Source organism: Euphorbia lathyris, chromosome 5 (assembly GCF_963576675.1).
Source record: "Euphorbia lathyris chromosome 5, ddEupLath1.1, whole genome shotgun sequence".
NCBI classification, from domain to species: Eukaryota; Viridiplantae; Streptophyta; class Magnoliopsida; order Malpighiales; family Euphorbiaceae; genus Euphorbia; species Euphorbia lathyris.
In genome coordinates, this window is record NC_088914.1 from 74,083,546 (window position 1) to 74,155,634 (window position 72,089).

The following is a 72,089-nucleotide window of genomic DNA, read 5'->3' on the forward strand; positions in this document are numbered from 1 at the left end:
GCAGCATTAAATTTAATCCCAAGCATAAAATTTCCAAAACAATCCGAAGCTAGAACAAATTAACCATCACAATCAGCCAATTAATCATGGAATCACAAGTCAAACACTTCAATATCAAAGATCCCTCCCCCACTTTTCTCCTCACATTGTCCCCAATGCGGAATTCACAAAAATTAGGGGCAAAGGGCAGCAAACATGAGAAAAATGAATAAATAGAGAAGAAAAGATTATGCTTACTGTCCTTTGTTTGGTGGTTCATGTGTTGGGTTTGCTGTGTCTGTTGAAGTCGCAGCCATCACTAGTTGCGATATGAAAAAGACGGCCGTGATTTTCGGTGGTTGTGCGACTTGAAAGAGATGGGGATAGGGTTTTGATTTTGGAAATACAGTGGTGAGAGTAAAAAAAAGAATTAAGGGTAAAAAGAGGGTAATTAAAAACAAGGGTAAAGACAGAGGAATTAAAACCAAAAATTGTTTTTAACCCTCTTTTTAACTTCTCTTATTTCACTCATTTAAGCTTATTTCTCCATTCTTTTCTTCCCTACACACCTGCAAATCAGAATCCAGAACCACAACTTAATTGTAGAAGATGATGACAAAATTGGTTATTCCATATGAATTGAATAAATAAATAAATAAATAAAAACAAAGACTGAATATAAATGACAGATGCTGGTCCTGGGCAGGACCATCACTGCTGAATATAAATGACAGATGCTAGTCCTGGGCAGGACCAACACTGGGTTGCCTCCCATTAGCGCCGCTAGTTAACGTCTTTGGCTAGACGGAATCGAGCTTCAGGCTAGTCTCCAGGAACTTGTATCTTTATAACTTCACCATTTTCAATCGGGATATTCTCATAAAATGGCGTGAGACGGATGACCATTTACTTTCTGCAGTTTCCCGTTCTCCAAACATTGAATTTCCACAACTTCATTCCTTAGTTCCTCAAGCTCTTGTACTTTCAGCTTCCTGAGTTTTCCTGCTTCATCAATATTCATGCTACATTGCTCAATTGCCCATAAGGCTTTGTGTTCTGATTTTGGTTCCTGCAAAACGAAAGCTAAAAGATGTTGAGCGGTGTGTGAAATTGTTTTAGCATTAGAACACTCAAGTTCTGATTTTAGAGCTGCCAACTGTTGCATTACTTCCTGCCCATCTTCTCCAATCTCCACTTCTTTCTCCTCTTTTTCTTTCTTTGATTTGGCTAAACGACTAGGGAAAGGGATCTTAATTACAAAAGGCATGTCTTGCTCTTCGGATGACTTACCAGTTGAACCTTCTGTAGCTAAACTGAGATAACAGCTGCCTCGCTGAGAGCATTAAAATTTGGACAGCCTTTGAAGAAAGGTAAAGCTGCTGCTGCTGCTGCTGCTGGACAAGCTGAGGGAACTGCTGAGCCAAAGAAAGGGCGAAGGACTAAGGCCCCAGCTTCCCGCAAAAGAAAAACTGCTGAGACTCCTTCCAAGAATGTTGAGTCTCCAGCAAAAAGACAGAAGTCAGCTGGTAAGTCAGCTGAGAAACGAAGCAGGCAAGGTGAGCCTGGAACTGAGGAAACTGCTGAGCAACCTCAGGAAAAGCAGAAGCCTTCTACACTGACTCCCTTCAACGCCATACTTACAGACTTTGTTGTACCGGGTGACTCTCACTTCACCCAGTGTCAAGGTACAATAGCCGAGTCCGAAGAACATGAGGTACAACTGGATGATCATTTCATCTCCCAGGTTGAGGAAGAACTTGATGGTGACAGTACCGAAGAAGAAGAAGAGGCCAGCGGTCAAGATGACGCTGAGGACTCTGAAGAATCAGCCAGTGAACATGAGACTGAGCAGGCCAATGTTGGGTTTGCTGCTGGAGATGAGCAAGTACTTGATCAACACAATGTTGATCCAGTCCAAGAACAAGCTGACCAGCCTCATGATGAGCAACACGAATCTTCTCCTTCTCACTCAGGAGATCCTAGTCAAACTGTCACTCCACCTCGTAGAAGAAGAAAGTTGGTTAAGGCAAGTGAGAAGCCTGTCAGTGAAGATTTTGTGCCACCACCAACTCTTCCTGACTTTGTCATCTCAAAGACAACTAAGGACCCCTCTACAGTCAAGCTGACATTTTTCAAATGCCAACAACCCTCTACTACTTCATCGTCCTTAGAAAAGCAAGCCTCTGTTTCTTCTCAACAGGAACATGCCGACCAAAATGCTTTCGCCACCTCAACCAGTCAGGTTGAGCCGATTACTGTGCATGCTATTTCTTCAAGCATGGTGCTGACTCCAACCACTTCCGCCCCCGTCAGCACAGACAGTATTCAAATTACCACTTCTCCAACTCAACTCTCTGCCGATCAATCAACTATACCTAAAACTCAAGTGCAGATTGAAAATGCTATTCCAGTCACTGACCTGGTCACTCCTTTCACTCCTCTTCCTTCCGGTCACACTGATGTCCCTGAAGGCTCTCAAAGCTATTTGAATGTCACTGAGTCCGGCAAAAAGATCATTGACTCAGTGCAAGCATTGATCAGAGACCTTCAATAGTCCACTCCTCCTGCTACTGGGTCTTCAACTTTTGAGAATACTCAGCTTTCCCAGGTCACTCAACTTCTCAACGAGGTTAAGGGACTCAAGGAATTGCTGAATGTAATCATTACCTTCCAAGCACAGCAAGCTAAGCAGGATTCAATCGCCAAACTGGCTGAGATCCAGCTGACAACCGTGCAGTACTTGACCTCCTTACAACAACAGATCCAGAACTTGTCAGCTGTGAACCCCGACCATGCCACTTCATCTGAAGTCAAGATGCTCTTTGCTCAGCTTCACACTGAGCAACTCAAGACCAACGAGCAAATGGTTTCTTACAATCAGTGCTCAGTAGAGCAAATTGGTGAGGCTATTCGCTTGCTTAATCTGAATAAGCAAGAGATGGATACTGACGCAATGAAACGGAATGAGATGCAGTCTATCATGCAACAAACCTTCAACCACATTCGTCATAACAATATTCAACGTCAGTATTACGACACAACCCTTTTAAAGACCTTTCACCAAATCTTTGCTGGTCTTACTGAAGCTCTCATCTGGCAAGGCAAAGCTCAAGCGTTTAGCGTAAACATGCTCAGTGCTGCTGAACTCAATGTACTCGAAGAGGTATCAGCTGATGGAGTTGCAATCTTTGACGGTGTCAACGAAAGCGCTGAGAAACTTAAAGAGCTGTCTAAAGAACTGACTCGCGCTATCTTAACTGATGCTTTCAGACTTCCTCCTCCTGATGCTGACAAAACGGGGGAGAAAGAACAAACAGCTAGAGCTCAGCATGAGCGAAGTCAGTCTCAACACAAGAAAAAGAAATAGATAGGCTAGCTCAGTATAGACTAAGTCAGATGTAATCTATATGCCTTATCTATAAGTTTTGTTGTGTAACCACTGACTACTATCAATATATCATATTTGCATCTTTTATTCCTATTCCTGAGTTATGATATATGTTAATATATGTTACTGTGTACTGAGTCATTATGTATCTTCAATTAAATCAGCTATGTTTTATACTTATAAATCTTATTGACTGAATCAAATGCTGATAACATGTTTGACATTGACTTATGTGCTTATAAAACATTGTCTGTTAAGAATTCATTGAACAACAAATTACTCAGCGCACTCTGTATGATTATACCTTCCGCTTAATACTGAGTAAATAGAATATGTTTAATAAGCTGACCTATATCTAAAAAACTGACCTTAGACTTACTCGAATTAAACCTTTAAATGTTTAGAGTAAAACTAAGTCAGTGGCTCAACCCTTACGGGGGAGTTTGCTAAGTTGAAATAGGTCAACTATCATGAGGGAGCTCAATACTGAGTTCTTCGCTGAATAGTTTTGCCAACATCAAAATGGGGGAGTTTGTTGAAACACCTTTCTACATAATTTTGATTTGACAAAATTGTTTAAGTATAATTGAAATACATATTCTAAACACACTAAGTTTAAATGCTTTGATTTATTCTACTAATGTGTTTGTTCAATGTTGAGTTAAATTGTTTATAAGACACAAGAATTAAAAGGCCCAAGCCCAATACAAGTGTTAAAGCCCAAGTCAAACAACTCAGTACAACTCGGCCCGCGTTTGTCAAAACGTTGCCGTTTTGGACAAAACGCAACTCAGCAAGAGAAGGATCTAGAAGACCTTCGGGAACAACTTCAAGATGAAGCTGCTGAGTAGTCTCGACAAAGCGTACAAGACAGCAACTGGCTAATGAAAACTTCTAGACAAAGTATTTCTACTTTGGGTAAAGTTCAGACGACACAGTATGCTGTCCAGTTGACTTTACCATAAAAGGAGAGACAATCTGCTGAGCTGACCGAGGATAGAAGATACATAATTCTGATTGGCCGAGAGCTCTGAGCAAGTCAGGATGACAACGACAGGTAGCCGTTTCCCTCCAACGGTTATTTCGAAATTCGAAATGACCGATGCCCAGACGTCTCTATAAATAGTGCCATCAGAAGCTTCATTCTACACAGAACTTGATCAAGCCATTACGCTGACCAAATTTCTACACAAGTTCTGCAAGCAAAGAAGCAAAGCAAATCTTACACTACAATTCTTATATCTGTGTAAAAGTCTAGAGTGATTATTTCAATCGTCTAAAGTGTCTTAGCAAATCTTTGTATAGGACAAACACTTATCATTTCTAGAAGATAAAAAGGAGAGACTGAGTACTCGGTTATAGTACTCAGCGAGAGATTAGGATTGAGTAGAGGTATAGAGGAAGGTACTCTTGTTATACTCAGTTGCTAAGATTGTAAAAGGTTTGAGGCTCTACCTTTAAAGAGCTCAGTAGAGGATTCGAAATCTCGGAACGTGTTCCGGGGACAGGACGTAGGCTTAGAAGAATCCGAACCTGGATAAATCTGCTGAGTAAATTATTTCTTACCTTTAACTCCTTATTTATATTGATTGCTTGAAATAACCAAAAACTGACCAAGTAAAGAGGTCAAGTTGAGTTGTGCGCGTTAAACGTCTGAGCTCAGGAATAGACTCTAAGTGCTATCTCCTGACTCAAGCTAAGAAACTGACCTAGTCACCAGTTGACTAAGCCGGTATCTTGCTGTTTACTCAGCGTCGCTGTTAAAACCTTTTTTCCTTAGAAAAAGAAGTCTGCCCTAATTGCGAAAAAGTTTAAATAGTTCCTAACCCCCCCTTGGAACTATACTTGCAACCTTACAAGGGACAAACACTGCCCATTTAATACGTGTGAGGTCAGCATCAAATCCGTTCCCGTACACTGGCACATATAGATCACGGTTTGCCCGCATCTCATTCTCTATGAGCACTCTCATCAGCTTCCACTCCTCTTGGTTAAAAATGATGGCATCGGCTAAAACACGAAATCCACAGTTACCATCTGCTACAACATCATGGAATCCAGTAATAAATGGTACGATGAGACCTTGAACCCGATGTAAATGGTGGTAACTGGCGATATCCTCATCAAATCCGACTGAAAATATTAATATATGAAATTTATCAATAAAAATATATTTACTTTAACTTCAACATATATATAAATGAAAAAAAATATACCCGGCATCTGGCTGTTATGCACAGATGAGGATGAAGAACGGCCTCGACTACGACTACTCCTCGAACCTGAGGACCGTGCTCGACCTCATGGTGACTGATTGTACTCCCATGCACTTGGATTTCGTTTTGTTGATGAATTTCCCTTTGGTCTACCCCTAACAGTGTCTTTGACCTCAGGTTCTTTAAAGCCACTTTGTTCCGGGTTTATCTGATCATGAATGTACATCAATATGCTACGCACCATTGAAGGATCTAATTTTTCAACCTTTTCCACAAGAGATTGAAAAAATCGGTGATCCTCAGACCCGTTAGCATATACTGGAGCAGTAACTGGTATGTCACCCAACCCTTCAAACGCAAGAGATCTCCAAAAAGGATGGATGCGGTCAACACGGACCGATTCATTTGTGTCAATATATGTTTTAAGCTCACATGCACACGGAATGCCATGAGTCATGGGCAACACGCATCCGCATTCAGTTACCACATCCATACTCAATCCGTGCATACGCTTGAGCTCATCATTTAGTACAGCCAAGCAGTAATGTGAAACGTGTAAGTCGAGATACGTGAAAGGTTCTCCACAGTGATTCACCGCAGATCTTCTTCTCGAGTCCTCGAGTGAGTATCTGATTATATACAATGACGGATTACAAAACTAATGTATTAAATTTTAAAAGATTAAAGCAAATAACAGAATAAATTTCTTACTTGATCGCCTCGATCTGAGCCTCAATGTCCTTGTGCACCTTCGCCCACACTGTATCAAGTGCACCAGTAGATGAATTCAACCACTGTTTCAACTGTGCATGTGAACTCTCCACTCGACAGGTTGTGGTGTTTCCTAAGTGAAACACCTTGTTCGTCCATGCTCGATAAAACTTCTCTTTATGCACTAGCCACGTGGTCTCCACGTACTGAATCACACCAGGCCAGTTGCCAGTAGTATTCTTCATGTCTACCACTGTCGCCTCATATTCAGCTTCTGTCGGGGCTTCAATTATACGTTTCTATTTGGAATTTTTAAAAATTTCACCAAAATTCTTCATTCCACTCAACCTGCCAACTCTATCCTCCACATCTTTATTAATATGCCATGTGCACAATAAATGATGAGAATGAGGAAATACCTCACGAACCGGCCGCATCAGTCCTAACTCCCGGTCTGTAGCAATGACTGTCGGATGCACATCAGGTTGGAGCAAAAGCTTCAATTTTTGTAACACCCACATGTAACTACCATCGGTTTCATCCTTCATGGTTGCATAGGCGATCAAGAAGTTTTTGTTAGAAGGCGTCATTCCAATGATTTCAAAGAATGGCATCTTATACTTATTTGTTTTATATGTTAAATCCATACCAACAAACAAGTAATAAGATCGGAACAGTGTGATCGATGTTGGATGTGCCATAAATAAGTGAGTCACGACATTGCTGCCCGGCACCGCTTGCGTCCAATGTATATAGTCCTTATCTATAGCAAGCCGATAAAACTGACCGATTACATCCCGACCCTCAAAGCTCTCAGTCCTGATTTTCTCCCTGTAGTTATAGATATGTGTTTGTGTCGGGCAATCCTCCGGATGTTTTTCTTTGATTGCAGCAAAAATAGCACAAGGCTTAGCTTGAGCTGAACTCATTTCACGAACAAGTTTTTTGGAAGTCGGGCTTAGTCCGCTCATCTGTCTGTAGCCCTGACGATATACAGCCAACTGATGACAGTGCTGTCCTCTATCTCCAGGAATCCCATTCACCACCCAACCGCCCAATTCGCCGATTTCCATAACCTTTATCTGGAATTTGCAACCACAGTACTTTGTTTTTGTATTCTTCCGTAGTATAACATCCATATCCACATCCTTTTTCCTTTTATAATTCTTAACACCACGAGCACATTTAACCAATATCCACTTTGACTTGCGCCCCGTCTTGTGCGACGTTGTGGTTAACTCAAACCCGATCCCAATTGCCGTCTGTTTTGCCCAGTTAACAGCTTCATGATATGTTTGAAATGTTTGTTTGGGAAAAAACTACGAGCTGTAATCTATGCCGTTTCCGTCAAATTCTTCCCACGAAACCTCCTGTAAATGATTAATAACGAACATTACATTCCAAAACGTGACATTTCTATAGCGTTTCGGTGTCTAAACCCGAAAAACAGCCACAAATATGCTCGGGCATGTGAGCATCACGCCCCACCACATGGTGGGGCGTATGAGTATCACGCCCCACCTCATGGTGGGGCGTATGGACATCACGCCCCACCACATGGTGGGGCGTATGAGTATCACGCCCCACCACATTGGTGGGGCGTGATACTCATACGCCCCACCATGTGGTGGGGCGTGATGCTCACACGCCCGAGTGCCGAACTAGATTTTTTTTTCCAATCCAAATTACAGAAATGCAAGGAAGTTAAATCGGAACAATACCTCGAATTCGGACGTAGCATCACTCCCGTCTACTCTCGGTGATAACGGATTGTCTTCCATCAAACGTGTTGTCTTTGATTCGGATGAAAATGAGTTTGAGAGAGTTTGGGAGGGATTCAAATTTTCAGTTTTTGTTCAAAGGGCGGTTAGGTCTTTTTTCGGGGCTGGAAGTGTGAATATGGGGCTGGGTTTAGTAAGCCACTATTTAAACTATCAAATCGCGAAATTACTTTTTTTTTTAACTTTCCCTTTCATTTTTAGGTAAATTACACTCATGGTCACTGAACTTTACCTCAACTAACATTATGCTCATTAAATTTTTAAAATATAATATAAAAGTCATTCAACTTTACGCTTTCTAACATTATAACCAATAAACTTCAATTACACCTCAAAATGACCGTTGATTACTTCAAAATAGAAATTTCAAGATTTGATGCTATTCTAAGCAATTTTAATTCAACTTTTTCGTTTTGAGATTATTTAAGCATTGTTTGTTTAGGAGAGAGAAAGTGACTATTTAGAGAAAGAAAGCTACAAAAATTTTGTGATTTTAAAAAATAAAAAAATGTACTATGTGATTCTAAAGAACTTTAATTCTCGAACATTTTCATTTTAATATCATTAATAGTCATTTTGAATAAAATTTAATGTTATGAAAATTTAATAAAATTCAATGGTTATGAGTGTAACCTACTTTTTTTTTTCTTTTTATAAGAAGGAGAAAAACATATTTTGATTGAATTTTGAATGTAATAAGAAAAGATATCTAAAGGTCCATAAAAAGACAAGATATGGCCCAAAAAATGTGAATTGATAAATAGGCCCAAAGACTATCAAATTAGTGGCATTAGACCATCATTTTCACTTAGATACCACATTTTGTTTTTTGGGTCAAATTTTGATAATAAAGCCATTTTCAATGTGGTATTACAATATCATATACTTTTCTTTAAATAAAAAAAAGAAGACCCTACAAGCCCTGTTTTAGGGTCAATAAATTCTTCATGAATTTCACTTTCTGTGATTGAACATAAAATGAACAAAAAGACATTTAAAGAAATTAATGGCACATGCTTTTTAGAAAAGATACATTGCCTTTCTTAGAGGTAACATGATTACTATCTTGAATAACCCAACAATTTGCTAGTTGTTACCAAATTCCATAATATGAACAATTTTGAAGGGTCTACCAATTTCCAAACTTTTCTGATATTTTTCATGAATTTACTAAAACACAATGAAATTTCTCAATCTTCCGTGGTAGGAGTTGTTCAAAACATATCTACTAATTTACCTCCATCCCGTGGTGTGGTTTCGGATGAGGAGGTTCTCAATCGGTTTTTCAGAAACAAATTCAATTGTGTAAGTAAGTACATTACAAGAAATATGCACCGATCGAGTTCTAAAGAGCATATGGTCGATTCTATTAAACGATGATTGAGGTTTTCAACTTTAGCAAAGTCCATTCTATTAAAATCACCCTTAACAACTTCAAAAATGACATATTTTAAGAAGTACTAATATTCTAAGCAGCTTTAATTCTTCAACTTTTTTATTTCGAGATTATTTAGATGATGTTTGGTAAAGAGAGAGAAAGTTAATGTTTAGAGAGAGAAAGTTCCAAAAAAGATGATTTTCTAAAATCGAAAATGTAGTTCCATAGAAAATATGACATTGAACAACTTTAATTCTTGAAAATTTTCATTTTCAGGTCGTTAAAGATAGTTTTAATATCATTATTAAAAGTGCGAAACCTCAGTCCTCGTTTTGACAAAAAGTAAATCACAGTCCTTTATCTGAAAATTAGTGAAACCACATGGGTTTTATTTGAACTTTCCCCTTGATTTTTTCCCTACAACTTTTTTAAAGTTTTTTTTTTCCAAATGTAATTTTGAAGAAATTAATGTTGGATTTATAAAACATTAAATATTTCTACTTCTTTTAAGCTTAGAAATTTTAATTTTTTTACACTCAACACACAAAAACTATGAAAATTTAGGTGTTTTAGTGAAAATCAACATTGAACATATAAAAAAGTAAATATGTTTACGATTTTCACTTTGGGCAAAATGAAGCAGCTTTATAAGCACAAAAATCTTCAAACTTCACATGAATGACCAAAAAAAGTTAATTAGTGGCTAAAAAAACGTAATAAAACATAAAATAAGAAAACAATCTTATGTTCAATTGATTTTAGAGAGAGAAAAATTAACAAAGATGAGAGAGAAGAGAGAGAAAGAAGAAAAAAATAAGAAATTAAAGAGAGATGGAGAAGATGGTGTAATTGATTTTTATTTTTTATTTTAGGATTTGTTTGTGATAATTAGATAATAAGGGGTTATAAAATAAATAAATATAAAGACATAATTAACTATTTTCCCTTTGACTTTTAACACCGTTAGTCAATTTAACATGTGTTTGCTAACGGAATGAATCCCAATGTACCGGTTTGTAAATTTTTAAAATACAATGATGCCTATCGAAAACAGATGTAACCACGATATTTATTTTTGTACTTTTCCTTAAAAAAAATATTAAAAAAATGTGTACGGTTTGTGATAATTTATTTTCATCACTGCTATGCTATGCTATGAAGTGTTGCTTTTTTTTTTACCACCTTAAGTTATTACTCCCTCCATTCCATTATATAAGTCATTCTAGGGTATTTCACACAAATTAAGAAATATATTGGTTAACTAAAAAAAATTCTCTCTCATGTCACTATTGGGTAATAAGCATTGGAATATTAAAAAACACATGTACCAATATAAAAAATAATTCTCTCTCATGTCACTATTGGTCAATAAGCATTGGAATCCTAGAATGACTTATATTCAGAGAAAAAACTAATTTGCTAGAATGACCTATATAATGGAATGGAGGGAGTAATAATTATTACTATTATTTAACTTATTAAACTTTAAACAGCTAAAAGAATTTAATTTACCAGCATGATGTGCAGGTATATGATTAGTTTTTAAAATTTATCAAACAATTTCATTATTCTCAAATATGCTACATATATATTTTAGGGAAAAGTACAAAAATAAACCTTGTGGTTACACCCATTTTCGAACAACACCCATGTGGTTTAAAAGTTTGCAAAGTGATACCATGTGCTTCATTCCGTTAACAAACACATACCAAATTGACTAACGGTGTTAAAAGTCAAAGGAAAAAGAGTTAATTTGATCCTTATACTTATTTATTTTTATAAATTGTCCTCTTATTATCTAATTATCACAAACAAACCCCAAAATAAAAAATAAATATCAAATATACCATATTCTCCATATCTCTTTAATTTCTTTTTTTTTTTCTTTATTTTCTCTCCTCTCTCTTAATTTCTCTCTCTAAAATTCAATGTGTTGATCAATAATCTATGATTTTCTGATTAAAAGAAAAACGCGGTAATTCCCAAATCAAACTTGAAGGTTTCGAATTGTAACCATTAAAACTAACAGACCGAACAGCCTGCATCTCGCCTATACAGTGGCTTTTGTTTATTATCAAATCTTGCAAGAGGTATATATAAACAAATAGAAATTGCTCTATGTTTTTCGTTTGAGAATTCTATTCTGATGCTCCATTTTTTTTTCTTAGTCCAACTTCATGTTTATTGTATGAATCCGATCTTCAAGGATCTTACTATGTGCATTTTTTTTTTTAATGAAAAACTGTTAGGAGTTCTTTTTATATATATTTTCCCCTTTTAGAAGGTTGGGTTGATTTCTGATTCCTGTAGCCTCTTGTTCTGGTAATTGTTGGCTACAAACATGCGGAACCTCAGAATTTAGAAAATAAAAAAACAATAATGCTGAATTGATCTTCTCTTTTCTCTACCATTCAACCTTTCCTCTATGAATTAACATTTGTTGCATTTCTACTTTGAATTAATGCTGTTTCTCTTTTTGTCTGAACAGCTATCAACGATTCATATAAAGGAAGACACCATTTTTGCCAGTTTTCTGATCCAATTAGATGGGGGTAGCATTACCATGCTCATTTGATGATTTAAATACTCGATTGGATGCTGATTTAATGAAATCAATTAGTTTTCGTGCTGAATTTTTGAGGACTGCTTTACGGTCTGTTAGTTTTAATGGTCACGATTCGAAAACCTTCAACCGAACGTGATTTGGGAACTACCGCGTTTTTCTTTTAATCAGAAAATCATAGATTATTGATCAACATATTGAATTTTAGAGAGAGAAATTAAGATAGAGGAGAGAGAAAGATGAAAAAAAAAAGAAATTAAAGAGAAATGGAGAAGATGGTATATTTGATTTTTATTTTTTATTTTGGGGTTTGTTTGTGATAATTAGATAATAAGAGGGCAATTTATAAAAATAAATAAATATAAGTACCAAATTAACTCTTTTTCCTTTAACTTTTAACACCGTTAGTCAATTTGGTATGTGTTTGCTAACGGAATGAAGTACATGGTACCACTTTGCAAACTTTTAAACCACATGGGTGTTGTTCGAAAATGGGTGTAACCACAAGGTTTATTTTTATACTTTTCCCTATATTTTATTATGTCTAAAGTTTTTTCAAATAGGAAAGATAGTACTGAGAAGAAAGCATAAGTGAAGCTAGAAAATAAATCCAACACATATAATGTCAAAAGTTAGTTGGAATAGCTTTTAATCAACTGAAAATAATTGCTGTCAAGTTTCAAATTAAAGAAAAAATAAACTCAAAAAACATTGATTGAGATTAGTTATTCATAATCAATGGAATTTAGCCTTGACGTACACTTAAACCTCTTTTCAAGTACAATTATTTGATCAAATTGATTACACAAATTCTAGAAATAAGGTGCAATTTTGCCCCCTAACGTTTTTGGAACCATAAAATTTAAATAGACTGTTGTATTGTTATCTAACTCGTTATTTAATTATCATATCTATCTTTTAAACTTCAATTATATCTAAAATATTTATTGTGTTAATAATACAGTTATAAACGATCCGTCGAAATGATAATATTTGAGTCAGTCAAATACAAGTTAAATTAGAGGTAAATCTACACTTGACTCGTATTAAGAAAAAATGTATAATGAATTAATCAAAGATTAGAAAGCAAAAGAGAGAAGGTTTTTAACTTATCAGTAGCCGGTCCTTTGCTAACTCTGGAAAAGAATTTGGTGGAGGTTTTTTTTTTTTTTTTTTTTTTTGGGTCTCTAGTCACATTGTTGTGGTCTTTTTCTCCAACATAATATCCGGTTGTGATTAGGGTTGTAATCGAGCCAAGCCGAACCGAGCTTTGGCCTGTTCAAGCTTGGTTCGCTATAAAATTAACGAGCTCAAACCTGAGCTGAGCTTGTTATAAAATTAACGAGTCGAGTCCGAGCCGAGCTTTGGCTTGCTCAACGAGCTTGAGCCGAGCTTCGAGCTTGTTTCGAGCCCAAAATCCTCTTTTGGACTTGGTTCATTAAGAAAATTATCTAACTATGAATTGTTTGTGAGTAATTGTTAATTATATTTGTGAAGTTTGCTTGCAAATAACTCTTTAATTGTGTACATAAACAAGCTCACAAACAAAGTTCGTGAATAAATAAACAAGATGTTTACAAATAGTCAGTCTATTACTCATTTATTATATTTGTGAACGAACTCATCTAATAGCAAATGAAATAATATTAAGTTTAGATATTTGTGAACTAACACAAAACTATATAGTTTTGTGCAAAACTAAAATTTGTTCATAAATGTTCTAATCGAGCCTGCTCGCGAGCTTTCGAGCCGAGCTTTGGCCTGTTCAAGCTTGGCTCGTTTACGAACCGAGCCAGTAAATCGTGTTCACGAGCGGCTCGTTTACAAATCAAGCCGAGTCGAGCCGAGCTTTTATCGAACCGATCACCGAGCTGCTCATGAGCGGCTCTGTTCATTTACAGCACTAGTTGTGATACACATAGCCTCTACCAGACTAAAATTCGAAGGAACCCAAAACATAACACTCATAATCACAAGCACAATGTATTTTTTTAAACAAATATGTTTTCCCCACCAAAACACACTCAAAACTAGGGGTGTAATCGAGCCGAACCCTAGGTAGGTTCGGTATTGACTCGTTAATATCTCGAGTCGAGCTTTCTCGAATCAAGCTTTGACGAGCTTTGACCGAGTCTGATCGAGCTTTAACCGAGCCGAGCTCTTATCGAGCTTCTAAGGAGGTTTAACCAAATTCATCATACATGTATAGAATAAGTATCGTAAAAAACAGAAAAAGTCTTATAACATACTCCATATGAGTTTAAAATATTTATAAAGAAAAACAATCATGTTTATTGTCGAGATTCCATAACAGTATATGGTACTTGTGATCGGAAAACACGAGCTCGGAGAAAAATTCTAAAACAATGACATATATATTAAAGTTTGTAATGTATTTTATTCTTTATCAAAACCTAATTGTCTAGTTAAAGGCTCAAATATCTAAGCTTTTTTTGTGTCATTTTTTTTATGGGTTCAATCTTATTTGAGTTGTGAATTGTGATGAAAACTAATAATAACCAATGAAATATATATTAAATATATATATATATATAATGAAATATATATAGTAATTAAAAATAATCGAGTCTACTCGCGAGCTTTCGAACCGAACCTGAAAAAGCTTGGACTCAGCTCGTTAGTGCTCGAGCCGATCTTGAACTCGAGTCGAGCCGAGCTTATCGAGCTTTCATCGAGCTGAGCTCGAATAGTTTACGAACAACCAAATCTCGTTTACACCCCTACTCAAAACACATTTTCATACATAGAAAATTAAATCTAACATATATATAATTTTTACACATCCTAAAAACATGTTTATTAGATTAAATCATTGATTAATTCCGACACAGCATGTGATTTGTGGCATTGATACCAATAAAGGAATTATAATATATATAAATCTGAATATAAAAATGTTATCGAGTTACCTCATCTAATGAAGATATCCGTTGAGAATATTGCAGCGAAAGAATGGGGACCATGATCATGTATTAGCAGTCACATGACTCGTACATTGAATTGGTTCGAAAGGAAAGGCGATGGTCCATGAATTAAAAGCAATGGTTTGAGACTAAAGGGGGGAGAGTAAACAGAGGGATGAAAACTTTTGACTTTCTAACTATATTATTATTAGTTTTATTTTATTTAGGTTGTTAGCTATGCTTATATAGTTGGTAATTAGATTAAACATAATAACTAACATGATAACATTGGAAAAACACATGCCGAACCTCAAAGAGAGGTCTTAGTCACGATGTCCTACAAAGAACTTGAAAGGTGGTCCTAAAGAGGATATAAAGTGATCAAGAAGAGGTTTACATTTTGGATTCTGAAGACCAATCAATAGAGCCTAGAAGAGGAAGTCTGAGCCTCACGCGAGCAAGGGCCTAGGATACAGACAATGGAGCCAAATTGAGGTTATAGGGATGCTCACTAGCCACGGTTAAAAGGAGTGATAGTGTTAACATGAATCCCAATAAGCCTTTACATACAAAGGGGTCTCATTGGTAGATTTGTAAAATCCATAGAGTGGTTATTTAGGAGGGTGAAATCGGAGATGTGACCCGAATATCTGAGCATTTTCTCGATAATAATGGCTCGATTTGTATCACAATCAAGCGTGCCAACATATCTCTCTTTAGGATTTGTCAATATGCTGGAGGACATACAAACTTCAACAAGTTTAAACATGTTTGTCGTAGGTCTACCCTCATAGATTCTATTTTTAGGAATGGTGGAGAGGTGTGAGAGAAGGTTCAAAAGTAATAGTTGTAAAAACAAAGGGAGCAAGATGATACATCATACTCCTAACTTGGTGAGAGGATTTGTTTATTATAATCTCGACAGCACCAGAGGTGACGGTTACCATTGTGGAGGCAATAACCCAATAATACATGTTCGCGGGAACTGAGCCTCAACTGAAAAACTAAATTCAAACACACTCATAAATGAACTCATATTCGAATTATCCATATGAGAGTTTTCTAATGGGTCCACCGTCAAGTAACCTTCCGCTCAAATATTATCCATTTTCTCCATTTTTATCCACATGCATGATTTGGGTCTAGCGAAGGGTATGGACTTGGAATGAGGTATAGACCCAACATGGAGCACATACTCAAAGAAGGAGCAAGGTTCAGTAGAGACATGGATCTGGCTTAGAATTAAGAAGTATATCAAAACCCGAGCATAAATTAGAGTAAGGAAGAGAGCCAGGTAAGAGGTGTGAATATGGCTCAAGATCTAAGCGCAGACTGGATGCAAAATGTGAAACAAAACAACGAAGATAACATGTTGAAAGGCATGAGACGAAATCAAAAGTATAACTTTTGAGAGGGTGTAGATCTGACTCGGAGCCTACATGTAGATCTGGATCTAAAAAAAATTTGAAAGTAGAGTCAGACATCCTACAAAAAACCTAGAAGGGGGTTCTAAAGGGGATATAAAGCGGCCAAGAAGAAGTTTTCATTGCTAATTTTGAAGGTTCGGTTGATAGAGCCAAGAAGAGGAACTCCGAGCCTTACGTGAGCAAGGGTATGAGGGTACAAACAATGGAGTTAAATTGAGGTCCTAGAGATGCTCACTAGTCACATGTAAAAGGAGTGGTAGTGTGAACATAAATTCTAAAAAGCCTTTACATGCAGACGACTCTCATTGAGACAATAAGGTACGCCAATAAGAATGAAACACCTGTAATCTTCTAATAAGAACTGCAACAACAGAGAGTTCAAAAGAATCTTTTTTTAAATATGTTAAAAACCTTTCATTATTTTTATTATCATTTTTAAGAGTGATACTAACTTAAATATAAATGTTTACGCTAGATAGACTACATGCAACGTGCAACTCTCCTATTTTGCAAATTCTCACAAAGTTTGTGAGGAAGCATTTGACGATCCAAACAATAAAATTTCCATAATACATCACCACGTAATCTGAATCCAAATTGAATATTTGACCTATGGGTTTTTCTATCATGTGCCCGATTTTGTACACATTAAGCCTTTATTAGCCTTCCTATTTTCAAGATCCTACTTAATTAGTGGGATTATCAATAAATGTTTAATTAAAGAATATATATTCTCTCTCCTCTCTTTTCTCCTTACCAAAATACTATCAAACTCCTAACGTTTCTCCTTCTCGTTCAATCTGTTTGCTATTCTATCTGAAATTCTGGGGAACTCTTGAAGACGAATCTCTTATTTTCTGAAAATTAATGGAAGGTGATATAATTTTTTCAAGTGCACAAAAAGACTCACATGAAAGGTATATATTCCTTCACTTCTCGTTACATGATTATCGTATCTCTCAAACTTTCTGCGTTGTTGGATGTATTATTTATCGTTGTTTCTTTTATCAATTTTAACTAATTCTGATGAAAAAAATAAAAAACTTCATGTATATAAATGGAGGATAGATTTATAGAGTGACCTATTACTATTTACACAGTGTAATAATAGTTTATTAGTTTATTTTACTTATTTACATAGTGTTGTTTTCTCTCCATATGTTTTTTTAATTTCTCTTTTTCTTTTTTCTTTTTAACATCCAAATTCCTCCCCTGTTCTTAAAAATCATTTTTTACAGGCTTTTCCCAATTAATCATTTCAAACGAACAAGAAATAAACAAAAAACATAGTAATTCCTTTGGTTTTGAATATGCATTTGGAGAATCTTGGATGTCATTTTATTTTATTTTATACTGTGAGTAGCAATGATGCAGTAGTTGTCAAATTGTTGTTAACAATTAATAAGTCACGTAATTTGTATGGTAGGTTTAATCTTATTAACTTAATTGATTTGAATGAGTCCCCGGATGATGTCGTATGCGAGACGGAGAGACAAGTAGATATATTGAATGACAGTGAATATGGAAAAACAAGTGAAATTTTTTTTGAACCGTTTATTGGTCAGTGTTTTCTTAGTGAAGAAGAGACATATAGATTTTATGAGAATTTTGCTAAGAGACTGGATTTTCTATTCGAAAAGGCCGATTTTTTTAATAAGAATAGAAAAATATTTTGGCGGGATTTTTTTTGTCATCGAGAAGGATTTCCAAAAAAGAAATTTGTTGAACCTTCTAAGGAGCAACGAAACCGAGCATCATCAAGGTGTGGTTGTAAAGCTCACATGCGGATAACTTTGAAAAAATCTTGTGATATTTTTCCTGAAGAATGGCATGTTACCGAATATAGTTCGAATCATAACCATGAATTGTTGTCACCTATGCAAGTGCGTTTTTACCTTCCTATTGCACTATTTCTAAAGATGATGAGCAACAACTTTTGTTGTACAAAGAAGCGGGACTTTCAGTCAAACAAATAATGCGTGTCATGGAGCTTCAAAAAAATTCCAAACAAATTGAGAGAGAATATATATTCTTTAATTAAACATTTTAATCCCACTAATTAAGTAGGATCTTGAAAATAGAAAGGCTAATAAAGGCTTAATGTGTGCAAAATCTTTTACAGGGCACATGATAGAAAAACCCTTGACCTATGGCAAATACTTCCTACACTATTAATATCATTTAGGTAAAAAAGATAAATCAAAATTGAGAGAAGGTGTCCCTTCTCTCTAGATCTGCACCCACAACCACCGCCTCCCACCACCTTTCTCCGTTTTTTCTGCTTCTCTTCCCTCAGCTCTCCTAAACCACCGGTTTCCCTCCCCCTCTCCCTTCCTTGTTGCCGTTGTTTAGTTGAGGAGGAAGGAGGAAGCTTGTCTTCCTTCTTCCTCCTCCTACCGTTTCTTTTTTCCGTTTTCGTGTTTATTTTCCTTTTGTTTTGTATCAGTTTCTTTAGTTGGATCATATATATTTCATCGTGCTTCTGGATCCGGTTGAACTGCACCTATTGGTTAAATTCTCAGTTTTGGTAACCTTTTCTGTGTTAGCAAGAACAGAAACGGTAAATCTTATCCGTAGATCACTGGATCTACGTGGTTGCAAAAGAAAGGACTTAGATCTGAAGGTTCAGAATGGTTCAAATGCTGAAGATTGGACTACAGTTGCTTTGCGGCGAATTTAGAGTTACGATCTATATATGTTTCAAATGTTGTCTATATTTAATGTACCTTTAATGGTTTTTTTTTTTTGCTTTTAATAGTCATGTTTTTGCTTTTAATAGTCATTTTCTTGCCCTAGTGGACTATGTATTAGGCTTAGCCTATATGTGTGTAAGGTTTTATTCCTTACTGGTTTCATCGTGTAATTGCAATTTTATGATTTAATGAAATATTAGCATTCTCATAAAAAAAAAAAAAAATTAGATAAAAAAAATTAAAAATAGATGTTTGTATTTTTTTTTATAGTTTTCTCTAATTTTTCGATTCGAAACTCGTCATGCACTCTTTATCTGAATTTTTTACCAATTAAAACTTTCCGCGTACATTAGAATTCGAATTCGAAATCTAATTTAACCGATTTGAAACTTTTAACCACTCAAACTAATCTTAATTAGTTGTATTATTTTGTCAATGTTGATAATTTTGATTTATATGTTACAAACTTAATATTTATTAGTAGGTCTTTGTTTATAACTACGTTTGCAATATATTAAATATTTTAGATATAATTGATTGTTTAAGAGTTCTACACGACAATTAATCTACGAGTTAAATAAATTAGTTTGTTTCAAATTTTACATTTACCTAAACATAAAATTTGTCACAGATAAATTTTTTCGTAAATTTGTTGTTGAAAAAAAATAGAAATAAAATTAGATTCCTTTGATAAAAGATAACCAAAATACAGTATGTGAAATGAAAAGCTAAAAACTTTTGAAAAATATCCTAAAACAAAACTTAAAGAAGAAAGAAAAATAGTCACGCGCTCCATTGGAGGATATTGGGCGGTCCACTTGCACGTGACTTTCTGATTCCTTCCCACTAGAAAGAGAGAAAGCCAGCTGCTGCGCATTTTTCCCTCTCAATCCAAAAAACCGCACGCCGACGCCTACTTCTCTACTCCCACTTCTACTTCCACTCCCACTCTCCTAGTCTTTCCTCAAAATATGCAATGCTCCCTTTCTTTCTTTCTCTTCTTCTTCTTCCTCTCGCCGCCACTCTTGCTTACGAGACAACCTATCTCCTCCCGCCAGACGCCGTTTCTTTGCTTTCTTTCAAGTCCAAAGCCGACTCCGATAACAAGCTCTTCTACAACCTCAACGAGCGTTTCGATTACTGTCAATGGCGAGGTGTAAAGTGCGCCCAGGGTCGTGTAGTTCGCTTCGTCGTTCAAGGTTTCGGCCTCCGTGGTACATTTGCTCCCTCTACTCTTTCCCGCCTTGACCAGCTCCGTGTCCTTAGTCTGCAGAACAACTCGCTTTCTGGTCCCATTCCTGATCTTTCTCCTCTGCTTAACTTAAAATCGCTTTTCTTAGGGCGTAATTCTTTCTCTGGCTCTTTTCCTCCTTCTGTTTTGGTCCTTCATAGGCTTATGGTGCTTGATCTTTCTTATAATAATCTCACCGGTTCAATTCCGGTTGAGTTGTCTGTTCTCGACCGGCTTAACTCCCTTCGGTTAGAGCGGAACATGTTCAATGGAACTCTCCCGCCATTGAATCTGTCTTTTCTGGTATTTTTCAATGTTTCAGGGAATAATCTCACGGGACCGATTCCTTTGACGCCTACTCTGTCCAAGTTTGATACGTCATCGTTTTCTTTGAATCCTGATCTCTGTGGCGAGCTTGTCAATAAGGCATGTTCCAGGGTGCGTTCTCCGTTCTTTGATTCACCATCCTCAACTGACGACAACTCGTCAACAGCGCCGCTTAGCCAGAGTGTGCAGGCAGAAGGCGAGGGAATGCTTTTGTCTCCGCCATCCCCGCGAAAGCACAAGAGAACTACTGCCATTTTCGGTTTTGCTGTTGGTGTCTCGTTGCTAATTGTGTCTCTTGTATGCATCTCTTTTATTTTGGTAAAAAAACAGAGGAAGAGAAATCAAACTTATTATTCGGAGGATAAACAGCCGGTTGCTCCACCGGAGTCTATGAATTCAATTCATACAAATTCGACAACTCAAATTCAAGATATTAGAGAATACAGCGAGGCCGTTGTAAATGCGAAATCCAAAGAGATAGAGATTCAACAAGCGAGAAGAGCAGGGAAGAGTGGGAGTTTGGTGTTTTGTGGAGGGGAGATACAGATGTACACATTGGAGCAACTAATGAGAGCATCGGCGGAGTTGCTGGGGAGAGGTACAGTAGGGACTACGTACAAGGCGGTCCTCGATAATCAGCTCATACTAACGGTGAAGAGGATTGATGCGAGTAAGACTGCTATAACCAGTACTGATTCGTTCGATTGGCATATGGAAGCAGTCGGCGGCCTTCGCCACCCGAACTTGGTTCCTATAATGGCATACTTCCAAGCAAAAGGAGAGAGGCTGGTTATATACGATTATCAACCCAATGGAAGCCTCTTCAATCTAATTCATGGTAAGTATAATTTGTGAATTTCGTACATTATTTGCTTTTCCTTATTGGTGAATTGCTATTCAGGACTGTATCTCCATTTATAGATTCTTGAAAGAAATTTTAAAATTTATGGTGTCCAACATTTTCTGTGAACCTGTGAATATTGAGAGAAGCTGGCAAGGTTCGAGTTAATGTGTGCTTTATAGACATGAATGCTCTGCCTCAATTACTGTGCAGTGCATTGCAAGTTTAGTTATGGATTCAAGTTTTTGAGGCAAGAATTCAATTTAGAATTAATTGGAGCGGTGTCCGTAATGTATTAAATATAGTGAACAGATAATTGTCACTTGTGAACCACATTTATGTAGAAGCAATGTCATGTGTGGGGTGGACCTGGACCCCACTTAGCATATAATTAATCTGAATAAGTGTTTTCATGCCGTGTGATAGGCTGGTTTGAGCCTATGGTGTTGTTTTAGCATTGGACATTTCATAATTTGTGGCGTTTAGTCCTGCAAAACTGTTGCAACTTTTTGGACTTCCAACTTTAATAATTCTTTTTTAACTATGCCAACAATCACGGTATCGCTTTCAAGATTAAACAATTATTTACAAAGATATAAAGGAACCACAATCACGGTGTTGACCACAAGTCAATTCTGAAATCAGTTGAGAATTTTGTCCTGGCATGACAGGTATTGTCATGCTTATGGACAAATCTTGAAACATGGTTACCGTGGAAAATGAATTTAGTTCCCTTGCGGAGCCATTAAAAACTTGCTTCTTGTTTTCATTGGTTTGTGAAAATACAAGCTCTAGGTTGGCAGTGTTATGTCAATTGTCACTGGTGTAAAACTAAGTTTTCCTTTTTCTATGTGACTCTGCAAGTCTTGGACTGTATTACCTTGTGAATGGTTCATAATTGAAGTATGATTATTGCTGGAAAGTGTACTTTGTTTAAGGAACCCCATTTGGGATCCACAAGGTTTTTTACTCTGCCTAAAGTAACTTTTACCTAGATCTATGAGCTATGGCTAGATGACATGTGAATGATATTAGTATTGGGGTTGCGTGTTGGTACAGAAGTCTGTGACATTTTTGCTTGCGTTCATAAAATCTGAGGATGTAGACAAATACCTGTTCTTCCGTGATACCTTTTTCTGCTCCATGAGAAATTCCATTTGAATTTAACCAGGAATAGAAAAAGAATATCTATGCGGTCGAGGACTAGGTGATTTAGGATAAACAGATAATGCCTACCATACTGGCCATGCTTGGTAAGCAGCATATTTCATCCCTGTTCATTTCCTGTTAATTTTTTTATGAGGATAGGAAACACTGTCGTGTCATGGAACCATTTGAACTAAAAATGACACATTTGAACTAAAAGTTCAAGCTGATAGGTAAGGCCCATCCCACCATGTGTTTTTAATCCCACCAAGAGGCTCTAATACCATGTCATGGAGCCAATTGAACTAAAAGCTTAAGCTGATAGTTGAGGCCCATAGATCTTATATGAATCTTTGACACAAACACCAATTCATCTTTTTATGAAATCGATTTTATATGATTCTTGCAGTTAGGTTATGTGGTATCAATTATGTGCATCTCTAGCAATTTTGATTCGGTCCTCAGGTCCTTAGACTAGATTTATGATTTGCTGTAATACTGCTAGCAATGATTTTTTAAAACTCATTTTTTATTATCAGATATTGACTTCTGATAAATGAAAGAACCTGATAAACGCTATGATTGCATCTTAACTTTTTTTCCCTTCCAAAATTACATAATTTAGTAGTACTTATACTCTCTTGACTTTCTCCGTTTATGAGATTCGGAGATGTTTAATCAATTGTTAATGGTGCTTGTCTGTGAAGGTTGCAACCTGCATTGCAATTTTCACTGCTGATGTGCTTGTATAGATAAAGTGTCTGGCATTGTGATAGCTGTTTGATTGTAAAAAAAAAATAATGAAATGGCTTTATAGCAGTATTCATTTTTTGAATTCTCTTAGCATGTTAAGCATATGCAAAGGGTTTATCACTGTAGATTGAGGAATCTCTTCAATAATGGGATTCCATTCAATGTCAAAAATTTATGTTTCATGTGTATGCTAACATCCAATACTTAAGCAAACATCAAAAAAAAAAAAAAAAAAAAAGCTTCTTGTGTATGCTAGGTTCTTCATCCCTTGCTTACTGTCTACTTCCATCAAAATTTTTATTTGTTTTTTTCCTCATAGCTGAAAAAATGATTGACAGGTTCAAGATCAACTAGAGCAAAGCCTCTTCACTGGACATCATGCTTAAAGATAGCAGAAGATGTGGCTCAGGGTCTTGCTTACATCCACCAAGCATCAAAACTAGTTCATGGCAACCTAAAGTCTTCAAACGTTCTTCTAGGAGCTGATTTTGAGGCCCGCATCACAGACTACTGCCTTGCTGTCCTTGCAGACACTTCTGCTGTGGAAGATCCTGATTCCGTAGCATGCAAAGCACCTGAGACTCGCAAGTCTAGCCGTAGAGCCACTTCCAAATCTGATGTGTATGCATATGGCATACTATTGCTCGAGCTTTTGTCAGGCAAACATCCATCACAGCATCCATACATGGCACCCACTGATATATTGGACTGGGTCCGAACGGTGAGGGAAGATGATGGTGCAGATGAGAACCAGCTAGGAATGCTCACTGAAGTTGCAAGTGTATGTAGCTTGACATCACCCGAACAAAGGCCTGCGATGTGGCAAGTATTGAAGATGATACATGAGATAAAGGAAAGCGTATTGGTAGAAGGTAATTCCGCTCTTGGCTATTCTTAGTTTCTTAATGCATGATTTGATGCATTGTACAAAAGTCCTGAACTTAAGCAGGAAAAACCACAGCTTTGTATTGTGGTAAGTGGTAACTGTCAGGGAGGAATTTTAACTGGGAAGCAGGCTACGGTCCGCAATTAAACAATCTCGTTTGAGGAAGTGGCTGAGAAGGGAAGAGAAGTTAAAAAGAAAAGATAAAACATAATTTTGTGAAGGATTTATACTATTTGTTTTTAAGTGGAGTGTTGTCTATTGAAAGATTGCTGCATCCTTGGTAGAGTATTGGTATAGTGCTTTGTGGTTGTACAATTTGGTTCAGAATGTACCGAATTAACTACTTCGTATCCCCAATTTTTGCAAGAGTTGAATCGAAGTGTGTTGAAGCATTGTGCCAGAATAGAAACGCTAGTGGAGCAGAGGTAGATAGCATTTGAATATGCATAGTTACAGAAGTAGTGAAGTACAAGAGGTTGTGTTTATTTGATTTCTGTCAAGTTAATGGCTTTTTTTTTTTTTTGCAGAAAAAAGAACTTCACTAATCACCCATGGCAAAGTAGATTGCTTATTAGCTTCAACTTTATCTTGAAACTAGAGAGAGAGAGGGAGAGATCCGTTTTGCTTTAGGTGGAATTTGGTATTTGGTGGGGGAAAATTACAAAATTGGGTAACCCATTTATATATTTAACCCATTTACATAACCTACTACATGTCTAAACTATTTTTGTGTGACTTTCCCAAAATACCCTCAATATGTTTGTAATTTTACGGCACGGCCGTCTCCCTCCTGTCCGACTTCGTGAAACGATGTTTTCGCGACGTATGCGAAACTAATGTTTGGTTTAGTTGATGATTTTAATCCGTATATGTGAAATCTGGACGTGTTTTTAAGAGTATTTGCGAAGTGGTATATAATAAAAAAGGTCAAACAACAAGAGATTCTAACATTAAAATCACGACATTATTAAAATTTACAATAAGATAGCCATGATTAAACTCTAATTTGGGACTCTTTGAAAAAATAATTATTTAAATGGTATGAGTTAAAAAATATTTGCATCCAAAAGGCTGTTTTATACACGTTGGTTAAAAAAAATACCATTAGGGATTACTCAACAATAGAGTCCCTTATTCAGCCACTGCCCAACTCTCCTCCTTTTTAAGGGAGGAGGAGAATTATTAATTCTTTTTAAATAAATAAAAAAATATATGTATAATTTTTTTTAATAAGATATTAGGGTTAGGTTATGCTTACTTTATTTTTAACAAAATAAGCCTAACTTTATTTTTTCTACCGTTGGATGGTGATGAACTTTTACAAAGTAAGCTCATACAATGGTAGAAAAAATAAAATAAAACTTATTTTGTAAAAAACAAAGTAAGCATAGAAGACACCTAAATATTAATATTAAATTAAAAATTTAGTAATAATAATATTTATTGGAATAAGGATCAAATTCAAATCCTAGGGATGGAGACAGGGGTCCCTGTTCCTCCAACTGTCGGAACCACTATAATCATGAGTAGTTTCAGTCCTCCAATCATGAAATTTGAGGTTGTGATGGTTCATATCCACTGTTTCCAAGAAATAATAATCAGGTGCTGAATTAGCACCTTAAAATTGGCCCTAAATCCAAAATTTCAATTTTTTTGGTCTGTTAAGGTCTGTCTAAATCCAAAATTCTAATTTTTTAATCCAAATTTCTAATTTATTTAGTCTGTTAGGTCATTCTTAAATCCAAATTTCTAATTTTTTTTTGCCAATTTTTTTTTTTTGCATGTTAAGAATTTTAAACACAATGTAGCTTAATTTTGAACGTCTTACATTGATACTTAAAAATTGGTTCTTGACCACTGATTATAAGTTATAACACGTATATATACGAAAAAAAGTTGAACAAATTCAATTTAGCAAAAAAAAAAAATTGTTTTACACACCACGTGTAAAATCGCCCCAACCGAACAATCATGTATTCACCACTGTTTGATCCTGATATTTTCAGTGAATTATAGATTTTGTTTAGCGTATAAAAGAGTCTAAATTTAAACTAACATTTACAAACAAGATCAATTTTAACCTTGTGTTACCGAAATTTGAAAAAACTGGTTTAGCTGTTATTTAACCGTCATATTAGACTTTCCAAATATCAATTACGGTTAAGATATTTAATGTATTACCAATAAAGTTATAAAAAAATATGTTAAATTTTATAACTGTATTGGTGATACATTAAATATCTTAGTTGTAATTGATATTTGGAAAGTCTGTTGTGACAGTTAAGTAACAGTCAAACCAATTTTTTCAAAATTTCGATAACGCAATGTTAAAATTGACCTACTAAAAATTTAACTCTAACGTTTCCAAGTAACATTAATTTTAGCTCTGTGCTATCGAAAATTTAAAGCTAGTTTGATTATTATTTAGCTATCATATTAGACTTTATAGACAAATTTGTTGATAAATTGAAACTGTTTCGCAATATTTTTGGTTAGTTATTTGTAACTATATTAGTAACACAATATATTTTAGACACATTTGACAAAAAAATGTGATTAACTTATAAGTGACTGACTTAATTGTTAGCATTTTAACAGATTTTTTATAACTGTATTGGTAATACAATAAATATCTTAACCGTAATTGATATTTGGAAAGTCTAATGTGACAGCTAAATAACAGTTAAACCAGTTTTTTCAAAATTTCGGTTATACAAGGTTAAAAGTGACTTACCTATAAACGCTAGGTTAAATTTAAATTATTTTATACGTTAAATCAAATATGTACTTCACCGAAAAAAATTGAAATTTTGGATTTAGAACCAATTTTGAAATGCTAATTTAGCACCTGATCATTATTTCTTGGAAACAGAGGATCAGAACGATCACAACCTCAAATTTCGTAGAAATATGAGAACTGAAACAACTCGTGGTTATAATGGTCCAGGCAGTCGGAAGGACACAGATCCCCTATCTCCGTCCTTGTGGTTGAATTTAACCTTTATCCCAAAAAATACTTTTATTACTAGAATTTTTACTTAATATTAATATATATATTTAATTAAAAAATCATACATATATTTTTTTTTAATAATTCTCTCCTCCCTTGAAAGGGAGGAGAGTTGGGCAGTGGCTTGACAAAGCCACTGACCAAATGTTGCAGGATTCCTGCAACATTAAGCAAGGGACTCTGCTTTGCAGAGTCTCTTTGCTTTTTTTTTGTACCATAACAGTGTGCAATGCACTGTAATGATGTTTTTTTAAACCATGGTATATAAAACAGCTCTTGAATGGAATTTTTTTCTTAACTGATACCATTTAAATAACTATTTTTCCAAAGAGTCCCAAATTAGGGTTTAGTCTCAATTATTCAACATTAAAATCATAACTCCTTATAAATCATTTCAAAGTAAACATGACGAATTTGGAGGGAAATTTCTCTCTTTACAGGAAGTCCAGACTTTTTGGGATGGACGTTTTCCATGGTGCACACCAAGATTGGCACAATCTCTCCTAACAAATCATTTTAAAGTGAATGTGCCAATCTTGAGGGAAATTTCTCCCTATACAGGAAGGAAAGTCATCTCCCCTACACCCCAGTACGCCACCTTCCAGAAAGGGATGTTATGTATTCAACCACCTTCAGAAAAAATTAATCATATTAGGCAGAAAAAAGGACGATTTGTCTTCGCGAAATGAGGATTAGCGAAGCATGCGAATGTAAATGTGCAGGGAAGAGGATGATTTTACTTAGCGAATCGATGCTTTTGCGTGAAATCATGAACTTTTCTACTCGTAGACTCCGCGAAATAATCGATTCGCTAAGTAGATCGTTAGGTTTCAGGCTCTTTCTCATCCCAGGTCTTCACGAAATCATCGACTACGCGAAGTGATTTTCTGGAAAAACACAGAGAAAACAGTAGATACTTACATTTTTCACGCCTTTTACCCTTAAAATCGACAATAACAATATGATAAACTGAAAAAAAATGATGAAAATAATGTAGAATAACCATTTCTTCGATGGTTACAAGAAGAAAGAAACCAAGAAACAAGCAGGAACATGAAGATGATGAACCATGACTTCGTTTTCTAGGATTAGGAAGATGAAGAATCAAGAGATGAAGAGAGGAAGAAGAGAAATACATTGTGATGTGGAGAAATGGTGCAGATTTCGCGCAATTTAAAGGAAGAGAAGAAGATCAAAGGTCTGGAAATCATTTGGGGAAGAGCAGCGGGTTGGCGTAACCGGAAAGGAGAAAGGGGAAGATGAAAGGGTAAGTGTATTTTGGGAAAGTCACACAAAAATAGTCTACATATGTAGTAGGTTGAGTAAATGGGTCCCCCATTTGACCAAATTTTATAATTTTCCCGTATTTGGTGTTGAAATAGTACTAATTTTAGTATTTTTCACTCTAATTTCCTATCCTTCTTAACCAAACTCAGACTCTTTTCAAGTCTTAATGTATATTTACACTCTTAAACTTAACATGTTTTGTCTATTTGCACTTGAACTTTTAAAATAACCTATAGTTAACATACTTATAATTGGTTTATTCGGACCTTCTGCGCACAAAACTGTTGATTTGTCATCTTTGACAGATGAGGTGTCATGTGTGCTATAGAAAAAAAGAAAAAGCGTGTGAGTTCATTCTATATGCCACTTGATCTGTCAAAGATGATAGATCAACGATTTTGTATGCATGAGGGCCGAATAAGCTAATTGTGGGTGTGATAGGTTTTTATAGCTAACTATAAGTGTGTGATATGTTATTTTAAAAGTTTAGGGTGTCAATAGACAAAACATGTCAAGTTTAAAGATATAAATATGCATTAACCCTTTTTTTTTGGTTAATTATTTATAGATGTCATGTGGCTTCGCCGATTTGCAGATTAGTACTTGTGGTATTTTTTTTTTTGCAAACACAATCCTGTGGTTCGCAAAATTTTGCATTTTGGTTGACTTTGTCAGAATTTGGCCAGTAGGTTTGAGGTCATTTATGTGTTGTTTTTTTTATGAGAGAGAAAATTAATGTTTAGAGAGAGAAAACTAAAAAAATGATGATTTTGAAAAATAAAAAATATGGTTCCACAGTAAATATAATACTAAACAACTTTAATTTTTAATTTTTTTTATTTTGAGTTCGTTATCGGGCAAATTTGGCAAAGTAAAACAAAATGCAAAATTTTGCAACCACAAAGTTGCGTTTGTAAGGAAAAATATCACATGTACCTATCTGTAAATTCGTGTAACCACATGACATCTACTTGTAATTAACCTTTTTTTTTTAATTAACAGTTATTTATTACTAAACATAAGTTACATAATCATTCTGAATACAAGATGAAACAATTAATAGATGGGAAATCTTCAAGGTTTTAGATTCATTATTGGAAAACGTTATTGAATATCGAAGATGGTTACAACAATACCTCTATCTCTTCTTACTAACTCAAAAACAAACAAAACAATAAAAAAAATAGATACTTAATACTACCCAATTTGAGGTGTAAGGAGCATTGAACGATATGCAATTATTTTTTATCACATAAAAATTCACTCCTTTTAAGAACTTTGTCCTCAGGGTTCTAAATTCACTGTTGGAAAACGCTATTGAACATCAAAAGAGAATTCCCAAGTTGCCTCTTCAAGGCTCTTTTTAGACTGGACTAGGACCTTAGTAGCTGCTCTATTTCCACGTTTGACCATTCCGTGATCCAAAATTGCTACCGGAACTGGTGCCTAGGTCTCCATTTCTGGCAATTGTGTAGAGATGATTTTTTTTCATGAGCCTTTTTCCTGAGTTGAGACGCATGAAACACGGAATGGGTTGAGGACCATGCTGGAAGTTGAAGCCTATAAGGCGGGAGCCCAATTTTGGATTCCACCACATAGGATCCATAATACAGTGGTGACAACTTTTGATTTGAGCGTTGAACCATACTCTCTATATGGTTGCAGTTTAATATTTCAGGCATTGTTTGGATGAAATGTAATTAAAACAAGGTAATGTAAAGTGAAATGTGGTGGTTTAATAGTGTAATTGTATTTGGTTTGATGGTAAAATAAGGTAAAGTTATGTACAAAATTACTCTTATATCCTTACTCTTATAACTTTTTATTTTTCTATCAACTAAATTAATTCTAATCAAAATTAATTAGATTGAATTTCTAACTATTATTAATTAATATAAAATAATTGACACAACAATTGGAGTAAGAAGAAAGTAGGAAACAATAGACAATTCCAAACATTACTTTATATGGTATTAAATGTCAATTATTTAGCTATTTTTTGTAAAAGTGAATAAAAAATATATGGGATATTTATTTATTTACTTTGACAAAGTTTAGGAGCATGAGTAATATTTTTCAGTCCGATATTTACGTACTTGAGAATTTCAAGATTACAAATAAATTTTTTACCTTCTTTGCTTGTGTAAATAAAATAAAATATAAAGGTTAATTTTGGAGGAAAAAATATGCACCATGCTTCCCCTCCAATTTAAGATGTAAAAAAAACTACCAAAAAATCACCTATCCTCACTATTCTCTTCAATTATACCTCAAAACAAATAATGTTACCTAATTACACTTACCATCACTTACTTTAAGATACCCATCCAAACAAGTCCTAATTATCCCATATTAAATACGCAGTGAATCTCGTGGCTATCTGCTTACTGTTTCATATGTTGTCCCATTTGGAGTTGGTACTTCATCACCTGGAAAGTTACTTCCTTATTTTTAAGCAGATGTTCTATAGATGCAATTTGAGAATTTCTAGGAAAAAAATGGAATATGCAAGTTATACCAGGAATCGTGATTTTGGAATGTAAGTATAATTCTGATTTTTAGGGTTTTTATCCAATAATCCTAATTAAGAAAGGGTAGAAAATTACTTTTTGGAATTAGACAAGTCTGGAATATATCACGTGACCTCTTAAAAAGTTGAGTATTCTGTAGTGTAATTTATTGAGTGGCCGATGAAGTAAAAAAACATGTCTAACGCGCATCAACGGAGAGTGAGATACACTGCTATGATTTCAGTTACGGAATGACCTAATACATCCATACATGAAAGATGAAGGGGTCAATACGTCTAAATGAAAAGCTTAATGCACCAAATAATGAAAGATCAGAGACCTTTTTTGCAAGAAAAAAAAATATATTTTTTTTGTAAAAATATTGGATTTTCATTGCATTCTCCCACATCCTGATTTCCTTGAAGATGCATTCATCTATTCATAATATGCATATTGATTCTCAAGATCTAAAATAATAGTTTATATTCTCAATAACATAACCATAGTCATAATACTATAGAACAAAAGATTGCTGACTAGAATGACACTACAAAAAAAAGGTTTTTACCTATGGAATCTTTTCACTTTAGCGATGATTTTTTACCGGCTGTTTATATAACCGTGTGAAGAGTGTTGTGTTTGCCGCTGTTGCAACATTACCGATGGGTTTTCTTAGGCGTCAGGGTAAGGTTTTTCTTAGGGACGTCTTCTTAAATGCGGTTTAAACCGCCTCTAGTACTGATCTCCAAACGCTTCAAGATAAATTTAAGACAAAAATATCGTCGCCAACACCGATAATCCCCGACAAATTCACTTATAATTTTACTAACAATTTTTTTTCTCGCTAATGTTTTTAGGTCTGTTCTCATACATTACCGACGAAACTAAATTTCTGATGATACAAAAAGGATTTTGTCATTGGTAGCAAACAAATTACAACCATGTATTGTCATTAAAAAACTCAGTACAATCAACAATCTATTCAAGAATCTATTACAATCAACAACTATGTCCTCATCTTGACACTCTAATATTGTCAAACATTGGAAATAAAATTAATACCATATATCCTCATCCACTGCCCTCATTTCATCATCAAGCTTATATGAGTGGAAGTCTTTAGTGAGCAGAAAAATAACCTAGTAACTCATGCTGCTACAAAGCTCACAATTTAAGACTTACTTACATATCGAGCAACAATGTAGCAGAACTGCTTCTTTCGGAGCAAGTAATCACAAAATGTAAAAACTTGCCTCACATACTGGCAACAACAAAAATTGAATTGTTAGAAATCATATACAATCACTTTTAACAAGCAAACTTGTAAATATAGGCTAATTTGTCAAAAATTGTCAACTTAAAAGCTAAGTTGATACCTAAAGTTCAAGTTGGGCTAAATTCAGCTGGACTACTAACTTTAAGAACTATTTTGAACCTTAATTGCCAGAAAGTAAAAAGCATCTGCAAACAAAATGAAACCTCTAAAAAACTAGTATTCAACAATATTAATAAAAGGCTCACTGATAGCTCCCAATTTTATAGTGTTTTTAGGATTAATTTAGATTGTTTTAGTTTAGTCTTTAGTTAATTTAGATGTTAATTTGATAGTTTTTAGTTAAATTATGTATTTTCCTTTATTTATGGCATTTTCGGTGTTTTCAGAGATTTTCAGGGACTATTCGAGCATTTCCGAACCAGACCTAAGCCTTTTGGAGCATTTCCGGACTATTCAGGGACCGTCGAAGCACTTTTGGGATTCGTCAGGGACCATTAGAGCATCTTTCGGAAGCACAGGGACCAAAACAGATAAAAGCCGGAGCAAAATCACCCCATTTAGGACCTGTCTCGTTGAGATAGGCCTTCGTCTCGTCGAGACACTCCTTGTCTCGACGAGACGAGGCGGGGAAAGGCGCACCAGCGCCTTTCCCTTGCTGAAATTCGCGGATTTGGGCCCTGAAGCCCATTAAAACACTATGTAAATGTCTTTATCACCCTTGATGCATTAGGGTTTCCTCCCTAACTCTATAAATAGGGAGCTAATCCTAATCTTTGGGGAGACATTCAATAATTCAGAGAGCCGCTAGGGTTCCTTTTTCACAATGTAGATTTATATTTTAGTTTAGTTTTATTTTCCAGCTTTCTAGATTAGGTTTATTTCAGTTTTTATTTTCTTTTGTTGAAGAACAATTAATGGGAGAAGCTCGTTATCTTCTATTTTGTAATCGAAATCGACAAAGCGGGTTTTAGATTTCTATCTCTCTCTTATCTTTTACTTTTATAATCTATTGAAGATGTTTTCCATTCTTCAGATATGCCTATTGCTATGATTGGTTTGTCTATGAACTGATCCCCATCCAATCTGAGATGGGGATGAAATTGATTGTATGAATATGTATGATTAGAGATCTAAGACTTTTGATTGATCAGTTTATACATGCTTAATGCCTTGAAATTGTTAGGAATAGGATTATTGCTAGAATGAGACTCGACGACGATCAAGTAGCCTGCTTTATGTATATATTGTGCCGAATGCCTATAACCTGACAAAGATAGGATTATAGATAGATAAGAACCTGACCATGGAATTATCTATGCTGAACCTGTGTAAACCTGACCTCGCTAGAGACCACTAGAAGTGCGGCTTCATGACTGGGCTACGCCTTTAGTCTTAGTTGCCAAAGAACATAATGCTTTGCATGCCCTAAGTTATATGCCTAATCAAGCCGTTAGCTGAATGCATGTGAATAGGTTAGATGAATCTTGATCACATTTGTCTTTCTTATCAGGGTAATTACCGTCAATCACTGGTAAAACATAAATCTGAACTCTCTAAACTCATACATAGGATTTAATCAAAAGATTCCTCAGTCTAGATTGTGTCATCCGTTAATCCACCTTCTATTCTGTTAATTGTTCACTTTATTTTGTTATGTTATAGTTTTAATTCATTTAATTAGTTAAAGAAAACCCAAACTATCATTCAACCCTCTAAACAATTAGATCACTCTAGGTAGATCTACTAATTATAACAAATAGTCTTTGTGGTTCGATATCGTGCTTAGCATAATACACTTGTCCTATTAACTGCTATATATTTTACGAGCATCACTCACCAGAGAGGGAGAAGGAACATTAATATCACTCTAATCAGATTTCTTGATTAAGAAAATCTTTGACAGGTTAAGTTTGTACGAGAAGCAATTATCCAATAAGCTCTTCTCCCTTAAGTTTCAATGAATTCGGTATGACGAAAATTTAACGTTTGTTAGATCCCAATTTAACAGATCCCAATTTAACAATGTATAGAAGACATCCAAACATTATTTCATGAATTACAAAGTAGCTAGATAGCTAAATCCAAACTGAACATCCAAAATCAGACAGTAACAGCATCCATAAACTCAGAATCATTTCCCATAGCCTCCAAGACCTCAGGAGAAACACAAACATGAATATCAAAGCTTCCTTGTTCTAATCCTGGAAATACTGTTAGTTTTCCATCAAGCTTGTTTCCAGGCCCACTTCTTACTGCTTTCGCCTTTCCCCATCCAAAATCATTCCCATAAACGTTAAACCTAGGCGAGCTACTTAACCCTAAAACATCTCTTGGAATTTCACTCATTGTTGGAATTTTAGGATCCTTAATCCACGAATCTATACTCTTTCTTGTCTTTTCTTCTGTGTAATTACTAACCAATCTGTTTATTTGCAGAGCTACAAACCCAATTCCTTTCTCTATTACTTCTCTTGTTTTCACTTGTATTATCCCTCTGTCAACGGCATTTCCGAAATACTCATCTGGTATTTCCAGCTGCAATCTTCTTCTATATCCCATCAGTAACAGAAATTTTGTTTCTTTTTCAGGTTCCCATCCTCGATTTCGAATCACACCTCGTCAGATATGCGCCAAGACTGATTGCAGAGAGGATATAACCACACCGTTTCCATCTCCTGCCTCTGAATTTGCTTTTTCCTTCAGCCCAGCAATTTTTTCTTTGGTGAAAATGAAAAACCCTTTCTTTGAACGGTGGCGGAATGAATTTGACAGAACTTTTATTGATAATAGAAAGAGGTAATCTGATGGAACAATTGTTACGAAACCAATTTTGAAAAACAGGAGGTTTAGAAATCTGATTTACATGATAACCACAAGAGATTTCAGACCATGAGTTCATGAAATTCCAGAACGTTGTTCCATCAGCAACTGCATGGTTCATAGTACAGCCAATGAAGATTCCATCTGAAAGCTCAGTGATTTGAACTCCAAGGAGAGGATTAGAAATGCCGTCGATATTCTTGATATGAGTAAGGGGGAAGAATGAGCGGACAATGGAAGGAACGAAGATGGGTTCAAGAATATCTGAGACGGTGATGTTTTCAGCAACGGAATGAATAAATTGAGCTCCGGAACTGTTGCAGTCGATGAAAAAGGAGATGGTGTTATCTTGGTGTTGGATAGTGGAGAGACGGCCGGCGAGTGGGAAGAAGATCTGCAGAGTTTGAGAAAAATGAGGTTTTGAGATGTTGGATTAAGGTTGGAGATGATGAATTTGATTTGGGGGAAGAGAAGACCCTTTTGGATAGAACCAAGTAGAAGAATCCTCAGATCACTTGGAGTTAACTCAATCTTGTTAAAGATTGGTTCTGCAGGGGGTTTCACTAAGGTTGTCGAGAGTATTCGAATTTCTGCCATTTCTTTCTTCTTTTTTTCGTGAGGAATAGAAGTTTATTTTCCTTACATTTATAAATAATCATTCTTAAAGAAAGGTCCATTGGTCAGTCTAGAATTATTATGTAAATCTAAAAAAAATGAATATCTCCATTGATCTGCATAATTATTTATTGGGTTGTTTACAAAAATTAGTTCAGTGGTCTATTTGTGCAAAACACTCTTATTATAAACTACTCTGCTTCTTTTTTTCTCGTTACGATATAAGTGATTTGTATGACAAAAATGAACGGCAAATCATGGAGAAATCTGGAAAGAAGAGGCAATAGTTTGATAAATCCAAATGAAAGGTAAGTTTTTTTTCATCTCTGTGGGTTTTTTGCATTATGCATTTTGTTTAGGTTTTAGGTTTTGATTTTGTTGTGATTGGATATGGTGATTTTCGAACATATTTAACTCTATTTGTTTGATTTTTTAATTTAGAAATCGAAGGAGTTGAGTTCGGAATTCATTTGTGATACTTCCTATTTTATGAGTTAGATTCATAATTTCCAAATTGCAAATCAATAAACCCTAAACTTTCATCTAAAATTTCACAAGTAGGCAAATGATGAGAAGCCTTCTAATGAACTGCGAAACCAGTTTTTAGAAAAAAGGCTTCGCAAATAGGTGAATCCGAAACTTCTATTGAATTGTAAAGCTATTTTTTAGTAAAAAATTTCGCAATATGGATCTTGCGAACATTCCACTTAGATTTCGATTTGTAATTTTCTATCTCGCAATTGAATGAAAATTCTGAATATTTTTACTTCGTAAATTGATAAATATGAAGCCTTCAAGTAAATTGCGAATAAAAGTTCATTTGTTGGGTTAGTAAATAAATGGATTAGTTAGCCTAAATTATTGTGTAAAATTAAAAAAATAACATGTCCCCACATTACATGTACTAGAGATAATTGGTAAATTATTTCTAGATAATAATTCTATATTTCTTTTATGAAAATCCTTTACAAATTATTCAACTTAATTATTTAAATATCAACATGTGTTATTGTTGATTTCAAATTATTCAAGACATTAGGATGAATGTTGATTTCGTACGGGAACAGTTGGATCAAATTATAAACGTTGCTGCCAAGTTGAGGAAGTTAAAACTGTAAGAGATATTGCAGATGAAAAATCTAGAGAAAAAGTATTAGAACTAAAAGAAGTAGTGAACTTAATGAGCAGTTGTTAGAGATGAAGTGTGAGAGTGAGGATTATGATAATAGTTTGATCGTGGAGTATTATATAGTTTCTATGAAACTACTCCTTAGTTAATTTCACTAACCTTCTAGCCTGCATCTGATTGTAAGTAATAATTTTCTATCAGTTCATGTGAACAATTCCACAATTTAAAAGCTCAAAATCATGTCAAAGAATCATATTTGATCTTATGGAAGAATAGGTTTTTGTTATCATCCTCAATAAACAACAAATGGTTTCACTCAGTTGCGGAACTCGGATTTAGGATGATCCGGGATTTAAATAACAAAAATTATGTATATAAAATATGTGTAATTTTTGTAAAGTATAGAATTTATACAAGAGTTTTTATTTTAGAAAAATGATAAAATGATTTTCAATCATGAAAACAGTGGAGAAGTGGTTTTGAGGAAACCTTTTTAATCAAATATGATATTTACAATAATTATTCCCATATTTCGAAGAATAATTATTCTCATATAAAATATCCCTTTGTAATAAAATATAATAAAAATAATAATAATGTTTTTTTGACGGTATAATAATAATGTTTTTTTAATGTTAACTATAATATTTTGAGATATTAAATTAATAAATTTAAAATATAATAATATTTTTATAATCTAAAAATATTACCTTTCAAATTTAGTATATTGTTGATTCAAAAACTAAAGCAAATTAAACTAAACTCAACTGAAATAACTCACTTTTCTTAAACCGAACTGAATCCATTTAGTTTGATTCGATTCAGTTTAAATAAGATCTACCATCCACTAAAAAAAACCTTATAACAAAGATTCAGTATAAATCTTTGTAGTATGTTTCAAAGAATCTTTTGTGTAAGGTTTGGAGTAGAAGCATAATGGTCATTAATGATTTTGTTCTTTTTTAATGAAAGACTATTAATTAAGAATATGTACATATTTGGGAAAAAATTGTTATAATTGACCAAACAATAATGTGAAATCACAATAAGGTTAGTAGCTAGAGATTAACATGGTCAGTTTCGGTTCAATAATTGAACCAAATCAAACTAAAATAAACCAAATAGAAGTAATCCTTTTTTCTTGAACTGAATCGAATCATTTGGTTCGATTCAGTTTAAATAAGATCTACAATGCATGTCATGTTTATGTCCTTAATTTTATTGTACCCCAAATCTTAGGTTATAGCTATTTAAGAATTAATGTATCAACTGCAGCGCCTCGTGTTTATTCACCAAATTCATCAATCGATTCTTTTTGTTAATTGAGTATTTTTTCCTTTCAAATTGTAGTTTTTATTTAAGGAGGAAGAAGGAAGATTGTCTTCCTCTTTCCTCCTTGCACCGTTCTGTTTTTTTCTTTTTTTCTTTGTTCTATAATTTCTTTGTTTTTGGATATCATATATTTTACCGAATCTTTTAATCCGCTTGAATTGCATCTGTTGTTTATTATCTTTTCATTTGTAACGTTTTCGGATTTAGCAAGAGCAGAAATGATAAATCTTATATATAAATCACTACATCTACGTGGTTGCAAAAGAAAGGACTTCGATCCAAAGATTCAGAAGAGTTTAAATGATGAAGATTGGATTCCAGATGTTTTTCTATGAATTTGGAGTTTCAAGAAGTATATGTATCTGTTTGTGTTATTAGTACTTGTAATGGTTTGTTTTGCTCTTTGTAGTCATTTTCTTACCTATATGGATTTTGCATTAGGCATAGCCGTGTATAAGGTTTTATTCCTTACTTTTCGTATTGTACTTGCAATTTTCTTATCAATGAAATGATGTACTCGTGTTTATCAAAAAAAAAAAAAAAAAGAATTAATGTATCAACTGAGTGTTATAGATGTAGTTTGGAGGATAATTGTATACTTTTAGAAATAATTATAAGTTCAGAATAGTTTTAAAAGAAATTAGATTTTAGAGGACCAAAAAAGATATTTTACAAATTATTATTGTGCTTATATAAGGCCTATTTTCTGAGTTTAAGTCATTTAGTACTAAGAAGAAAGCTTTCCATCCATCTTCCTCCTACTTCTCTCTTCTTTCTCTTCTTTCATCCATCATCACCCAAAATAGGATAGCTCCACCATTTGGGGAGTTTTTGGAAATTCTAAGTACAGACTCAGGCTTGGAAATTGATCTCAAAGCATAATAATTTGTACTTTATTATATTTTAGGTTAATTTTAGAAATAGCAAATTTTAAAACATTGTATGTTTTCTCAGATTGTTTAGTGTTGTATATCGAGAAAGAAATCATGTAATTTTAGTATAGATTATTTTTGTAACTTGAAAGAGACACGATTTCTGTTTCTGTTTTGATACATTATGAATAATAATAGGCCTAACCCCTTCCCAGCCCCTTAAACTTGTAACTTTTTTTCATTTAGCCACTTTAATTTTAGGTCTTCCCATTTAGCCACTTAAACTCAAGGCCTCATCCCTTCCCAGCCCCTTAAACTTGTAACTTTTTTTCATTTAGCCACTTTAACTCTAGGTCTTCCCATTTAGGCACTTAAACTCAAATATTGTAACTCTTTTGACCTCTTTTTCCAAATCAAAATTTAAAAAATTAGTAATTCGTCAAATGTAGTTATTAATTTATCATAACCAATTAAGTTATTAAACAACTAACCCCATAATTTGGACATCCATAAAACAATCTTTCCGGATTTGAGGGTTTTCGTGATACTTTAAGTGGTGAAATTTCACCGTTATAGTGGCTAAATGAAAAAACTTACAAGTTTAAGGGGTTGGGAAGGCAACAAGTGACACGTAAATGCCATGTAGGCTTATAAGGGCTAAAGGTGTCTCATTTGTTGAGTTTAAGTGGCTAAATGGGAACACTCTAAGTTTAGGTGGCTAAATGAAAAAAAGTTACAAGTTTAAGGGGCTGGGAATGGGTTAGGCCATAATAATATTTTGATCTCTTTATCAAACGTGATAAAAAAAATTTATTACAATTTTGATCCTTCACAGTTTTATCTTACGTCTGCTACTGGTTAAGTCCTATTTAAACCTGCATAAAAAAAATTTCTAGGCTGGGCTAGCTATTTTAGAGGCTGGATCAGGCCTAATCCATAAATAGATTTAGTGAAAACTAGAACTTCCAATAATAACACATAAGCATCTTATGGCTCATGTCATCATTCATCTTTTAAATGTGTTTCACTCATTTTATGTTTTTTTTTTTTAATAAGAATCTGGGACGAGGAGGTATGTTAGCCTGACATCCTAACTAGGTCGGCACCTCAGACCTTCACAACTCATTTTATGTTTTTAAAAATTGCATTTTTAACAATTTAAAACAATTATTTATGGACCCGTTGATCTTTCTAGTGCGTCCTTTATATGTTGGGCTTGGGCCTATTTATATGACATTTGGTCCAGCCCAACCCAAACCTACAGACATCCGCACATAAAATGAACTTTAGTTTTGTCTCAAAAGCCCGAGCTAAGTCTAGCCCGATCTGTCTTTACATTATATATAAATAAAAAAGACTACCTAAATAATTATAAATCATAGTCTTTGACAAGATATCTATTCTTTTACATACAATCCAAAACTAACAATTTATTGTATAAATATATTGAAATTATGGAATTGCTTCATCTGCTTTATCCATATAGTTTTGGATTTAAAAGTTAATCATGAAATTTTAAATAAATCCAAAGCTCTCAGAAAATATTTTGTAAATTGAGAGATAAATTAAATTTTTAGGCTAAATCAAGGGACTCTTATTTTTTTATGTTAAATTCAAAGGCCTCCTCCTAAGAGTATCTCCAAGAGACTCTTAGTTCACTTTCTAAAAATAATATAAATAATTGACTCTTAGTGATTTAAGAGTAACTAAGACATATCATCTCCAACAATACTTCTTATATTCACTATTTATTTATTATTTTATCATTAAAATTAGGGTTAAAGTGCAAAAATATCCCTAACGTTTTGAATCGGGAGCAATTTTACTCCTAACGTCTAAAATGGTGCAATTTTATCCCTAATGTTGGAAGCCGATATCAATTTTACCCCTAACGTTGATAAATTGGGTCAATTTGAAAAATAATTCATCAAACTGTGTTCTCGGTCATGAATATTGTCATCTACAATTCACAAATGCGTTATTTTATCAGTAACAAATCACAAACATATGTTGGGATGTGAAAAATATAAGAAAAAAATATTAAAAATATACTGTCTTTTGTACGAATTAGACAAAAAAAAATAAAAAAATTCACTGAATTTATAAATACTAATCTCCAATTTTATTATTAAATTACAAAAAACAATATCTTTTTTTTTAAATAAATTGATATGCAATTGGTGCAAAATAAAGAAAAAAATGACTGTGTTTTATAATAGTGAAATTGATCCAATTTATCAACGTTAGGGGTAAAATTGCTCTTGGCTACAAACATTAGGGGTAAATTGCATTATTTTAGACGTTAGGAGTAAAATTGCTCCTGATCCAAAATGTTAGGGGTATTTTTGCACCTTAACCCTTAAAATTATTAACTGTTGTTATATTTACCAATAGTGAGAGGAGAGAGACTCTTGAATAATAAATTATTAAGTAAAAATGAATTAAGAGGCACTAAGAGGTGGAGATAGGCTCCCTATTAATAGAACGGATGAAGAGGCTCTTAGTAATTTGAGGAGCCACTAAAAAACTGTTGGAGCTGATTTTTCATTCTCCATCCTCAAATTTTAACTTAAGAGCAACTTAAAAGACTGTTGGAGATACTTTAATGTATTAAGCCTTATTTATTTATTTTTAAGGAAACTCCGTATATGCAACTTAAAGTAAATTGAGAGATTTAAACAACAAAACCCAAAAATATCAAATAACTCAAGAGTCCATTTGGTATGACGTAATGCAATGTAATGTAATTAAACTTGTAATGTAATCAACCTTGTAATGTAATGGAATGGAATAGTGATTCCATTACCATGTTTGGTTGACAAACTAAAAAAAATGATAAAATTTAATTATAGTTACAATACTTATATTTATTTCGTTAAAATGTAATCATAAAATTTTATTTATACAGTTAAAATCATCGAAAAACGTAAAAAACGCGAAAAATAGAAAACACGAAAAACATGAAAAAATGCAATAAAAAAGACGAGCTATATTTCGTCACGTTTTTAGGGTTTTCCAGTTTTCACATTTTTTTTTTCATTTTTCATGTTTTTCTAGTTTTTTGTTTTATCGGTTAATAAGAATTGTGCATAATAAATATTAATAATAAAAATGAAAGAGTTAGTCGTAACGGAAATTCTTGTCTATTTTTTATATAATGTTCATTACATAAAAACTTGAGTGATGTATTTGTAATTCATTTTTTTTTTTTTTTTTTTGGGATAAATTTTTTTAATATTTTTTTGATGAACGCTGGCAGCTGGCAAGAGTGAACGGGAGGCATCCCAACTAGGTCGGCACCCCCCAGAACACCCGAAACCAGGGCCAAATTTATTAAATAATAAGAAAAAAGAGTATTACAATCACGCAAAATCAAGTGAAGCGATAAAAATGCCTGCCTCCTAGATTACAAAAATAAGCTGCCGTACAAAAATCGGGTATGTTATTCCACCAAATCGTGTCAGTTGTAGACCGACCGAAATTTGCTAATAGGTCCGCACACTGGTTACCTTCTCTGTAGATATGTGAAACTGCCAAACGAATTGATTCAAGTTTCGAAGAGCAGTGCATCCATTCACGCCTCAGGGTCCAAGGGACTGTCATATCGCGGCTGCGAAGGAAACGAACAACGTATGTGGAATCCGATTCCAACCAGAGATTCCTATACCCTCGGTCAATTGCTGTTTTTATTGCAAAAATTGCCGCTGCTAATTCTGCCACGTATGAGAATGTAGGTGACAACGGGAAAGCAAACGCACTCACAAACTGAACTGTCCCGTCCCGAAACAGCCCACCACAACCAGCCTCGCCCGGGCATCCCATGACTGATGCGTCGGTATTCACCTTCATCCATTCCTGCGGCGGGGGCTGCCAGCAGACCGGAATAATTCGTGGAGCTTTTGCAGATCGACGTGGTACCCCGAGATCACTGAGGATATGAAGCTCGACAGAAGAATTCCAGGAATAACCAATTCCAAACGCGGAGGCCTCTCGAATAGCATGCCATAACCTATACAAAACAGATGATATGTTAGGATTCTCCCCTTCAAAGATGACTCTGTTTCGGGTATCCCAAATCAGCCATACTACATTAATCACTCCAGCAGACCAAAGCGCAGCAATCTGGCTGCTGAACCTCTGTTCCGAGGCAAGCATCACGGTTTCTTCAATTTGTAATTCAATTATAACAAAAATAATATGACTAATACAAACATGAACCTCTATTGTAATGGGCATTCCATTACGATGTTTATAACCGCGTACCAAACAGGACGTAAATGTTTTTTTTTTCCAATAAAAACAAATCACCTAGAATCAATCAAGTCATATTTACCGCCAGCAAAAATTTATTTACTCTGTGGAACAACTGTAACTTGTCATAGGAACTCAAAGAAAGTTTAAAAATTTACTGGTTATGGTGCCAATTGATCCAAAATGACAGTATCAACATAAAAAAAAAATTAACATGATCATAAAACCCCAAAATCATATGTTGACAAGCATCCATTTTCAATTAACTTAACTAGAAAAAATTAGTTGGACTAATTTGATACAAAAATCATTTTGATTCAGATTGATCCTCCGAGCCAAACGGGTGAAATTGCCCCTTCATCCAACATTTCCAAAAAGAAAAAACGAAAAACAGAAGTGTTCCAGTCACCACGGAGCTTTAGCCACTTGTTCGAATAGTATATCATAATACTCACTCTCACGCTTCATCTCCGTCAACTGCTCATCAAGTCTACTACTTACTTCTTTTAGTTCCATTACTTTTTTCTCTAGATTTTTCATCTCCTCTTCTGCAATATCTCTTGCAGTTTTAACTTCCTCGTACTTTCTCGATTTGGCAGCAACATTTACAAGTTGATCCAACCGTTCCTGCACGAAATCAACATTCATTCCCAATGTCTTGAAGGCTTTCAAAGTCTTCCTCCAAGTAGTAAAACTGTCATCAGGTGTGGTAGGCTTCGAAGCTCGAATGGCATCAGCAATGTTTATTGTCTCTGCGATTACTCCTGCTGCTAGTTTACAGTTAAGACCCCCGAGAAGATTCTCATGGAGATACGTCTTTTTACTGCAACAAAGATCATAATACTTTCTTTGGAAGTGTTGTGTTAGCTCCGTGCTTATAACTAAACCATTCGTTAGAATTTCAAAATCCTCGAAACTTTTCACTTCATTAAAATCAACAACAGAATCCGACAATCTGATTCCATCGAGCACTTCATAATCAGAATGGTCGGTTATAAGCCCCGAGTTAGCACTAGAAGCCAGTTTGTTGTTCATATCATTGTCTGAGTCCGGATTGCACATTAACAAGGATATTGACTCTTCTAGTTCTTCACTTGGATTTTCTGTAACAAATGAACTTTGCAATTATTAGTACTATCTATAGCTTCACTAGTGATACCAAGTATGGACTATAAGGTGAAATGACTTACTATAGCTCAATTAGTACTATCTATAGCTTCACTAGTGATACCAAGTATGGACTATAAGGTGAAATGACTTACTATAGCTTAGTTGTTTCGATAAAGCTTCTAATTCCAGAAGTCCGAGAGCACCATCTAATTCGTCTGAACCATTTGCTCTCACAATATAGACCTAGAGAGAATGCAAATAGCAATTAATATGAGGGAGTGTCGCCCTATCACCAAGACGTAGTTGGATAGACAATGCAGATACTAAAATGGTATGCACGGAAAAGAAATCAAGGAATTTCAAAGGAACCGCATACATTTAGAGGTCAATTTTATTTCTAAAATGATCAGAAAACACTTGAAATCAACAAAGTACATATCCTTACAAAATCATAAAGAGAAGGTTGAAACAATTAGCACCTTTAATTTTGTTGGCATAACTAGTTGAAAAACCACGACATCACCCTCTACTAAGTTGTGAGCCATGGAAAAGCCTCTCCATCCCCCGCTAAGGCCAACCTTTGTAGTAAGATATTTCGTTTTATAACTTACACCGTTTTCATCTTCCAAAACAATTATTGTATCCTGCTTTGGCATATGCTTATCACAAAATTGCTTAGGAAGACCCTACCAAACCAATCCAAATAGTTAGCTCATATGTACTTGTATAAACAAAAAAGTATTCGATATTAGAAATCTTTGCTATAAACTTATACATTAAGCTCCTAATCTTTTGTTTTTACACATTGAACTCTTGATTGCTCATAAATTACCTGCATAATAAGTCCTCACTAGACTTTCCAAAGATTCAATGTCTCAAAATAAAAGATTAGGCCATGACTGAGACCTCAATGCATAAAAGTTTATAAATGATAGAAGATTCAATGTGTAAAAACAAGGAAGAAGAAAATGTATACCAGCCAAAAGCCTCCTGTGACATGAGAAGGAAGCATATATTTGATCACGCTAGGTAATTGAGGTGCTAATTTGGCTTGAACCTCTTCTGCTCGCTTCATTACAGAACATTTAGTTTGGTCCTCATCATAACATGCACTATCATTTGTGGATCTCTTTCGTTTCTGGCTGCAAGTTATACAAATTATAAATTAAGCTTTAATACATCTATTCGAAATCTACCATAATCATCGAGTAATACATCCGACCAATTAGAAAAAGAAGCATATCACTCAATTGGAGATAGTTGATGTTAAGAATAAACTGTGTAAGTAGCATCAATTGATAGATTTCACTAACCTTTGCTCCTTCATTTGATTGTAGGATATTACCTATTCAAGAATTAGTAATAATTTTCTGTCAGTTCATCTAACAATTCCACAATTTGAAAAAGGTAATAAATAAGATAATCTAGACAAAGTGATTTACAAATTTACATAAATGCTAAATGAAATGCATACCAATCTTATTGAAACATAGAATCATTTGACACAAAAGATTAAGCTCATCGGTGAAACACAGTCTCATCTTGCTACGTGTTCAAATTTCATCAATAAAAATTGACCCAAAAGCTTAAACTAAGGTCGAAGAATAGCTTCTTGTTATCATCTGTGCCAATAAACAGGACCAAGACAGTCTCACACTAAAAAACAAGATGATGAACTCCATAAAAGAAACCCAAGTACTGCTAATAAGAAGGGGATTTTGCAGATACCACAAAAAAAAAAGAGATGGTGGAATTCTTACTTGCTTGCTGGAAGTTTTTGCTATAGACAAATTATCCTTCCGAGGCCTTCCTCGCTTAGCCTGTAAAAAGGGGAGAAAATGGTTATGGCAATTTCACAGAGAAACATGTAAATTTGAGAGAGGGAGAGAGAGAACTGTTTGTTTAATTCCTGGGACGGCCATAGATGAGAAACAAGCAACAATGGAGTAGATGACAATTGATATAGCAAAAATTTGAATTTTCAAATTTCTGCACGCAGAACTTGAAAGAAAAGACTCGACACCTTGTAATAGTAAGCCGATGACACGAAGCATATGAAAAGACATCTATTTCAAATAATAATAATAATAAATTACTTCATTTTTGAGGTAATAATAAATTACTTCCTTAAAATAATACTAAAACTTAGTTAGTCTCCTTACTTATTTGAGTGTTTTTTAACACCATTGAGATATATAAAGGACAAATGAGAGTTACAGTCTAAATGAGAAATTATCTGTAAATCAGTAATACAGCAAGTTCCAATCTAAAACAAAAAGAGGATCATTAAGGGTTTTTGAGACTAAATTATGAACCGTCAAGGCACATTTAGAAAAACAATAGTAGAAATGAAGGATATCTTGCACAATCGCTGAGCAGGAGGCATGGATGAATGTTAAATTTATGAATGTGTTTATTAGGAAGAAAATGAAGTAGTACAGAAGAAGAAGGAAGTTCAGCAGGAGTCGGAATATTAAATTTATGAATGTGTTTATGTGAAGAAGATGAAGTAGTACAGAAAAGGAAGGAAGTTCAGCAGCAGTCAACATACAAGAATAAAACCCTAATTTCGTTTATCTCTCTTATATGTTGTCTTTACTTCTAGGAGGTGTCTACAGCACATCCTGGTAAACCTACATTATAAAGAATCAACACTCCTTACTGCAACAATCACCATTCATTATATCGAGGGTTCACAGCGTGTCACCATGGATTCCTGTTATAACCAATTTTGTCCTTTGTACATTTCCTTCATTTCCTTACTTGTAATTCTTAGCCCTAATAATCCTTTATTTTTAGTCATTTATTTTTGTTTGTTATTTCCTTCTTTTATCTACAAAAACAATGTAATTATTGTTATGAAAGGAATAAGAAATATTAAGAGAATTATCAAGATTCTTACCTTATTCATGCCTGTGAGACCGTTGATCAGCTGCAGACGGTCACTTTCAATTTCAATAAAATCCAACCCTTTAAATTTCTATTTTATTATTAAAAATAAATTAAGAAAATGAAACGGTGAGCTAATTCATGGTAAATTTAAGATAAATATTTTAGAATTTCTATAAAAAAATATATTTTAGAGAGTGTTATCGGTCTATTAGAGTGTCTCAAACTTTAAACTTAACTTATAAAGTTATATAATCCTCTTGGAGGAGATGCATAGATGTCAAATAATAACAAAATATATAGAGTGAAGTATAGGTTCATCAAAGATTAGGAGTTGAAAAAATTATGTAAAAAATGATACTTTTATTTTTTATTTATCATTTTAATATAATAAAATATTACAATATTAATGATAATGTTGTTCAATACTAATTATAATATTTTATAATATTTTGAGATATTAAATTGATAAATTTAAAATATAATAATAAGTTTGGCTTACTTTTGTTAAAAACAAAGTAAGCATAGCCTAATCCTATAATATAAATATATATTATATTTAAAATTTAGTAGTATAATTATATTGTTAATAATAAAGTTAGAGTTTAACTTGGTCCGGTTTGGTTCAAATACTAAACCAAATCAAATTAAAATAAACACTAAACTGAACCGAATCTATTTGGTTTGCTTCGATTCTGCTTAAGTAAGATCTACAATCCATTTAAAATCTTACAATAAAGATTCTGCATAAATCTTTGTAGTATGTTCCAAAAAATGTTTATGGTAAGATTTTGAAGAAAAATTACAATGGTCATGATTTTGTTTTTCTAATGAAAGGCTATCAATTAAAATTATGTACATATGAGACGGTCCGGTGCATTATACGTCCCCACTTATGTAAGGGTTCGGGAAGGGGTCCCACCACAAGGATGTACTGGGGGCAAGCTTTCTCCTGCAATTTTTTTGGTAAGAGGTCGTTCCTAAGACTCGAATCCGTGACATCTCAATCACACGACAATAACGTTTACCGTTGCGTCAAGACTCGTCACCCTCAATCAAATTATGTACATATATTGAAAACAAATTTATTATAAATGAGAAAACAATAATGTGAAAGGCACAATCATACTAGTATGCTAGGGATTAACATGGTCCATTTTGGATCCAAAAGCTGAACCGGATCAAACTAAAATAAACCAAATCAAAATCATCCATTTTCCTTGAACTGAACCGAATCCATTTGATTTGGTTCGATTCAAATTAAATAAAATTTACAATCAATTCAAAGCCTTACTGTAAAAATTGGGTATAAATCTTTGTAGTATGTTTCAAAAAATCTTTATGGTAAGATTTTGAATAAGAATTATAATGGCCATTAATTGATTTTAGTTTTTTTTTTAATGAAAGGCCATTAAAACTCAAAAAAATTGAATTTAGCAAAATTGAGAAATCGAACTGGACTGAATTAAACTATGAAATTGTTCGGGTTGGTTCATTTTTTTCGATTTTCAGTTACGTTTTGCTCACCCCCTAAATAAAGTGTCCTAGAAATGATGGGTTTGGGGGAATTTTATAAAGTTTTATAGTATATCGTCCGGAAAGATGTTTTCCTACTGTTGAAAGCTACTTTGACATTGGTCATATGCTTCAAGGCTTAATTCGAATTTTGTGGTGTTGATCCCCCAAGGTGGGCGACTTTACTAGAGACAACGTATCTCGTACGGTAGCCATGGATGACTTCTGCTCTGGATTTGGTAATTGGAAGTGGATTCGGTAGGCATGCAACAAAGAAAAGAAAATTTTAGGGTACTCCTAGAGTAATACTTCCAACCAATGAATTCACGACATATGCATATATAGTTTTTTTTCCACCAATCATGTCCATGTAGTGGGATTCAAAATGATTTTCATTGGTCGTGAATACTGTAAAATTTCTCCAAAGAAGAAAGATATTAAATTTAGTGAGAGAGAATAAATTAATTAGGGGAGAATATAATTAAGATAAAATTCTAAAAAAACTTGCGTGTTTTTATGTTTTGTTAAAAAGGCATTTGTAAATTCTTTTTTCCAAATGGAGACGGAAAATTTCATGTTGTTAAAAATGAGAATCTTTTAGTTTGACACTAAAAAATTGACCGTTAAGGGCTTCAAATGGAAAATTTCAAGAATTAAAATTGTTTAATACCGCATTTAATATGAAACTAAAATTTTTATTTTCCAAAATCATTTTTTTCAAAGCTTTTTCTCTCTAAATATTCACTTTCTCTTCTCATTAAACAATATCTAAATGATTTTAAAATTAAAAAATTAAAGAATTAAAATTAGTTAAATATTATTAAGTTTTTAAAATTTTCAATTTTGAGATCCGCGATTTTCATTTTAATTTTGAACATCTTGTTTTTAGCAATACCAAGAGATGAAAACATAAAAGTTTTTGGATTTTTTCATATCATTAATTAGAGAAAGAGAAATCAAATAAATAGTGTTATTATAATTTGAAAGACTTGCGTCAATGCAAACATATGCTCATAAACAAATGTATTTTATTTTTTTTTATAAAAGACCACATATCATTCCATTAACTTAATAATACAAATACATCATGAAAAAAAGAGGAATAAAAGCTCCATCCCATACAGGCAAAGACTCACAAAGGGAAGAAAAAACTACAAAGAGCAATACATAGATTACAAAGAGCAACAAATGTATTTTGAAATACAACTTTTTAAAAACAAAAGCATTTGAAGTAATAGGCAAAGAGAGTTAGAAGTTTGAAGTAAAATTATAGATTTCAACTACTTTTTAAAGAGTTTTGACTAGTCAAAACTGTAATAATGATGTTTGGTGAAAAAAGTTTTAAATTGCTTGTTGGACTCAAAACTCTAATTTTAAAAACACTAAGGGAAAAGTATAAAAATAAACATTGTGGTTTGAGACATTTTCAAATATAAACTATGTGGTTTAAAAGCTTGCAAAGAGATGACAATTTCTGACACGAAAACACGATTTACAGAGACAACCCGACTAACACAACATGATTGATACGAAAATCATTTTTCTAGCATTATAACATAAAAAAAACATATGGAACATATATATGAGATAACACGAAACACGAAATTGATACCTCTAAACTGACTAACGGTGTTAAAAAAAAATCAAAAGTCAAAGGTAAAAAGTTATTTTTGTCTTTAAATCAAAACTAATCACACCATCTCCATTCGTGTCCGCCTCCTGCATCATTTCGCTAGTTCTTGATACATCAACGAATGCCCCATTTTCGCCATAGATCCGGCCAATTCAGCTACCATTATGTAACCATTACTGTCTTGATCGAAAGATCGAAACACCTCAAAGAGTTGTTCTTGATTGATGAGGACTAGGACTTGTTCTTTGACATCCTGCAAAATTGCAGGAACCAATTCCTCAAATTCCACATATCCAATGCTTGTTAGCATCCATATTTACTAATAAGGCTTAAAGCCTGAAGCTAATCAATTTCTCGTGTTTGCTGAATTTATATTCAAATCCAAATTCACCGTCTCCCAGGGCCGGCCCTGGGCATAGACCCGGGGTGCGCCGGCCTAAGGCCCAGGGCTGGAAGGGGCCCAAAAAAAAACTTACCCTTATATATATATGAAATTTATTTATTTTTAATATAAATAGTGATAAAATCATATAGGAGGCCCTATTTCTTTCTAAAAGCCAATTGATAAAAAAAAATTTAAACCCCTATTTTGTTATGTATAATTTTTTTTATCATTAAATGGGCATTTATTGCTTATTTTGCCTAGGACCCCTAAATTGTCAGGACCAGCCCGTCTCCTTTTTCTTTCATCCCGAAAATCCCCATTTTACGAGCGCAACTGACTACTGGGAGGGAGAGTGTATGTTTAGAGAGAGAAACAAAATAGCAAGGTTATCAAACCCGGACCGGCCCGACCGGTTCAACCGGGTTGAACCGGACCCGGTAGGTATTTCGGTCCGGAAGTGGCCATTTTATTACATCTTAGAAAACCGTTGAAAAACCAGTGACCCGGCCGATTGAACCAGCGACCCGAAAACCCGGTCACGGTTTTTACGGTCCAAACGGTTCAATGTTTGTACTGTAACTTTTTAAAAAATAAATAAAAAATTTAGAGTTCAATTAAAATTAACTAATCCAATTAAGAAAAAATTAACTTGAATTTCATTTAAAAAAATAATTTTCAAATTAGTATTAACGTAGTACTGAAATATTTGTTAATGGTTTGATATTCATGCTTTCATTTGATTATCAATAAGTCTCTGTCGATGATTGATTTTTGTTTGTTCATAAAGAATAAACCATTAAATTAAATCATGCTTGAATTAAATCATGCTTGATGGATATGTAGTAAAAAAATATTAATAATATATGTACTGAAATCAAATTATATTACTATTTAATTTTATATTATATATCATAATATAAAATTTATAATCAATCAAGTTAAGTTTTTGTTACATTTAGAATATGCAAGTTATAATTCGTCATGATAATTAAATTATATATTAGGATATAAAATTCAAATTAACATTTTTATTGTGTTTAAAGGTGTAAATAAAATTAAAATTATTATTTTTTAAGATTATTTGAACCTCGGTTCAACCCCGGTTAAACCCTGGTTAAACCTTAAACCCTTCACCCTTTAGCTCTTCCGGTTCTTTGATCGGTCCGGTTTTGATAACCACGCAAAATAGATTAAAGAGAGATGTGAGAGAAGGAGATAGTGAATTTGAATTTTTGTTTCTGTTTTGGGGTCTTTTTGTGATAATTAGATAATAAGGTAGTTAATTTATAAAATAAATAAATTTAAAGATAATTTTGACTTTTTTTAACACTGTTAGTTAGTTTGGACTGTGTTTGCTAACTGAATGAACTGTAAGGAACCTATTTGCAAACTGTAGTTTATATTTGAAAATGGTCCAAACCACAAGATTTATTTTTGTACTTTTTCCATTTTTCAATTAGCTTATGGTTACATATCTCTTAAATAACATTTTTTATATCTAATTACTACCATCCACTTAAACAAATGTTGTTTTGTTCCTTTAAAAAAATTAGTAAAAATGTTCATATAACTACATTTTAGTATAAATGTCAATTAATAAATCTAAGTTTATTATTATGTTTTTGGAAATTATATTCCTATTCAAAACTATATAGATTAACTTTTCAGAAGAAAAAAAAATTATATAGATTAAAATTATGAAAAAGTACAAAAATAAATCTTATAGTTTAGTTGATTTGTAAATATAATTCATTTGATTTAAAAGTTGACGAACGTGTATCTTGATGTTCATTCCGTCAGTAAAAAAACAGTTCAAACTAACTAATGGTGTTAAAAAAATCAAAATCAAAGTTGGAAAATAGTATTTTTGTCTTTATATTTTTTTTATATTTTATTTTTCTCTATCTAATCATTATCTTACACATTATTTCTCTCTCCTCAAATTCTATCTCCTCAAAATCTCTCTCAATCACTAAAATCAAAAACTAAATATTGAAAACAAACCAAACCCAAACAGAGAAGCTATCTCCAGCAAAACATCTTCAATAGCTATGGCCACTCAATTATACACCTATTATTCAATAGCAAAATCAGCCATTTTCCTTTCAATTCAAACCAACATCTTCATCTCTTTCTTCAATGGTAGTTTTACTCATTATAGAGGCTGTGAAGCTCACTCCGATGATAATTTTACACAATTTCGTTGTCAATTGAATCTAGTATGGCCCTTAGGTTAGATCCCCCATCATGCTTATAAACCCAAATCCAATGGTTAAACTTGCGTTGCTGATTGATTTAACAATGGGAATCACATTCGCGTTTGAGCCGCTATAAATATCGCGCCAGCAGAACTGAAAATGGTTGAGCTTTTGTTTGTATAATTTCCAATTTAGGACTAGGCTTCTTCTAAATCTTTGTTTCTCCCCTATCACACTGACTGAGATGATGACCATATGCCGAATAAAATCCCAATACCTCTTCTCATTCCACTACAACAAATGATTACTTGTGCCACGAGAATTTCAAATTGGTGGCATAGCTTATTTTAACCACGGGAAAAATATGTTCCACCACAAACTTATGATCACTTGATATATTTATGCCACATATGATTTTTTCTGTGGCAAATCTACACTTGTGCCACGAAATTTACCACGGTAATTTATTTCCCGTGACTAAATCTATTTATGCCACGAGAAAAATTTGTTCATGGCATGAAATTACTTTAGCCACGAGTAATTTATTCGTAGCAAAATATTTACTTATTTTAAAGTTAATTTCTAACATTATTAATTTGTTGTTTTATTTAATATATTGGCGGGGAAGACAAAAAAATCATTTGCCTTTATATATTAATGGCTTAAAGTGTTATTTAGTCCTATCTTATTTAATGTTTTTATCATTTGGTTCTTAAACTATCATAATTTATGAAATTTTACCCAATTTAAACGGAGATTTGACAAACTTATCATCCCCTATATGTGGTGATGTTTCACTACAAGAATATTAAGTATTAACGAAAAAAATAACGAGAATAATAAAATATTTTTATTAAAAATATAATCTCAATAATTTCAATAAGAATAAATTATATATTTTTGATATTAATAATAAAACAATTTATTTATTAAATTTTATTTTATTTTATTCTCCCTCATACTTTTTTTACCACTCTACTAAATTCTACTCTTCCTTATTCTTATTATATTTTATTCAGTTTAATAATAATAGTAATACCTTTTATCCTCACTAATCTCTTTTGAAACTTTTCCCCAAATCTTTTAGTTTACCGCCACTCTTTTCCCCTAATTTTACTGCTTCCCTCCATTCCTTTAGGGTTCCCTCCATCGTTTTCTCCCAAAACTTCTTACAAATTCCCTATTTTGAAAATTCAATTGAATCACGACTTCACATGCTGAAACCTAAACATGAACATCATTATTCAGCGAATGACCGACTTTTGTACTGGCCTCAGAGAAAACGGCCCCCCCTTTTCCCGTCTTCTGTTCTCCTGACTTCCGTTCGACCTTGGTGTTCGACTGGCTTCAGGTTATCTTCTTCCCTTACCTGAGTGTTTAATTTGAAGTCCCTTTTAATTTCTGGGTGTCTTTAATAAGATTGTTGGGTTTATTTTCTACTTGGACTTTTGTTTTTTTACTTCGATTGGTTAAGATATGGTCATGTTGCATCTATTTTTACGATTTTGAATGTGATACCTCTTTGTGTAAATTGCATTATGTAGGTATACTCCGTCAGTTCTATCCTGAGCAAGCCGTGGTTTTTTTTATTTTAAGAGATTGAGAAATGGTTTCTCCCCGAATAGCTATACTTTTGTTTCACTCTTTCGTTGTTGTGTAAAGATGGGGTGTGCCCAATCAAAACTTGACCAATTTCAATAATCATTTGGTTCCTTGTGATTTTTCATAGTCTTATTGTGTTTAGGTAATTCTATTTACACTAAAGGGTTAGTTTTCTGTAAGTTAATTGTTTATTTGCATTGGTCATGTTCATAGAGATATGCTTAGTCTATTATATTTTCTTGTTTTAACTTGCAATTTCTGGACATTCTTTTTGGCCAAGTTAATTTTCTAACCACTTTAAACTATGAAGATGGAATTGTGCCCACTTTATTTTGTTATTCCTCAGAGATTCAAATCCAGCCTTTATGAAGGCATTGCTTTCAGGAATAGGGCCCTCTAGCTGGTTGTAGGAGATATCAACAGATGTCAAGTTTGACATGCCATCAAATGTTGACGGGATAAGACCAGAGGGCTGATTAGGGGAGAGATTCAACTTGCCGTGGTTAGTATTTTCGAAGTCCAAACCTCTCATCTCCGCTGGTCTCTTCGATTCCCTTATTATTATATGCTTCATCAAACACCTTTTGCTGCTCTCACTCTCAACCCACTTGAGGTAAATGCTTTTGGTACATCTTTTCCTTGTCTGATTTTAAAATTTTATGATGTAAATGAATGGTAAAATCAGCTTTTCATCACTTATAAAGCCTTTTGCGATATAATTCTCTGTTTCGCCTAGGAGAAATTGGGTATTCTTTTGATGTTTGCATCCATTTTGTATTCCACAGCATTGAAGCTAACTTTAGTTCCAAATTAACAATTTACATAATGTTGAATAAAATTGAATGAATACAAGAAGATTAAGAATTTTTTACTTATTTTGTAAAACAAAAAACCAAAATATGATTAGCCGATTTAGACTTGATTAAGTCATCAGTTCCTTTTGTTGTTCAGAATTTGGTACGAAGGCATTGAAATAGTCAAATTTATTGTTATATGATAAGGATTAGTTAGGATTGATTTGGGATGCATAGTTATGTATATATGATATAGCTTTTAAATGGGTATTTATAGTGCTGACGTGACATAACAATTAACATAAGCCACATTGTCTCCTAATATTGTATTTAAAAGACAAATTAACTCTTTTTTACCAATTTGTGCCAAAATGTGATTTTGGACATTTAGACTCTAATCATTTAAACCATCTCACTCCTTCACATTCATTCAACCAATCAGATGCTGCATAATAGACAAACTAACTTGTTTTATAGAGGATGTCACTCTATATATAACTACATTCTCTGCATGTGCTTTTGGATTAAATTGTCTTTCAAACACAAATTTGAATGGCAAACTGTGCTTTTGTTGATTGATAGCAAAATTCACACCCTTCTAACCCTTCCTGTCATTAGCAGTTACAACTTATCTAAATTATCGACAAACTGTGAAGTGTTTAGAAAATGAACAATGAACTTGGTTCGATCCAACTAAGAAATGCTTAATCTAACCTCTACTATGATTGTAGCTTTCAGCTACAAATAGAACAGAGACATGGACGTGTTTTCGAGGATTGGACTGAAGGGACCATTTATTTCCCTCCCACATACAAGTACTCTAACAACTCAGACTGATATGCTGGGGATGACAAGCTCCCAAAGGGAAAGCGAAGAACACCAGCTTGGTAAATTACCTTTTCTTATTATTTTTAACTCCAAAAAGATAATGGCAATTTTCTTGCAGTGTATAAAGTCATTCGGTTGCTCTTGTTTGTGGTGCTATGTTATAGTAGAATGTGTAATTTTTTAACTGACAAAAGTAACCAGTTGTTAGTTAAGGTGCCGCGGCCTAATCTCCCGGGCGGACCGGGGGTGGACACCTCATGGCGACGTAAGCGGTGATTGGCGCCGAAAGCAACCAATCGTGGAATCAAGCTGCTCGGCAGGACCGGAGCTCGGAGATATGGAAGAGTCGCCACCCACGAATGGGAAAATGAACACCGATCCCTTGCGGGAGACCGGTGTGGGTTCGGGAAACTTAGGTACGAGCCGAGAAGGCTAGCTCCTTTCCGGAGAAAGGCTACTAGGCACCCCGACATCGCCCGGTTATGAACCACCGGCCTCCTACTCAGCATGTTAGGCGATAACGGACTAATCGTATATTTCTTTAAGTTTAAAATTCATTTGAAACCTTTTCTTTCTCGTTTTGAAAACCGTTTTAAGCATACATTATTGAAAAGCCATTTTAGTAAAGAATCACCCATTTACATCAGTTCAATATACATAGGAAAGAGAGGGGGAGAAGGAAGAATTGATTTATTTGTAACGTGATTTATGCTTCGTGTCACATACTAATTCTATACTAATTCACTTCCCCAAAACGAGTTTATTTACATGGTTCGTACCTTAATCGCCGTTGGAACGATTTAGGTACGTTTCAAAACCCCGTTTAATGATGTTCACTCGAATCGCCGTTGGAACGACTCGGGCGTTGAAAATGTTGGGATAAAAGCCTTTGATAAGAAAACGTGGTTAAACATACAAGTCAATTTTATTTTGTACAAATCCTTTAAGAAAACGATTCAAAACTTCATTATTTACAATGAAAACGATTTTAATTACAAGGTTCGCTTAATCCATCGTTGGAACGGACTAAGGTTTTAAAATGTGATGTTTTGGAAATGATCTAAAGATGTCAAGAAAATATTATTTGCACTTTGAGAACCTCTAGAAAAGCTTTTAGTTTAAATAATCAAATTGAAAACTCTTTTTGGTGATTTATTTCCCCCTTTTCACTCAATGGACTCTTTACTTGTCATAATTACAACAATAAATATGTTAAATCAAAATTCACTCCAAATAAAGCCCATTTGAAATATGGACCCATAAATGTCCAAAGAATAAAGAAAATAATATAGACATATTATATACATTTTAGCCAAAAAACCCATGAAATATTTATAGAGAAAATAAGGATAAGTGAAAAGATACTATGTAATAAACATATAAGAAATGATAATAAAAATACTAAATATAATACATTTTTACTTTAAACATGTGAAAATAATAGATAAAGCTCCTAAATAAGAAAATAACATTTATCCCCAAAATAGTTTCACCTAATAATAACTAGTATAACCCGAATAGCCCAAAAACTATATATATATATATATACATAATGTAGTTTAAATATCAAAATAAAACCCATTATCCACAAAATATCTACTAATTAATTACTTCCAAAACACCCAAGTAAATAACATTTTAAAATAAAATCCATTATCATTTAAATGAAGGAAAAAGAAAATATATATATACGTATACTTATATTAGATTAAATCAAACAATGATATATAAATATCCTAAATAACTATGTGTACCAACTATCCAAAAATAGTTTGAAAACATTTATTACATAAATATACATATATGTACAAATGATTAAAAGCTTAAAAGTTGAGAAAGAGGGATCAAAACAGCATTTTTTTACATTCCAGCAGATTTACCGACGGAAAATCCGTCGGTAATCAGCAATTACTGACAGAAAACGCAAATCACAGCAGCACTCCAATTATTTCCAGATTTATTCAAAAGCTTTAAATTAAGTCTAATTCAATCGTTTTGGATTTCCGAACTACCAAAAATGGATCATAGTCAATAACGGAAGTTCCTAAAACGACGTTTTTATTTTAAAATGTTATTTGGAAATTTCTTTTTTAAGAAACTTATAATTACAACGTCTTTTAATACCCGAACTACCTTTTTATCGGATCACGGTTCGTATTGGGATATCAAAACGAGGTTTTTATTTTAAAACAAAATCAAATTTTATTCAACACGAGACGAAAATTAAATAAATACGCAAAATTAAATAAAACGTGGTAAATAAATAAATAGCTAAATAAATAAAATTATAACATAAAAATAAATAAAGGAAAAGAAATAAATTAAATAAAATAAAACGAGTCTAGTCCTCGGATAATACCTTAAGTTCGGTATTGACGATTGAAGTCGGTTGATTCCACGAATCGTGCTATCCCGGTATTTTTTTTTGTGTTTTTAGTAAAATCTTAACTTTTAGGAAATTCGGAATTTTTAGGAAAAAAAATGTTTTTTCCCAAAAAAAAGTCACTTCTCTCTCTAAAATGTTAGAGTGAGAAATTCCTCTCCCCAAAAATCCTCCCCCTCAAATGCATGGGGATCCGTGCCTTTTATAGGCATTGGATCCCCGGACGGAATGGGCGACGCCCGAGCAAGATCGGGCGTCGCCCAAAGGGGTTGGGCTATCGCCCAACATTGTTGGGCGATCGCCCATCAATAGTTGGGCGATGGCCCAACAATTGTTGGGCGATCGCCCAACAGAGTTGGGCGAGCGCCCAACAATCGTTGGGCGCGCGCCCCACCGACGTTGGGCGCTCGCCCAACGGCTGCCGGGCGCGCTCGCCCGACGCCTGCCGGGACGCGTCTCGCGTCGTCGGGCGCACACGCCCCGTGGCTGTCTAGCGCGCGCCCCGTGCTGTCGGGCGGGCATCCAACCATCATTGGACGCGCGTCAGCTGTCGCTAGGCGCTCGCACCGCGCCGCTGAGCACTCGCGAGCCGCCCAATCGACGATCGCGAACCATCGCAACTTCTCCTTCCTTATTATATATTATTTTTTGTTTTTAAAACTTCCGGAATCAACCGTTTCAACCGTCTTGTTTACAGGTTTTCGTCACAGGTCCTCCGACTCGGTGTCTACAGTTGCCCCTACTTTCCTATTTTGACAGTGATGTATGTGTTTTGAAAACGTTTTTTGCTAACGCAACACATGCAATGTAAAACATATAAAAGTAAAAGACACGTAAAGAGTAGGAGGAAGAATGCCTGACCTTCGCGCTGCGCGTTCCGGTGTCGTTCTCCGATTCTTTCCAGCCTCGCCTCTGAATCGGCCGTCGGTGGATGTTCTTCTTACGGACCTTAGCCTGAGTTGACTGTGGGTAAAATTGGCCCGAAAGCAACCTCGGTCGTGGACCGTAGGTAAGATGGCTAAAAAGCTACCTCGGTCGTGAACCGTAGGTAAGATGGCTAAAAAGCTACCTCGGTCGTGAACCGTAGGTAAGATGGCTGAAAAGCTACCTCGGTCGTGAACCGTAGGTAAGATGGCTAAAAAGCTACCTCGGTCGTGAACCGTAGGTAAGATGGCTAAAAAGCTACCTCGGTCGTGAACCGTAGGTAAGATGGCTAAAAAGCTACCTCGGTCGTGAACCGTAGGTAAGATGGCTAAAAAGCTACCTCGGTCGTGAACCATAAAAAAGCTACCTCGGTCGTGAACCGTAAAAAGCTACCTCGATCGTGAACCGTAGGTAAGGTGGCTCAAAGGCAAAAAAGTTCTTTCTAACGATTCTGAATTCTTTCAAAACACCGTTGTCTGTATTTTCTCACTGGAGCTAGTGTCCTGGAGGTTCGAATGGTTTGGTAGGAATGTCTTTTTGGTTCGGAATGATTCACATTGTCGATTATTTTTCTGTTGACTGTCGTCTGTATTTTGACTGGTGCCACTGTTCTGTAAAAATTGGCTATCATTGGGAGTTCATATCTTGACAGTATTGGTCGCTGTCTGGGAGAAACGCAGGCTGAAACGGACTGCAAATCGGAGGTCTGTGCGCCTGGTAATTAATGATTTACTTTTTACCTTTATGTCACATCGTACTTTTTTCACTATTTACGGGAATGTCATTCCTCTTTCCTATATAAGGTGGTGGGGTTCCATTTCAACCCCACACCTTCTCTTTCTTCTCTCTCTCTAGATTTTGATTTGGATTATTCTCGGGATGGATTTGGATGAATGCGATGGCACGAAAGGCATGAAGGAGGTTTACGTGAACCTTGCTAGAGTGGACCCTTTCCACGACCCTACGACGCATCTGAGCCGGACACGCTGCAACGAGGTAAGTACTTTCTCACTTTTTCGTTATTTGGTTCAAATTCTAGGCTTTAGTATCCTTATCCGAACATGATTTGCATGCTAACCTTTTGATTGCCTTAGAGGACTCTAGTTAGAAAACGTGAATTTCTTTACTTACAAGTAACACTTGTTTACTTTTGAGTAAGAATGTGCGCTATATGGATTGTGAATAGTAAAACTACGACTTTATGCATGCTAACAGTAAAAATAACATGAATAGTGAACGTGAATAGTAAAAACGTGAATAGTGCACATGAATAGTAAAAGTGTGAATGGTGCACGTGAATAGTAAAAACTTAACTAATGCCCGTGAATAGTAAAAACGTGAATAGTAAAAACCTAACTAATGCACGTGAATAGTAAAAACTTAACTAATGCACGCGAATAGTAAAAACTTGACTAATGCTCCTTGTCAGTGCGGACGAGAGTGGATTAAAGAATAAAGAATTAACTAAATCCTACATAAATGACCCTAAGGAGAGATTTTACAGAAAATTGGTCCAAATTGACCAGACGTCTCTAGGTTAGATTCTGACCGAAAGAATAACTAGTCTTAACGTGTTTTCATCAAATGCAAGCTTAGGAACCATATTTAAACTTTCCTGTATTGTTCTTTCTAGTTCCTCGAGATTTCCGGGACCACGGCCGAGATCCACGTGTGGTATTCTATGTTAGGCGCCGCGGCGAGAGCCCGTGTGCGTGAGTTGGGCTTTGAGCCCTTTATTTCAGCGCTGCCCCGCACCAATGGGGTGTGCGATCGCTTTGGCCTGCGGGCCCTATGCGAGAGGTGGGTTGATTTGATCCATACCTTCCACCTTTCTTTCGGGGAGATGACCATCTCGCCCCGAGATTTCTCTTTGCTGACAGGGTTGCGGGGGAGTAGCACTCCAGTTCCCTTCTGCTTTGACATGATACGTCCGCGGGTCGACCGCGCTAGGCTAGCCGCTTTGATTGGGCCAGGAGTTTACCCAGGTGCCAAATCCTCTCCAGCGAAGTTCATTTCTACCGCGAGCCTCTTGAGCCGCCGAGATTTTTGTGAGACGGATGACGCTGACTTGGCTGTCCGTAGCTTCCTAGTGTACACTTTGAGTGAGACGATTTTTCGCACCAAGAGCGGGAAGGTACATGCTGGTCTTATTCAGGCTTTTAGCGATTTGGACGCGGCGGCGTCTTATGATTGGGCGGGGGCAGGCCTAGCCTTCCTATATAAGTTTTTGGATTTGACTTTCCGGAAGCGCAAGGACTTCGGTGGTTACACTTTCGCTCTTCTGGTATGTGTGTACCCTGGACTCGTCCTTTCTATCTTCTTCACGCTTTCCGTTCGTAACCTTTGTTTTTACAAGCAGGTTTGGGCGTACGAGAGGCAGATTCTTCCTAGCAAGTCTCGGCGCCGGTCACGAGTACCGAGGCTCCCACTCATGACTCGGTGGAGAGAGTTCGATTTAGGCACAGAGAAGAGACGGACGGTGGCGCGGCTCTTAGACTGGATTGACTCGCGGACTTTGGGACAGGTAGATATCTTCTAGTCGCGCTAGATTCTTGTTTGATCTGACCTGACCCCCCTTTTGTGTTTTCAGATCAAGTTCAGGTGGGACGACCTTGACTTCGGTCCCGATTATGCGTATGTTACCCTCATCCAGGAGCAGCAGTGCGTGCTTACCGGCCCTTGCGTGCGGGCCTGGTACTTAGGCGATCGGGGCATCACCGGGATTAGAGCGTCGCACTGGTCCCCGGACGAGATCCCCGTTTCCATGTTCGCGGTGCGGACCATGCCCTTGTCGGTTATCCGTCAGGACTTGACCCATCGGTTCGTGGGTAGAGAGGTGTGGGTTCACGCCGGGGGCCGTGATCTTTACCTATCGACTTTGTTGAGCACGAGGGATGCCCCAGCGGTGGCGATGGATGTGGATCCCGTGGCAGACGTGTTTTCACGGGAGGCTGTCGCGGCAGTCTTCGGTCAGGAGGAGGTCCCGGTGAGTGGTTCAGCCTATTTACCTTTATTCACGAGATAGCTAGCGGTATTTATTGTGTTTTCATTTGCAGGAGGGATCCTGGAGGAGTGCTCATTTGTCAGACTTCTTCGATGGCGCTCGGGCTCAGACATCTGCGAGCGAGCCCCCTACTATGTCGGCGAGTCCTCCAGCGCTGCCCGACCGGAGAGATCCTCTTTGGGTGTGCCCGTTCCGGACTACGGGAGAGATTTCGCGACCCTTTGCTATGATGAGTCTGGGGTAGCCTACGCGGGTGTCAAGATGGCTCCTCCCATCTTCACATCGAGGGTACCATTTGACCCTTCCGACGCTTCTCAGACTACGAGAGAGACTTGTACTGACTACGTGGGGCTGTCCGGTTACCTCAGAGACCGCCTCAGCTTGCTCTGTGCCGACCACCTGGTATGTATCCTTGCCTTATTTTAGTGTAGTGGAATGCACGCATGTATGTATGATTTCTGTTCTTGCCTATGCTGCTTCTTTTTTTTTTCACATCTGTTTTTCTTCTTTTTTTGTTCCTTTTTTTAGAGCGATCTTCACGCCCATGAGCGGAGACGGAGTGAGTCGGTGCGGGAGGCCGATGCCATGGTTGGCCAGGTGTACCAAGAGCGGAACGACCACTGGTCAGAGGTGATGCGGAGGGAGACTGAGGGTCGCCTTGCTGTCGAGGAGAGAGCACGAGTCGCCGATGAGAGACTCCAAGTTGCCGAGGAGGCCTTATCTGCAGAGCGGGCATCACGCTTGAGGGATTTTGAGGACTACTGGGATATCCCTCCTTATTAGGCTTTATGGCTTTGTAGTAGTTTTTTATTAGGATTACCCCGATGTATATCTGATGTATAGGGACTGGGGTGGATAACATGTAGGCTTTTTATTGTGAAAAGTAAGGTAGGAAATGTATAACTCATGATTCATATTACCATGCATTCAGTAGATTATGATGATTCCAATCATTCTCGTCAAATATATTCATGCCTTTATTTATTTACAAACAACAGAAATACTTAGCCTCTTATACATTGTTTTTGTAATTGCTCAAGTTATAACTACTGTTACCAGGACCCGCCTTTCGGTTTTCGGATCCCAGCGATTTTTCTCCTCTCCTTTTACTATCCCGAAATTTTCAAATGAGTGCCCTTTCGGGTTTTCACCCACTGGGATGTCCCTTATTATTGCATAGGCCGCCCTTTACGGATTTTCAACCTATCGGGAATTTTTCTTTCTTTTTTTTTTACGAAAAGTATTTCTTAAGCCTATCTAGGTTGGTAGGTTCGGAGAATTCCATGCCGTCCATAGTAGTTAACTTCACCGCTCCTTTGCTTAGTATCTTCTTCACGAAGAATGGCCCTTCCCAATTAGGCTTAAACTTGCCCCTAGGGTCGGTGTGTGTCACACGGATCTGTTTCAGCACCATGTCCCCCTCTTTGATAGGGCTGGCCTTGACCTTTTTGTTGAAGGCTCAGGCCATCCTTCTCTGATATAGCTGCACATGGTAAAGGGCTTCCATCCTTTTCTCGTCAACCAAAGCCAACTGCTCATATCGCTTCTTCACCCATTCCGTCTCGGGAATCTCTGCTTCCACTGCGATTCTCAACGATCGCTTTTCAATCTCAATCGGGAGGACTGCTTCTGTTCCGTATACCAAGGAGAATGGCGTTGCCCCAGTTGAGGTTCTAACTGTCATGCGATAAGCCCATAACGCGAGTGGGAGCTGCTCATGCCAATTCCGATGTGATTCCACCGTTTTTATGAGAATTCTCTTAAGGTTCTTATTAGCTGCTTCTACTGCCCCATTAGCTTGTGGACGGTATGGAGAAGACATGTGATGTTCAATGCCATATTCTCGGAAGAGACTTCTTACTTCCCCCTGAAACTGGACCCCGTTATCCGTAATTATGTGATGAGGTACTCCAAACCTGGTGATCAAGTGTTTCTCAATGAACTTCCTCATCTGCTTGGATCCCAATTTGCTAAACGACTCTGCCTCTACCCACTTGGTGAAGTAATCAATGGCGACTGCAATAAACTTGTGCCCATTCGAAGCATTAGGCCTTACCTCACCAATGATATCAATGCCCCAGGCCGCAAATGGCCAAATAGGTGCTAACACATGTAATTCCATGGCTGGAAGGTGACTACAATCTCCGTGGATTTGACAATCGTGGCATTTCTTTGTATATTCGTTACAATCTCTTTCCATGGTGAGCCAATAGAAGCCTTGCCTGATGATTTTCTTTACTAACGCCGCTCCTCCCATGTGGGCCCCGCAAATTCCTGAGTGTACCGATTCCATTGCCTCGCGGGCTTCTCCCGCATCCAAGCACCTCAGTTGTAACCCATCGGTGTGCCTTTTATAAAGCAAATCGTTGTGGATGACGAACTGCTGAGCTAACCTTCTAATCACAGCTTGATCTCTAAGTTCCGACTCTGCCGGGTATGTTCCCCTCTTCATGAAGTTCACGATATCGAAATACCACGGTTTTTCATCTGCCCCTAACAGCATTACGTCTTCGTAGCATGGTTTGTGAGATCTCCTCAATACCAACGGTTTCGAGGCAAGGTTCTGGGGGTTGTCCCAAACTGACACTAAAGTGGCCAAAGCGTCCGCAACCTGGTTCCGTGCTCGAGGGATATGATAAAAACGACATTCCTTGAATCTTTGTGCCAACCTTTCTAGCTGGTCTAGGTATGGACGTAGCCTTTCTTCCCTCACTTCCCAGTTTCCTTGTGCCTGTTCGATGATCAGCTTCGAGTCGCCCCAAATTTCAACATATGATGCCCCCAGTGCTGCTAGTGATTCCAACCCATAGATGCATGCTTCATATTCGGCCATATTGTTGGTGAGAGGGAAGGATAACTTCTTTGCCATCGGGATCCTTTCTCCCTCTGGTGAGATAAGTAATACCCATACTCCGGCTCCATTCGGATTAACTGCTCCATCAAAGAACATTTTCCATGGTATAACTTCTATTGCGTTCAAGTGCTCATCGGGGAAATCATAGTTTATCTCTTCTTCTTCTGCGCTCAGGGGTTGGTTGGCCAGAAATTCTGCTACGGCCCTCCCCTTTATAACCTTCTTCGTTACGTATTCAATATCAAACTCGGACAAAAGCAACAACCATCGGGCTAGCTTCCCTATTAGAGACGGAGTTCGGTACAGATACTTCACGGGGTCCATCCGGGAAATAATGATCACTTTGTAAGATTGAAAATAGTGCCGTAGTTTCTTTGTTAGCCATACTACTGCTACGCACGTCTTTTCGATCATGTTATACTTAAGCTCGTACTCCAGGAACTTCTTACTCAGATAATATACCGCGTGCTCCACGCCCGTGTCCCCTTCCTGGGCCAGCATTGCCCCAATGGATCGCTCCTCGATTGCCACATAGAGGAGCAGCGGTTTTCCCAGTTTAGGCGGTCTCAGAATTGGCGGATTAGACAAGTAATCCCGGACCTTCTCTAAGGCCTGCTAACACTTATTATTCCAAATCGTGGGTTGATCTTTCCGTAGCAACTTAAAGATCGGCTCGCAGATTGCAGTGAGTCTTGCTATGAACCGGCTGATATACTGAACCTGCCCCAGAAACCCTCTCACTTCTTTCTCATTCTTTGGTGCCGGCATTTCTCGTATGGCCTTCACTTTGTCGGGATCTACCTCAATTCCCTTGTTTCCGATTATATAGCCTAAGATTTTCCCCGATGAAACGTCGAAGAAGCACTTCTTCGGGTTTAACCTTAGCTTGAATTCTGCAATTCGGGCCAAAAACTTCTCGAGTGCAGCAAAATGCCCCTCTCTAGTCTCTGATTTGACCATCATGTCATCCACATAAACTTCTACCTCCTTGTGTATCATATCATGGAACAGTGCTGTAGCCATTCGCTGGTAAGTTGCCCCGACATTCTTCAAACCAAACGGCATCACCCTGTAGCAGTATGTTCCCCACTCAGTTGTGAACGAAGTTTTTGCTTTGTGTTTCTCGGCCATCTGAACTTGCATGTAGCCCATAAAACCGTCCACATTCGTGTGTAAGACGCTCGATGCTACACTATCGATCAATACGTCAATATGAGGCAATGCGAACTCATCTTTCGGGCATGCTTTGTTAAGATCTCTATAATCGACGCACATTCTCACTTTGCCGTCCTTCTTCGCGATGGGCACTACATTTGCGACCCAAGGGGGATAGTCGATTACTTCGATGAACCCTGCTTCTAACTGCTTCTTCACTTCTTCTCTGATCTTATCTGCCCATTCCGGTCTCATGCGTCGGAGTTTCTGTTTCACGGGCTTAGCATCGGGGTATGTCGGAATACGGTGAGTTACGATTGATCGATCGATTCCTGGCATGTCTTCGTACGTCCAAGCAAACACTATTTCGTATTTTTTAATTATTCTCTCAAATTCTTTCCTCTCTTCAATAGTTAATTCTTGAGCAATTTGTATAAGTTTAGGATTTTCATCCGTGCCAAGATTGAAAGTTGACATTTCTATTATATTGATTTCAAATGTGGGCATGTTATATGAATGAGAATGCATGGAATGATCACGATCAACATCAAGCAAGTAAGCAAAATCAGAATTCATTTCACTGATAGTGTTGGCGAGTACATCATCAGATTCAAATAAAGCAGTAATACAATTTTCATCATCAGGGTTCTTGGGTTTCTCATAAGCTTTGGAGGTACTGGGCTCGTCCACCGCTCCTGCAGTTGCTTCAATAGTGATGACTTGCTCCTCGGCATTCAAATCTAACATCATAATCTCCTCGACGAAGCAACTTGCCTTTCCTTTGCCCCAGTCAGTAACATCATTGAAGATCTCAAAACCTGGCAGAATCTTTCCTTCGGTGCTAGTCCATGACTCGGGAGTCCCCGAATAAACCTTTTCGTGCCCCTCGTTCACAAAATACTTCCTTAGGCCCACCTTTCCTTCACCACTTGCGTTGGACGGACCTCCCTGTTCATATCCTAAACCCCTTCGGGTTTTCTGACTCTTGAAATCCGGAAATTCTGGCAACCCTTGATGGTGTGCTCCCAAGCCCATACTAGGGATGAAGCCTCCCTTCATCATTTTCACCACATCGGTGGTCATGCTAGACTCGTAGATCCCAGAAACTTGGAATCCGGAGAACAGTTGAGGCTCAATTCCCAATGCTGCCACCGAGCTCAATTTCTCTGCTCTGATCGTCACTATCTCCTCCCCGAAAGGAAACTTGATCATTTGATGGAGCGTGGAGGGCACACCTCCCAACTTGTGGAACCAAGGGCGTCCCAACAATACAGCAAAGGTTACTGGGATATCCAACACCGTTAATTCAGTTTCTTCCTCATGCGGCCCCACTTTCAACTTGGCCTTAAAGACTCCTTCAATATGCCTACGGCTATCATCATAAGCCCTAATCACAGTTTTCGAGGCCGTCAAGTCTCCTCTTTCCACTCCTAACTTAGACAAGAGTTTCAACGGGTAGACATTAATAGCCGATCCATCATCGACCATCACACAGCTAGTCTTCTTCCCGTTGATTTCCGCTCGGATGTACAAAGGCTTATTGTGAGCCTTCCCCTCTTCTGGGAGATCCTCGTCGGTAAACGTGATTTCAGTTTTCTTTCGAGCCATGATTGCCCCTACTAGTGCTGCCGGTTCGGTATCGGTAGAAATAACCAAATTCTGCAGCTCTTTCATCAGGTTTTCACGGTGGTATTTGGAATGGCATAAAACTTCCCACACTGTGGACTTAGCTTGTGTCTTCTTCAACTGCTCAAGAACTTGGTCATCGGGCTTAGGAGCTGACCCTTCCCCTATCTCAGTCTCAACCATAGGTGCCTTTCCCTCGGCCACTCGACCTGATCTTGTCATGACAGCAATTTCTGGCTCATCATCCGATTCATCCCAAAAATTGATAGGAATCCTCCGATTAGTATCTTCCTCGTCCGAGGAACTTTCCCAAATATCCACAATCATTAAATCCATAACGTGAGGAACGTTCGGATTCAAATAAAAAGGATCCACTGATCCATACAAAGCCCAACCTATTAGATCATTGTAATCTCGGAGGGACACTCTGCTCATCCTTCTAGCTGCCAACGGAATAGCTCCTCTCTGTATGCACATAAGCTGCACCTTATCACTCATTGTTTCGTGACACGGCTCATACCGGTGCCTCCACCTCCTAGCATAATCCACGAACGGTTCCTCGGGGAATTGCCTGATCCTATCCAGATCTTCCAGGGATCCCATCCATGGAACATACCTCTCATATCTTGCCACAAAAGCACTCCTAAGCGGTATCCAATGACCCCTTTCCTCCTCTGATAGGCCTTGGTGCCACAACAAGGCTTCTCCCATTAGGGTTTCTGGAAAATGTTCGTGTAATTCACATTGCGGGAACCCGATGTCATACATATGGTTGCGGAATAACCTCGCATGCTCAACAGGATCCTGGTATCCACCATACCTAGGCATTGCCAACACTGCCTCAAGCGTTTCATAAGAGGGGGAGTCCGGGGTTTGATCCGCCAACATCCATACCGTATACACTTTGATAAACCCCTTCGTCATTGCCGCCCAATCGGTCTTAACATACATCGGAAGTGACATATACCACATCAACGGCTCACCCATCAATGAATTACAGAACAAGCTGGTGATCTCTTCTTCCTTAAAACCCAAGGGCGCCATGGCCGACAAGTAGAAATGAAGGTGTTCCATCGGATCTTTGTTGCCATTATACTTACTGACCCTCGGTAGCGGACGCTTGATAGGTCCGATCTGCATCGCAAAGCGCTCTGCAGTCCTGTCCTCAGCTCTTCGATACTTTTCTAGAAATAGATCTGACAATTGATCCCAATCATACTTGCAAGAGTCGGGTAATGAGTGAAACCACCCCAAAGGCTCGCCTATCAGCGAATGGTGGAACCACTGAGCAATCTCATCCACCCCGAAGGATTCAACAAACATATCGGGCATATATTCACGCAAGTGCATCTCGGGATTTCCCCCTCCACTAAACAGACCCAAATTAGGCACAATAGTTCGAGACGACCCTTCTCCGGTCTCTTCGGCACTATCTTCATCATACGGTGCTCCACCATCCAATCCCTCTCCCATCGGTTCATCCTCTTGTTCCTCGCCAAGGAAGGACACATATAGACCATTTCCTACATTGTTCCTTTCGTCGGAATCCAGCAACTCCTCTACGTTCTCCTCGAAGGATTCCATCACTACGCATTCTGTCAAACCAACTCCGATCATGCTCACCCTATGATTAGGCAATGGATTACGCCTAGTGGAAGGGTTCGCTGACGAAGGATCAGCTATCTTTTTCTCCTCGATTAAATCTTGGATTTCGTGTTTCAATCTCTCACAGTTCTCAATAGTGTGCCCATAATTGCTGTGGAACTCGCAATATCCCCTAGCTTGTATCTGCGGAGGAGGCGGTGTCTTGTTATAATGAGTAAGAGCTTTCAGCAGCCCCTTTTTCTGCAATCGTTCAAAAACTTTTGCGTAGGTCTGATCAAATTTGGCGAACTGCCTCTTTTCGATAGCATTAAGATCAAGCACTTTCACTGCTGCAGATTCCGCACTCGCACTTGGCCCTCCGGCACTATACCCAGACTTCGTCCATTTAGTGTACGCCTTTTTTGGTTCTCCATCCCCCTCAATAGTTAAGGCACAACTATACATCTGATTGAAATCGGTAAAAGGCATATACCGCAGCTCATTCTTAATATACGGCAAGGTGTTACCGACTACCATTCGGATCTGATCCTGCTCAAGCGGCTTCTGCTTCATAACCGCGGCCTTGGCCCTCCATCTTTTCATAAAATCGGAGAAGGATTCCCCAGTCTGCTGCTTAGTGCTCTCAAGCTCCTTCAAAGTGACCTCAAGCATGGTGTTGAAGCTATACTGAGCGATGAATGACTTCGCTAACTCTTTCCAATCCCTCTTCGTCACCATCGGCAATGCATGAAACCATATGAGGGCAGCCCCCTCAAGATAGGTGTTAAACAGCCCCAGGACTTGATCCTCAGTCAGGATCGTGTGCTACATTACAACGACATACTGATTCATGTGGGCAGTGGGATCCCCAGTTCCATCGAACTTTTTCATGTCAGGGAGCCGGAATTTCAAAGGCAAAGCCGTTGCCGATAAACAATTCTTCAAGTTATAAAAGTCCTGACTCCCGGAACTTCCCCCACGTAGATCCTGCACCTCCTGAGTGATGTGTTGCTTCCACTCCTCTTCCTTAGCTTTCTCTTTCTGAAGCTGCTTCCGGATATAATCCTGATAGTCATCCTCATTCCCAAAGCGAGGTCCATCGTTCACCTCATTCTCAGCGTGTTTACTGCCACTTTTATCATCTCTCATGGCCAGCTTAGCTAACTGGGCCGCTATCACCGCTAACTGCTCATTAATGTTGTTCACAGAGTTTTCCAATCCGGCCACTTTTTCGTCGGTCGCAGACATACTGGCTGAAGACTGAGTATACTCGGACGAAGATGATTCCGAAGCCACAACTGCCGATTCAGAACTGTCAATCTGTAACTGGTCAAACTGCCTAACTAGTCGACTGCTCTCTCGGTACCACAATCGCTTAATGATGACGTCTGCGCGAACGGTATCCATTAGTATGTATGCATGATTTTATATGCATGATTCGTGGTGTGTGCGTTTATTTATTTACAGATATATAAGATAAGAAGAACAAACGTTAGTCTAATCACACATATCACAACATCTCTCTTCCACCCTTATTCCTCCACACACTCGTTGGTCCAGGTCTCTTTCCTAGGATTTTGGTTTTGGGCTCACATTGCGGTCCGAGGGACGCGTGATGCCGTCGATTATTGCGAAAAAGTAAATCATTCACCATACAACACAGTTCGTTTTTGACGCATCAGCGTTCAGTGACTAAGAAATCAACCAAGTTGGATTGTCCTTTCGGAATAACTCGTCTTTCGTCCTTTCGTGAGACGCATTAGTTCGGGTTTTGACTCCTTTTGAGCGCATCTCAGTTTTTAGACGTGGTACGAGTTATTCTTCTAGTCCAATCGTTCGTTATTGTCAATGACTCGTTCCCTTTTGTTCGCGCGGGTTCGTGTCTCGATTTTTGGATTACAACGGGATCTTTTGGATCTATCGAGAGACGTAACCACGTGTTTATTTAGTGATGGAATCACTTTTGGATTTTATTTTAGGGAACGGACTCATCGCGTAACGCGTTTGTTCTTAGCGTCGAGGATCCGTTTGCTCATTTTAGCTACGTGAAAAGACGGCGAGTCTTATTTTGAGCGCACGGTAATCTTTCGGCTAGCAACAGTTCGTTGTTCTTCGCAATCCATGGGATATATCATCTTAGTGTGGTTATAGAAAATCAACGTTTCGTTGAATCGCATGCTTATTCGAAGCGAGGATATCACCGTTCTCTTTCCTTTAGGCACGGATTTAAGCAAACACGTACATCGGGCCATATTTCTT

General features: G+C 36.3%; 2 protein-coding genes, 1 long non-coding RNA gene and 1 pseudogene across 6 annotated transcripts; 2 read left to right on the forward strand and 2 right to left on the reverse strand.

Moving 5' to 3' along the window:
• Positions 1 to 19,846: 19,846 nt before the first annotated feature.
• On the forward strand, positions 19,847 to 24,669 carry LOC136229391 (probable inactive receptor kinase At5g67200). The gene is made up of 2 exons (XM_066018148.1): positions 19,847 to 21,456; positions 23,697 to 24,669. Exons 1-2 carry the CDS (start codon positions 20,037 to 20,039, stop codon positions 24,254 to 24,256), a joined length of 1,980 nt encoding a protein of 659 aa, XP_065874220.1. The 5' UTR covers positions 19,847 to 20,036; the 3' UTR covers positions 24,257 to 24,669.
• A 9,624-nt stretch (positions 24,670 to 34,293) lies between these two features.
• Positions 34,294 to 35,798, reverse strand: LOC136230449 (uncharacterized acetyltransferase At3g50280-like; annotated as a pseudogene).
• Positions 35,799 to 43,545: 7,747 nt separating this feature from the next.
• LOC136230242 (B3 domain-containing protein Os01g0234100-like) lies at positions 43,546 to 46,565 on the reverse strand. The gene is made up of 7 exons (XM_066019250.1): positions 46,352 to 46,565; positions 46,217 to 46,276; positions 45,770 to 45,801; positions 45,433 to 45,598; positions 44,936 to 45,142; positions 44,609 to 44,699; positions 43,546 to 44,449 (listed from the first exon to the last, which is right to left on the reverse strand). The coding sequence occupies exons 1-7, from the start codon at positions 46,520 to 46,522 to the stop codon at positions 43,752 to 43,754; spliced, it is 1,425 nt and encodes a 474-aa protein (XP_065875322.1). The 5' UTR covers positions 46,523 to 46,565; the 3' UTR covers positions 43,546 to 43,751.
• Positions 46,566 to 54,201: 7,636 nt separating this feature from the next.
• LOC136230496 (uncharacterized) lies at positions 54,202 to 57,007 on the forward strand. 4 transcript variants are annotated; one of them, XR_010689411.1, is made up of 4 exons: positions 54,202 to 54,427; positions 54,621 to 55,291; positions 56,204 to 56,359; positions 56,502 to 57,007. It is a non-coding gene; the product is annotated as an uncharacterized lncRNA (long non-coding RNA). The 4 variants fall into 4 exon arrangements; XR_010689413.1 differs by having other exon boundaries at positions 56,509 to 57,007; XR_010689410.1 differs by having other exon boundaries at positions 56,204 to 57,007.
• Positions 57,008 to 72,089: the final 15,082 nt, after the last annotated feature.

Bases quoted from the DNA above. Each gene is read 5' to 3' on its own strand.
- LOC136230242 (XM_066019250.1), bottom strand. From the start codon at position 46,522: ATGTCTTTTCATATGCTTCGTGTCATCGGCTTACTATTACAAGGTGTC. The intron at 45,802-46,216 runs GTAAGAATTCCA...ATTCTTGAATAG, and splicing joins CAAAAACTTCCAGCAAGCAA to GTAATATCCTACAATCAAAT. The intron at 44,450-44,608 runs GTAAGTCATTTC...CATTTGTTACAG, and splicing joins ATCGAAACAACTAAGCTATA to AAAATCCAAGTGAAGAACTA.
- LOC136229391 (XM_066018148.1), top strand. From the start codon at position 20,037: ATGCTCCCTTTCTTTCTTTCTCTTCTTCTTCTTCCTCTCGCCGCCACT. The intron at 21,457-23,696 runs GTAAGTATAATT...AATGATTGACAG, and splicing joins CCTCTTCAATCTAATTCATG to GTTCAAGATCAACTAGAGCA.